The sequence below is a fragment of the Physella acuta genome, unplaced genomic scaffold, assembly GCF_028476545.2.
Source record: "Physella acuta isolate Inbredline_101_S28 unplaced genomic scaffold, ASM2847654v3 ptg001064l, whole genome shotgun sequence".
Classification (NCBI taxonomy): domain Eukaryota; kingdom Metazoa; phylum Mollusca; class Gastropoda; family Physidae; genus Physella; species Physella acuta.
Genome location: NW_026732581.1, coordinates 528,330 through 600,418, shown reverse-complemented (window position 1 = coordinate 600,418; position 72,089 = coordinate 528,330). Strand labels below are relative to the sequence as shown.

The 72,089-nt window shown below is 34.7% G+C and overlaps 1 protein-coding gene across 1 annotated transcript; it reads right to left on the bottom strand.

The window, feature by feature from the left end:
* Window positions 1–21,290: 21,290 nt before the first annotated feature.
* On the bottom strand, window positions 21,291–68,776 carry LOC131955372 (angiopoietin-2-like). The gene is made up of 6 exons (XM_059319493.1): window positions 68,735–68,776; window positions 68,372–68,528; window positions 65,857–67,133; window positions 65,188–65,304; window positions 36,379–36,498; window positions 21,291–21,665 (listed from the first exon to the last, which is right to left on the bottom strand). Exons 1-6 carry the CDS (start codon window positions 68,774–68,776, stop codon window positions 21,291–21,293), a joined length of 2,088 nt encoding a protein of 695 aa, XP_059175476.1.
* Between the last annotated feature and the right edge of the window lie 3,313 nt (window positions 68,777–72,089).

Sequence of the window (72,089 nt, the reverse complement as noted above, 5' to 3'; positions counted from 1 at the left end):
CCCTGCGAAATTAAAAGTGATTTTTTAACAGAACCCTTTCCTGGAGTGTTCTAATCGAATTCCTGAAGTTTTATGGCTATCAGATGGACTTTGTGAGACCACAATCGACTTTTATTTTTATATACCATATATGGAGAGAAAACAAATAGCGCCCTGTCGGGGTGCCACCCTTGCGAATTTGAAAATGTATTTAGCGCAAAAACCTTCCCAGGAATATTCTCAACATCTACCTAAAGTTTCATGGCAATCGTGTGAACGGTGTGAATTGATGTTAGTAAGTGTTAAATTTGTTTTCCAAATATAGCCAATTTAATACGTCATTTAGTTTGGTAAACATAGTCGAGACAAGGAACTAATTTATGTAAATGTGCGCTCCTGGCACAGCAGCAGCTTTAGTGGTGATATTATTTATTTTGAAGAAACTGCATTAAATTTTAATTTATAGATACTTACTGATTTTTAAATTTTCTTTTAAAAATAATCAGCCGCTAACATTTGTCAGAATATTATCTGAATATATAAAACAATATTTAAGAACATCCTTGTTTTTCTACTTTTGACGCTACTAAGAAAGTATTGTTGTAAGTTTAATTCGAATACATACAACGCCTAAGTAAAATACTTTAATTTTTAACTACTTGGGAGCATTGCTATATGCAATGGCTGAACTGGAAAATGCCAAATTGGGACTTGGAGGAGTTAGAAGATATACAAACTCTATTTTACTTACGTGTTCGCTTTCGTTGAGAACAGGGCTACCGTGTAATCTACTGACTAGGACACCAACTTGATTTGATTTAGTAAACAGGTTTTGAATGGTGTTGTTAATCTTCTCAATACGGGCGTGTATTTCAGTGTCAGTATTGTTTAGTAGCCATACAGCTGAACCTAAATCCTTCATTGTCATTGACTGTGTCTCTGTCAGTATTTTGTTGCTTTCCCTAAGTTGTTGAATGCTTATATTTTGACGTTGTTCCAATATCGCTGTGCTATTTTTTAACATTTTGTTAGTCAAATTTAGTAAATCTTTTTTGAAATCTTGCATTGTTTTTGTTAGAATTTCATTTTGATTTGACATATCCGATAAACTCTGTATATCAAATGATAAATTAACCAAACTGTAGTTCAATCTCTCCAGTTGTTTCTGTAAAATATTGTATAGAATTGATACGTTTTGCACAGACCTATTATGTATTTGAAGTGTTTTATTGTTTGCTTCTATCTGTTGAATTGATTTTAGTAAGTTCTCAGTTAAGTTGTATTCAAAATGCGTGAGCTCTTGATTTGTGCTATTTAAGGTGTTCAATCTGTAAACAACGTTGTTCATTTGATTTGCAAGTCTTTGAATTATAGAACCTTGGGCAGATAACAATCTATTAAATCTACTTTCCATCGCGTTGGTAACGTTAAGTAAAGTTGTATTATAACTAAGGTTAGAATGTTTGTCATCTGTTAAAAACTGTAAATGCATCTTTAAGTCAGCACTGTTTAACTTATCAGAATATTTAAATGTTTTTAGAAACTCTAACATTCTATCAATTGTTTTATCAAACTCTGAAGTTTTAGCCTCTATGGTTATCAACATGAGCCGCTTGAAATTGTCTTGGTCAACAGTTTTGGTTTTATTTTCTTTCATCTCAATGAGACCGCTTTTATTTATGTAATACACATCACATCCAAACACTGTACTAAAACAATCAGAAGGTTTTGCAAATAATAAGGTCAACTCTCCAAACACTTTTGAAAACTTTCCATCAACTTTTGATTCAGTTACTTTATAATCTCGAACTCTTGAATCTGATTCTGATACAGACGCAAACACAATCTTCCCCTCTAATTCACTGATCCTATAGACTGACATGTTGACAAGAGCGGAGATTTCATTATCTTCACTTGTGTTCTTTACACAATGTAACTTGGCACACAATAAATCTTTACCCTCCATATAATATTCACTTTGTAGTGAAATGTTAAGTCCTGAAATGTATTAAAATAAACCAATGAAATCTGAAAAATTAAATTAGTTAAAAATAATTCCTTTTAATACAATCCATAAACAACAGCCTTCGAATAATCATTTCTTTTTCAATTTCTTCATTTTAAATTATTTTAAAACAAATATATTTATTAATGGCAAAAAATATTAAGTTTAAAAACATAAACATTGTATTTTATACAGTAAGTTGTATTATTGTAATCCTTGGTAAATTATTATTCAATATGTGTTAGTTTATAAATAACTTGGACAAAGCCAAAAATTGAAAACAGGTATGTATTTTAATCCACGTTTGTGTAAACACACTACTTATAAATTAACATATACAAAACTAAATACAAAACTACGTATAAGCTTTCACTAGTGGTATTAAACGCATCATAGGAAAAAAAACATCTCTAAAACCCCAAAAACGTCTACCTTGCCAAGGCTAGCAAATCGCATCCAGAAAAAAAAGATGTTTTTTATTGTGTTCTACAAATATAATGGCAATTAACATAAATCAGGCAATAATAAAGTTTGTTGCGGGCGTTGATGTCGTAAAATACATTGAAAGTACATTCGAAGGAGCAATTCATATGGCCCAGAACCTGAAACAGGCAAAAACGTTTCAGAAGAAAGTGATTGATTGAAAATAATAACAAAAAAATGTTTTGAAAATGATGTCAATGAACACTTGGTTGGTTACTTATACATGAAGAAAATACTTCTTTCTTAAAGCAACATATTTTAAATTATATAAAATCAGTATATTTGGACAGATTTTACATTTTATTTTTCGATTGATTTCACCTGACAAAAATCTTGAGTTAGGTTCCGTGAGGTGATAACCTAACTCTAGCTACAGAACAGAATTCAAGACTGTACTCATCATTCTGTCCTTACATGTATAGATTAAAAGAAAATGACCAATGTGTTTTCTTTGTCCTTTGACAACGATTTTATCAAGCGAATAATTGTATACCGCTGTGTTTGGTCACAAGTTAGTTTTTAGAAATGATTAACATGTGTAATATTGTTTTTTCAAGCTAAATCATTATCAAATTTATAAATAAAATAAATTGTGAGTGATCTCCCTATAACTTTCTCCATATTCTTACATAACACTACAAGGGAAGACAACTCCATTTTTTTTTCTTAAATAGTGTCTCGTTAAAAAAAAATAATTGCTCACCAAGTAAACGGCTAACAGTATCTGAATAATATTTCGGAATATTCATACTTCATATTGAGAAATTGGAAATAGCATAAATTACTATTTCCGATCATCATAAATTACTACTATCCAGTGGCGTAGCGGGGTCGGGTGTCACCCGGTGCGGCACTTAATGGTGTCACCCCCCAGAGGCATAGAGACCCTTCCCATGGACAAACATTCAAATTTTCGATTTGCATCCCCCCCTCAAACTTTCGATTTGCACATCCCCCCCCTCAAACTTTCGATTTGCACCCCCCTCGAGTTTTTCTCTATATATTTTGCTATTTTTTGCCTTGGTGTCACCCCCCTAAATGGTGTCTCCCGGTGCGGTCCGCACCCCCCCCCCTCACTACGTCCCTGCTACTATCTAAAACAGTAATCAAGTTATAGTCTTTTGAAACATTAAAATTAGAATACGTTCCGATTCCGGTTACCGGAAACGCTGAAAAGTTGAAGCACAACTACACATTTGACAAAATATTTATATTCACGCATTTTTTTCCAGTACTTTAAATTTAAAAAATTTACAATAGAGTTTCATAACTAAAGCCATTGCGCACCCAACAAACGTGTTTACGCGTCTATAATAGTGCGGAATAATTGATTAAAAATTATAAGTATTAAACAGTACGTTCAGTGAATAAAATAAATAAAAGATTGCTAAATTATAATTTTCTAACAATAATTTCCTCACACATCCGCATAATTTGCATTCACATTTTGCTAATCATATTATTGCAACACTAATTACTTCTAGGACGTTCGTAGCTTTGCATTCACGTTTTTTTTATTAGAGTGAATTTAATTTATTTTTAAATTACACCCTATGTCAAAATAAGAAAAAAGAGTTAAATTAATTTGATTTTTCTACCCTCCTGTTATTATGTTATTAAAATGAATCCACTTTTTCTAAGAATATAAACGAAAATGATATTTGACATTGATCCTTTTAATATGTTTTAGCAATGTGCGTGTATTTAATATTTTCTTTACGTTATGCAAAAGAGTAAAAACTATAACATAACTTTATGTAGTTATATAAACAAACCCTACTCTATCTATCTATATACTACTAAAACTCAAGATTGTTTACATGTTTGAATATATTTTTTTTTGTCTGATTGACTACTGTAGAGAATCTACGCTATATGGAGAGCTGTAAAATAGTATGTAGGTAGAGAACAAATTTTATGTTCCGACAGTCTGTTAATCACAAATTTATTTAACGCCGTTAATTAGTTTATTGATTAATTCATAGGTAGATTAACCACATTAATTTTAAAAGTTTAAAACATTTACTTTATTTGTGGGAATAGTGACGTCATATTTATTTGTTTACTTTTTAGTACAATAAAATGGGGGCTCCATCGTGGTCTATTCAGATCTTTAACGCCTTATAAAGCTAATTTTCTGTCGGCTATAACTTTAACAATACGTCCGTTTACTTTATTTATTACGTTCCAACACTTACATCAATTTTCAACTGTCTTTTTCATTTATTTTTACAATAAATTTTCTCTAGTTCTACAATATGTCCAAGAAAGTTATTTATAGATCTTGATGTAGAATCTAGGTCAAACGAAAGATTAATTAGTTAAAAATACAATCCATTTTAAAATCATAATACATTTTTGAGGTTCTTTATTAAACTACTTTTGTCCTTAAATACTTAATATTAATCTTTGTGATTTATCTATCTAGATCTAGAATAGATTAGGTCTAATCTAGAATCTAGATCTAGCAAGAGTTACGCAAAAACTAGACTTAAGCAAACCAGCCGTATAATCTAGATAATTCTCTCTAGATCTAGAAAATAATGAGTTCCTACAGTAAACTATTTCAGACCTTCATTATCTATATATATATATATGTATATAAAACAAAGTGGTCAAGTGCCCGAGAGGGTACTTCCCGGCGCCGCAGGCGCGTCAAAATCGGCACGATGGTGCCTCGGAGCGATAGAACACTAAACCCGGTGACGGTTTGCCAAAAAAGTCTACGGAGAGGGGGTCAAAACTGACCTCGACTGACCGGCGCCTTATATGGGCTATATTACGAAAAAAAATTTCCACCGACGACCCCCCTTGAAATTTTGTGAGGCGGTAGAAGAACGCCTTGGGGTGTCACAAAAAAAAAAACTCGCCATGTCCGGGAAAAATCGGTAAATGGGTCAAAGCTGACCAGTCGTATTTCCCTATATAATCTTTGTATTTTATGGGAAAAACAGAGGGTCATTTCAACGCGGATTTAAGGGTACTTAAACTCAGTATATCTGGCTAATTTTTTGCATACTCTTAGGTGAATGGCTTGGCCTTTAGAGAAAACTGTCGTTTTCACACAAAGCCCTCGACGAGGGATAAAAAGTGACCACGAGTGAAATTCTCTTTATATGAGCTCTATTACGAAATTTTTTTTCCTCCGACGACCACCCTTGAGATTTTGTGAGGTGGTAGAAGAACGCCTTGGGGTGTCACAAAAAAAAGACATGTCCGGGAAAAATCGGTAAATGGGTCAAAACTGAGCAGTTGTATTTCCCTATATAATCTTTGTATTTTATGGGAAAAACAGAGGGTCATTTCAACGCGGATATAAGGGTACTTAAACTCAGTATATCTGGCTAATTGTTTGCATACTCTTAGGTGAATGGCTTGACCTTTAGGGAAAACTGTCGTTTTCACACAAAGCGCTCGACGAGGGCTAAAAAGTGACCACGAGTGAAATTCTCTTTATATGAGCTCTATTACTAATTTTTTTTTTCTCCGACGACCCCCCTTGAGATTTTGTGAGGTGGTAGAAGAACGCTTTGGGGTGTCACAAAAAACTCGCCATGTCCGGGAAAAATCGGTAAATGGGTCAAAACTGACCAGTTGTATTTCCCTATATAATCTTTGTATTTTATGGGAAAAACAGAGGGTCATTTCAACGCGGATATAAGGGTACTTAAACTCAGTATATCTGGCTAATTGTTTGCATACTCTTAGGTGAATGGCTTGACCTTTAGGGAAAACTGTCGTTTTCACTCAAATCCCTCGACGAGGGCTAAATAGTGACCACAAGTGAAATTCTCTTTATATGAGCTCTATTACGAAAACATTTTTCCTCCGACGACCCACCTTAAAATTTTGTGAGGTGGTAGAAGAACGCCTTGGGGTGTCACAAAAAACTCGCCATGTCCGGGAAAAAACGGTAAATGGGCCAACACTGACCTGTCGTATTTCCCTATATAATCTTTGTATTTTATGGGAAAAACAGGGAAATTTTAACACAATTTTTAGGTTACTTAACGTCTGTACATCATGCTAAGTTTTTGCATACACTACTATAGATGACTATGCCGTATGGAAAAACTGTTGGTCAGACTCAAAGCCCTCGACGAGGGCTAAAAGTTGATCGTGAGTGAAGTTCTCCTTATATGAGATATATATATATAAATAAATTGACGAACGATCCCCTTAATATTATATGACGTCGTAGACCAACCCTGGAGGGTAACAAAAAAATGTATTCCCGTCGGAAACAGCCATTATAGTCGTTAAATATGTTCATATACCGTAATTTCTTATATAAGCATAGCTACTGTTTGTAAAAAAAAAGTAAACAAAGACGTACGTCATACGTTCAGTTTTCAAGGGAGGTAACGTTTTTTAAATTATTATTTTCCAAATAATTGTATACTATTTTAAACAGAAACAGAAAATGACGAAGTATAGCATTTGTTGTAGTACAAAATTAAGTTGTTAATTCAGTTACGTATCCTAATTAAATAATCAAATAAATGTCAAAAGGCAATATAATATAAACTATTAGATATACTGTTCATGGAACCTGTGTAGTTCTAATTCCATTTTAGTTATAAATTGCGTACTTTCCAATATTTCTATGTGAACGGAATTTAAATGACAAACAAAAACATTTTTTCTAAAGTTAGCATTACTGTTTAAATTAAAGCACTCCCCAACCAATCCATCGCTAAATAATTAAGTATTCAAATTCTCAATTGTTTTTTAAAAACCTAAGTGAAGCTAGGAAGTATGCCTAGTTTAATATAAATCTTTGTTTGTTTAACTATGCAATAAGCTAATTCAAGATCAAATTTAATTTGAAAGTTACTAGATCTAGACTTAGTTCTAGATCTGAATGCGCGTAAAACAAGTTGCATAGACTCAAAGTATATTATATAGCATGGGATCTAGACACATCACGTCAATGTTAAAAAAGAAAATTTCATTTTTTTTAAAATTTTGTGAATGATAAAGTTGCCTATCTGAACTTGGCGGGATACAGGGCAGGTGAAATAGAGTTCATCTGTTTCTTTGTCCTAAGCATATGAAGGGATAGTGTGGTCAGAGACATGCTAGGCCGGAATCGTTTTTTTAAACGATAAAAACATGTTGTCTGAGACTTGGGGGGACACTGGGCAGGTGAAGTAGAGTTGAGTAGGTCACCTGTGACGTCAATATATGAAGGGATAGTGTGGTCAGACCTATGCTCAGCCGAAATCAGTGTTTTTTTAAAGATAAAAAGCGTCTATTTCAAATATGGGTCTGGTTATTTTGTGATGATAAATTACAGATGTGATGTCATTAATGGATGACCCCCGAAACCCACAGTTATCCAAGGGATGACCGGGTAAGTCTAGTTTCTTATAATAAGACACTGCAATGCACTGAAAAGCACTGCATCGTGCGATGGTTACGTTTATGGTTCCAAAAGCTACAGCGATGACGGAAGGAAGGAAGGAAGGACTGACACACTCTCAGCCCGCTTATATTATAGATACACATATACACATACATATATATATATATATATATATATATATATATATATATATATATATATATATATATATATATATACATACATACACACATACATACATACATACACAAACACACATACACACACACACATACAGATATACGACTTAGGGGGGGGGGAGTAGAACGTCGAGATTTGTGAAAATACCGATTCCGATTTGTTGCGGGATTACAATAGGCTACTTCTTTCATACTTCGTATACGAGAAAATGAAAACAAACAATTTGTTACCTAAAACAATTCACAAATAATCAAATATACATTTCACCATCTTATTGACGTTGCAGTTAGATAGGCCTACACATGTACTCACCACAGGTAAACATAATATTTACAACCAAGAGAGCCGTCACTAAAACAGCAGACATTGTAGAGTTGTAGAGTTCTGTATCACACGAACTGGAGACTTCTCTAAACCGCTGCTTCTGTATACTAGTGAGAATATCGCCGCCTATTTATACCACAAAAGTATTTTGAAGAAAAAAAAACGTTAAATTAGACGTGTTGATAAAATTGTGTGTGAAATTGCCTTCACCGAATTCCCACGCAAAAAAAATACTATGATGAAACGTCAATAGAGTTCATGGATCTCATATTTTAAAAAATTGACAACATTTTATTAGCCCGACTTTTATTTTAGAGGGGATTTCTATGTACCTTGTTTGTTGTGTTATAGTATTTAATTTAGCATACAGATGATGTATTTTAAAGGAAAAAATGATCATTAAAACTTTACCTAATATCATTTGTACTTATTTGATTTTTGTTAAGGAACGCATTTCCTTAAATGTCCATGTAGAGGGCATGTACGTCAACTATCTTTTTTATAACGCGGGACACTAAGCAAAAACATGGCGATCAAATCGGATGTTTTAAAAATTCAACTAAATGGTAACAACCTATAAAGCAGAAAGTTTTGCCTCTAAATATTTAACGCACCTAAAAAACAATAATCGCACTAATAGAAGAACTAGTTTTAAGCTGAATTACCACACAGCGGTTTAATGTAATTTAACAAAAAAACATGTTATAATACAAAGTTAACTATTACAATTTTGAGAATCATTGATTTTGAATAAACCGACATATTATTTAATGATTATACCTTCGTGTGGGAACACAGCTTCACACCAGTATCACGTGACATGATCGAGTAAAAAAAACCTCAAGCATCAAGAAAAGAGCTCAGTTGTCTACATTATATCACTTGGCCTTGTGATTTACATAACAGACATGCGAATGTTAAATGTCAAGGCAACCTTTGACCCTGCAGTAAGGATGTATGTCAAACTTTTATTCCCACGATTTAAATAGTGGTTCTCAAAATTACTTAAAATGAAAGTAAGTATACAAATATAACAAGAAAAATTGGAAGTGTCAATCGGACTATGATATTACGTTTATTTTATATACTTTATTTAAAACAGATTTGTGTATATACAAACCAAAAAAAATAAGGACGAGTAAACTTAGCATTTACATGAAAAAATACTTTTTTATCATTATTCATACCAAAATTAGCTATGCGTCGCTTAATATTAACAAATATGATCTGTACTAGAGAATAGTAGCAATAACCCAAAAAATGTCATGGCAAAGTTTTAGAAAAATATTGTAAATATGTGTTGCAGTAAAACTTTACATGACGTTTTATATTGATAATACAACAAGCTTACAAACAAAGATTATTTTTTAACTAAGTTCGTCAATTTTATGAACATTTTATTAAACGTAGCCTACTACTAAAGATTATTTACAACTTATACTTGTATCTTGTATTTGAGAAAGTAAAATAAATATTTTAATCTAATGTGGGGCATCAGAAAATGAATTTAAAAATTAATGAATCTTATGAATTTTAAAGCTATAAACACATCTCAGGTGTTAGAACGCTGAGCAATATATATATATATATATATATATATATATATATATATATATATATATATATATATATATATATATATATATATATTGTGTAGTATGCTATGCTTTCTTTTATTTTTAATATAATTTAATTATGCTTATGACCTATATCATATGTTAGTCAAAAAACTCGTCACCATGTATGATATACTGGTCACATGAGTCACCCCCACGTGTTAGGTACTGGTCACATGACTAGCCCCTACGTTCAAATTCTAATGACATGACTCACGTCCTCATTCCAGATCCATATTGTGCTGCTGATCAGGTAAAATGAATACGTTATTTCCTTAGCTACATGCTTTTTAAATGTTAAATTTAGATAAAAACTTTAATCTGGATTGCATTGCTACATAAATCAGCTTATTTATATCAGCAGTTTTATCGAAATTTTAAAGTTCTCATGCCAGAAATCCTTTGCCCTAATTGTTGCGGGAAGAAATGCAAAGTAAGTTATAGGCCTACATGTTTTTTTACCAACTCACGTAATAGATAACGTAATTTTCGTGCGATGGTGCTGCCAAAAAATTTGTACATGCAAAAAAAATTTTTTTTAATTTTTTTTTAAAATTATGTCTTGTGCACAAGGGTTCTAAATTTGGTTTTGATTAATTCTATTTTAGAAAATAATATTAATGTATAGAATATTTGAATATTTTGAAATGTATTTTCACCATAATAGCGTTTGCATCTAATAAAAGGCAGTTAAATCTGCGAGTGAAGCCTGGTAGCCGTATATTTTCTTAACTTTATCTTTTTGTCGTTGAATACTACAGCTTGTAATTTGTATTAATTTTACTTCTACCTTCTTTGGTTGCCTGTCGCTTGACCTACTTTTTTTTACCTTTGTCATGGTAATGGTGGCTGCTGAAAATGAAGATACCGTGATTCCTTTTTTTTAACAATGTTTAATTGTCATTTCAGAAATATAAAATATTTCAGAAATATAAAAAATAACTTAATAGAGAAAACCGCTAATATAGCCCGCCCATTTTGCCCGCCGTGTATTTGAATGGGGACAAATCTAGCAGACGACACATTTCTGCTGAACGGCAGTGAAAGATCTATAGTGTCGTTACAACAACACTCCTTAAAAAACTAACCACCATATCACTTAAAATTAGCCATACCTTCGTAGTTATTTAAAAATAAACGCGTTTTTTTCACAAAGCATTGTCTGTGCTAACGACTAAAATTGATAAATAAAATTGCTATCAAATTAAATATAAATAAATGTAATTGTTTTAAATTGTTAAATTTATATTGAACTAACAGTTGGTGCACAAAATAAAAGCTCGGCGCCCTTGTATGTATCACGTTACACTTTACTTTCTATGCTATTTACTGTATAAAAAATATTACGAAATTAATATTGTTATAACCTTTCACTGAGGCAAGTATTGACAACCTCCTACATCTCAGTTGCAAGTCACATGACTCACTCCTACCTCTCAGGTATTGGTCACATGATTCACTCCTACATCTCAGGTGCTGGTCATATGACTCACTCATACATGCTGGTCACATGACTCACTCCTACATCTCAGGTGCTGGTCACATGATTCACTCCTACATCTGAGGTAATGATCACATGATTCACTACTACATTTCAGGTGCTGGTCACATGATTCACTCCTACATCTGAGGTAATGATCACATGATTCACTACTACATTTCAGGTGCTGGTCACATGACTCACTCATACATCTTAGGTGCTGGTCACATGACTCACCACATCGAGATTATAGACAGAAACCTAACACTCCGGTTCCAGGTGTTATCATATGACTCAAGCCCGCATTTCAGATCCTCATCACGTGACTAACAAACCCATCTTATGTGGCACGTCTACTCTACAGCAGACTCAAATGTTAACACGAGATCACTAAATATTCCCCTTATACGCCTTAATATATTTTAAATTTAGAAACTTTCTTGTTTGAACATTTTTTTTTCAGTAGACTTATGTTCTCTAAAGGCACACGATTTTTAATATAAAATATCGAATTATCAGAGTTACTTCATATTAGCAGTTTTACCGTAATTTCCAAATGCACGTGCCAGACCTACTGTGGTGGGGGAAAATGTCCTCGCTTTCTCTTCCTACTCTATTATTCTATTATTGCTTTCCTTATTTTACCAGTCTACACACATATAGTTTACTATTGTGATAAGGACGAGTTCGTACTTAGTTCCGTGCACTCAATAAAACTCGAAGATCCGCTTGATACACAACCTTTATTATTATACACCTAATGCTTGCATATAATAGTATTTACGTTGCTACAAAATATACACTTGTTGTCTACCCTACAGGTTAATGTTCTCTACCCTATTCTCACTACACTGTTTCCTAGCTCTACACTTATCTACGTCCTTTCTCTACCAAGTCTCAACCCTCGACTGTCTACCTCTTTGTCCTCTCCTCATCATCCAGCCTGGCGTCCATGTCCCCGACTTAACCCCTCCCGTACAATAGCGGGGTTTTCCCCACATTTACATACCAGGTCAGTTTGGGGTAGAACGCCGGTCACGGCCAGGCGACCGGTACTGTCTCCTATTCGGCTATGGTCAGTTCAGGTTCAGGTGAGAGGGTGATAACCCGCTAGCATCACACTGGCTCAGCAACAACATCTCCCCCTTCGCCCCTGCCATGATCCGTTTTGTCTCGTCACGTGTGTCGTCAAATCCAACCTTCAATCTATACCAGCACACCTACCTTGGCCTAGTTTAAAGATGTATTTGTGGGAAAATCTGGATAAAGTTTTAAAGTTCGTTTTGACCTTCTCACACGTGAGAAATGCGGAAAAAAGATATCAAGAACAAGGTCACCTGTGTAAATTGTAGGCAGTGTTTCTTCCAGACTTTATCCTCCTGGGGGGGGGGGGCACTTGATATTTTCGGAGGGCGGTATACATTTTTCAGCGGGGTGGGGTGGGGTGGTGGGCGGACACTAGTAAAAGTGTATGTTTACTTTATAAATTCCATTTCGTTCGGGGGAGGGGGGGGGGGGGGCGGTAGATTTTCTTAGGCTCCGCCCCTCCCGAAAGAGATGCCTGGAAGAAACTTTAATTGTACGTTCCCACGTTCTAATATTGATGCTCAGGTTGATAGCCAAGAACGTTGACATTATAACCGTTCGACCGATGGTGCTGCAAAAAATGGTCTGCATGCAAATTGTTGGTTATTTTTATTTTTAATTATGTCTTGTCCTCAAGGGTTCTAAATTTGTTTTTGATGAATTCTTTTTTTAGAAAATAACAATAAAGTATAGAATATTTGAATACTTAGAAATGTATTTTCATCAAAATAGTGTTTGTATATTTAGTGTATATTTCACTTTACACCGTGTATCTCTATTACGGCGAGATCGAATGTGTAGTAAAGCACGATTATAAAGTAAATGTCAATTTTACTCTCGGTTGAGATTAACAGTGAAATGAAAGAATTGCTATTTCAAATGTTTACCATAACTAAAACACGGTTAAGTAATCCTATCACAAAAATCAACTGTTAGAATGTAAAGAGAAAACTTGGGCTATGTTGATAATTATTTGTGATCTCAATAAAAAATCAAACACAGGTTAGTGTCATAGCGTAGATAGATTGAATTAGACTAGACTAGTAGAGGTTACTGAGCACGGTGTGAACTTGACGGTAGACGATTTGGTGCGAGAGTATGTGACGTGAGCATGACGTGACAATGTTACCGATAACATAGGAAACAGCAGTGAAGACAGTTAGAGTTAAGCCATTGTGGAAAAAAGACGTATTTTGGTATTGTGTAATAGATCCGTAAGTGTGTGATAATAAAGTTAATGCTATTGCGTGAAGGAAGTTTATTGACATTGTTAATTAGTGTCTGTGGAAAATAAGAGTGTTTCCCGTCCTCCTCACATGTGTATAGTTGATGTATGAATAATCGAGGTTATAATATACAGATGACATATAAAGCATACTTAATAGTCCCATCACAGTTAGCCCATTGCAAGAATCATCAGATAGATGGGCTCATGGCTCAACAGTTAGGTGAGTCCAAGGTTGAACAGACAAGATAGCTAAGTTAGAGAGTTAGGTGGGGCAATTGCTAAAATAAATACTTAGTCCTTCGTGTAAATAAATAGGTGAGCCTATTGCTAAATTTAGTTAAGCTCAAGACTAATATCAGCAGTTGCGTGAATTTATGGCTAAAATCTAGCGAGAGGTAATCACATTGTCGATCAAAGATGTGTGACAAAATTCTCACTGAGCACTCTCTAATTTACCAGATTGACATACAGCAGATATAAAAAACTACAAAACCGATTGAAATTCTCAATAACACTGACTGAACAGACCGCACATTACGCGGTAAAACAATTGTGTTTTTTTCAATGCTTTAAAAGATTTTTCAATTCACCAGCACGGTGTAAATTCTGCTGGTTTTCCGGTAGCAAAAAATCTCAACCACTAGTGTATAAGTTATTCATTTATCACATCCACCAACATTTGGAAATTACGTCGGTATTGCTTCTTCGAGATTCTATTCTATTTTTGAATAGTTTAGTTAAGTGATTAAAAGGGATTAAAAACATGTCTATAACCGAAGTTGCCATCTTCGTTGGTATTATATAATTATAATCATATTTTTTAAATAATCAAATGTAAGTATTTTCTGGTTTAATCCCGAACCTCCCCCTCCTCCCCACAGTACATTAGCGTCCACAAAAGTCGTTTTTTTCCGTCACCCCCCCCCCCTTCGTGTGGACGTCATAGATATATGACCCTTTCGTAAAACCTTGTAAGGGGTTTTCATCAGTCATAAACTATAAAAAGGTTTTTTCTACTGTGACACAATCAATGCAAAATAAAGTTAAATCAGCGAGTGAAGCCTGCTAGTCGTTTATATTCTTAAAATTTACAGTGTATCATTCAATACTACAGGTTAATTTATGTTTTAATTTTTGTTTTTCCCTCTTTTGGTGCCCACACTTAAAGGTCGACGACCAAAGGTGCTATCACCCACCCCTAACCCCACACCACCCCCAACTACTTAGCTACGCCAGTGACAAATTGGTAATGACTGTGTTGCCCTAACAATCAACACAAATTGAAATAAATAAGAAAACATTTTCTTACCTACGTTATAAGAGTCGTTGAAAAATGTCAAACACATAAAGGGAGACTACAATTAAAATAACACACATGCTTCTGAATATATTGATTATGTACCTTGGCAAAGTTAGAAACATAGCATCTTTTTTTCCCACGTTTTCTTTAATTTGCTTTCGCGTGATGTTTTCAGTATAAAATCTTGCGATCGAAATTTCGGGCACTTCCCAGTTAGCTAGCGCGCTGAAATGTTCAGGGAAGCTTTGTTTCCGATGACAATAGAATATTCAATTGTTATTATTACTAAATTGATCCATGAAAACATTTTATTGATCATTTTAGACCCCTATATATTTGTACAAAAAAGGGAAATAACCTAGTAATTGTAATTTGATGAAAACAAGGTTCGGTACTCTCCCTCTTATGGCTTACTGAGTAGTGGTCACGCGGTGTTTGTGTACAAACAACCGGAACGTAACAACTGGTGGCCAGTATGGGGGAGACGATATGGTTGAGTGGTTGGGCACACGATTGCTAACCCACTCGACACGGGTTCAAATCTATTTGTTCTAGTCAGTAACGTATTCACACAACAAAGCCATAACCCGCCCCTTGTAAAAACAACGCTTCGTGTCTAACTTCCAACTTTCATTCCGTCTCAATTCTTTACAAACAACAGACCAGCCCTCGTCCTAACCGCTATCAACTAACCCCTGACAATCATTCACTCCACCTTTTATACCGCATTCGACCTTGGGATAACAATACACAAACACACCGGGGTTACAACAGTACTTTCCCTCTTCTGGATTACTGAAGGAGCAAGCACGCGATTGGCTGAGTAGTGGTCACGCGGTGTTTGTGTACAAACCTATGCAAATCTGACAGAAGAAACGTCGATTGGAAAAGGCACGTGTTTTTTACGAGTTGTCTTCGTTTACCCAAAAAAAAAGTGAATGCGAGAAGATAAAAATCGATAGCAAGATTTGAATGCAAACAATCAGACAAAGACTAAAAAGTAGAAAATAATTATCGTTAAAAATTTTTTTTAAAAATTCATAAAAAAACGTTTTAATAACAAGCTTTTATGTAATAATGCACTAAAAAGTAGAAAATAAATTACAGACTAATATTTAAATAACTATAAAGAAAAGCGTGGGTCACTTTAGTATCTATTGGATACCTTTACTAATGTTAAGGAAGACACCCACGCTTTTCTTTATAGTTATTTAAATATTAGTCTATAATTTATTTTCTACTTTTTATTGCATTATTACATAAAAGCTTGTTATTGAAACGTTTTTTATGAATTTTTTTCAGTACTTTACATGTTTTATTTACAATAGAGTTACATGACTAAAAACTATTGCGCGCCTACTGAACTTGATGGCGCAGCTATTGAACGTACCGTGATGGCGCAGATATTGAACGTGATGATGCGTGTGGTGTGGTTGGCTAGACATGCCTACTAATTCGGTCCAAATTTTAATTAATTCATAAAAATTTAATTAGGCATCCAATTAAGTCAAATTTAGATTCAGATTGCATTGTCTTCATGTCTTGATCCACGTGCCAAATGTGAATCGTATAGGTCAAGTAGAACTGTCTGAATTTTTACTCCGGCGTTTCGGTCTAGACAGACTGACGACAGAGGAAGCAAGTTAAATAAAAGCTTGTAAAAACCCACGTTTTTTGATTGAACTAAAAAGTAGAAAATAAATGCTATGCATCACAATAATGCAAGCGATCACTCTACTATAAGCGATGAATAATTATCATTAAAAAAGTTTTAAAAAACCCACGTTTTCTGATTTAACTAAAAGGTAGAAAATAAATGCTATACATCACAATAATGCAAGCGATCACTCTACTATAAGCGATGAAAAAGTGGGGCGCCGAAGTAAAAGTTTTTTATCGGTCATTGTTAATATAAGATTTAAAAGTTATATTACTATTGATTAGATAATACTATTGACTTTTATTAGGGAGCTTGTAGAGAGTCAACAGTATTAGAAACTGTAAGAAAATCACGGCGCCCCACGTTTTTCATCGCTTATAGTAGAGTGATCGCTTGCATTATTGTGATGTATAGCATTTATTTTCTACATTTTAGTTCAATCAGAAAACGTGGGGTTTTTTTTAAATTTTTAATGATAATTATTTTCTACTTTTTAGTCTTTGTCTGTTTGTTTGCATTAAAATCTTGCTATCGATTTTATCTTTTCGCATTCACTTTTTTTGGGTAAACGAAGACAACTCGTAAAAAACACGTAGTGTGAATACGTTACTGACTAGAACACATAGATTTGAACCCGTGTCGAGTGGGATAGCAATCGTGTGCCAAACCACTCGACCATATCGTCTCCCCCATACTGGCCACCAGTTGTTACGTTCCGGTTGTTTGTACACAAACACCGCGTGAACACTACTCAGTAAGCCAAAAGATATATATTTATAATGATGTTATATATTTTTATGATTTGATAATGGAGATTTACAAAATATACAAATATTCGAGAGCTGAACTACATAAGACAAAACATCATTCTACATAAATTTTTCTGATTTTGAATGTAGTATAGAACCTATATCTTGAAATAATTATGACACACTCTAATGATCTATCATGATGTCTCCACCTCTCTCCAGGTAGCGGTACACACATGGACCTGCAGTACAGCTGTATCGAACAGCTGAGAAGGCCTTGACCTCTGACTGCAGTCACGGGGGCGGAGCTTGACTCAGGTGACCTGCAGGTTAGGGACGCTATAGTCCAGTCACTTTACTCACCCCCTCTAAGGATGTACACGTTATATTTGGTGTTACAGCGCTTACCAAAATATAAGCAAACAATATTCTTTTAATACGGCACTTACACTCCACGGAGAGAGTTATTGTCAATACTTGAAATTTTGTAGAGAGAAGAAATGTATGGCATCATGTTGACGTATTTGAAAACTTTTTTTGTTAGCTAAACTGTTTTATGTACTGTTGTATGTACTGTTATATGTTAATTAATATCTTAGTATGGAAATTACATAGTAACCTATGTAATATTCCTCGTTCTTAATTTTTAGTGTGATCGAGCCTTATTTGTCAGTGGGTTTGAACTCGAGACTTTTTTTCGAATTTATAAACCATGAGCTTTTGCCGACTCGACCACGCCTCCATCACAATTAAGGATACGTGTCAACTGGTTATGCGCCATTGAGGCCATTGACTCCGATTTCAGCCTGCTTTTCTTTTTGGATTGGCTTCCATAGCCTTTGTCCTAACAAGAACAAACTACAAGGCAGCAGTTGTTTGATTTTGGAGTTGTCTCTCCTAGAAGAGTGGCTGTCCCCAGATAACGAGCCTCATCTGCTCTAGGGTTCTAACTCGAGACTTTCGGCTTAGCAAACATGACTTTACCGACTCGACCAAGCCGACCCCTAACCTATGTTATAATCTTAAGGATATTTTAACAATGTCTCTGAATGAATGTGTTAAAATGGATGTTAATAAGTTTGTAAACAGTATTTAATAAAAAAATTATATTGTGATTATGTTAGGTTAATGTTATTTGGTAAATACATGTTGACATATTTGTAACACATGTATCTGAATGAATGTGTTAAAGTGGATGTTTTAAACTGTATTTTACAGCCGGTCAACGGGGCTAGAGAAGATGAGCTGTTACAGAGGTGAAACAAGTTTGACCACACCGCCCTAACGACCAGCCGCTTACCAAATACCAAACAAATCTAGTATTGTTTTGTTGTGTCACGATAGCATTTACTTTTCTATGTTTATGTACTCTCTGTAAGCTTTAACCCTTAAAAGCATACCGCTACATAGTTGAAACATACCAGTTATTTTCCCATTAAATATTACCTTAAACATTTTTGGTTTTGAGCATTGCGTTGTTTGACTGCTACAATATTAATTAACCTACAGTTTGCGCATGCCTAAGTGACCTAGATTTGTTTTACCGCCGAGCCGATCTCAAATTCGTGCATGGTCACAATGTTTTCTATCTCAACATTTTTGGTTTGCGTTTCAAAGTTCATCTAAGTCATATAAACTTGTTTTTGAATTTTTTAAATATATTTTTTGACTACATAAGATAGGTATTACATATTGTGTGTCCTTTTGCACATCAATTCATAATTTATTTATAAATCTTCACAAAAGGTTGGTTGCGGTACTGCAAAGTTATGCATGTTGACCTATTTTTGCACTATATTTTCTTTATACATAAGCATTGGTGATTATATAGTACCTTGTTTTTCTTCTAGTTTCAGCAAAATGATTAGGAAATCAAAAGGAGATTCTTATTAAGCATGAACTGCACAACATAGCAGATAACCATAGTGAATCAGATGACCTGAGTGAAGAATTATATGATCCAGAATTAATTCCTGGATCTCCAGGACCAGTGTGGACCCTGGATATCCTGGACCAGTGTGGACACTAAGTCTCGTGGAATAGTGCAATGACAGGTGGAAATACACATCATGCTCAAAAGTTTTGCCACAAGTGCAATGTATAGCTTTGTTGTAATAAGATCATCACCTGTTTTTTTTTTAAATTATCACCTCACTGCATAACGTTGTAAACATGCAAAAATTAATACATTAATTAAAGTTCATTTAAAATTTAAAAAATGTTTTTTTTTCTACAGTGTATTCTGCATATATACAACAAAAGAATTGCTATTTTTTCAACGATTATAAAAAAGCATGCATTTAAGGGCTTATGTACTAAACAATAATTATAGTTCAAAGTCGTCTTTAACATTCCAACCAACAAATGACGTGATGCTCATCTAATACTTTGCTGCTTTATTTTCTACGATAAAACCTCTACAACCGAGCAGTAGTGCTGATTAAACTAACCCTTCATATGCCAATGTTACTGAAATAGGTGGACTCGACAATTTATTCGCAAATCAAGAAAATTTCACATGATTTTCTAATCTCGTCATAAAAAGGAAAAACATGGTCAGATTTTACATTCCATAACGTGATCTTAGTTAAGCCTCACAATCTCGAGCTCTGTACCAAACTTTGAATAACCTAAAGTCTCTCGGTTTTTAAATCCATAAAAATGTTATTCAAGAGGTTCTTCTGTATGATTTTAACTCAATAACTAATTTTGTATAAATTATAATTAATAATAACATCTCTGCGACATCTCATCGGGGCAATTATTTTCCTTCTACCTGATTAGCATTAAAATAACACGTATTTTCTGTTTGATAATTCAGAAGTTTCTATTATATGTTTAAAAGAACAACAAAAAGAAATTGAAGAAGACACATCGTAAGTTGTATAAACGAATTTATTATAAAATATTTAAACAAAACAATCCATTAAACCACACAAAGAAATGCATGATGTAAAAATGAGTACTATATAATAAACATATATGTCAATGCGTAGCAATGAACACCAAATTGATCACGGAAGGTAACAATTAAAATTATCCTCTTGATCAGTGAGAGTATGCTTATATACCTTGAAGCGATAATGAAATAATATTTTGATCGCAGTAATAAAATATTCAAAATGAAACTTTTTTTTCGTATATGTCATTTTCATAGAGATTTCCTTATTAAACTAACAGCACGATAAGAAATACATTAGATAAATCTCTGATTTACATAAATAATCAAACTATTCTACTTTATTCTTTAGACAGCATATTTACAATTAAATTTATAATACAAAACTTTACAAACACCAAATCGACAATTACTATCTCTACTTTATATAATTTTGCATGGATTATATATCTTTTGGAAAACTATGCCAAAAAATGTTATAGAAAAAAATTCAAAAAGTACACACATTATTAGGGGTGAACTACATACAATCCGAGTGAATGGTTAAAGTTATAATGGTAGATGACAACTATGAGTGTATTTATGCATATGCAAGAAATAAATGACAACATCGTAGCCGTTTTTGTTTCTTTTATGGCAAGCACAAACACCGTCAAGCAATGAATTATTTCAATTCGAGATGACCTCAAATGTGGTATTATTATATCATAGTAGCAAAACAAATTATGTTAGAGTTTTTAAAATCAGTTTTCAAATAAAATGTTATGATTAAATGTTATTTACGTTTAAACTTAAATCAAGAAAATATTGCATTAGTGAAATGTTTACATCTATTTAATTTAATATAAGTAAAGTTGTTTATGTTTCTGAAGATTATATAAGTAAGATTTGTGTATACCCATTAGTTTACACTCAGCATTGTTTTCGGGTTGTTTACATTTGACGAAGTTTCATTTCAACAAAGTCTAGAGAGTCTGAACTGCGTGTAATGCTGATCCAATTAATTCCTTTATAACCAACACGACTCGCCCATTCACCGTTCAAGTTAACATTGTGACAATTAGTATACCACCAACCACCTCTCTTGTCTACAGCACAGTTTGTACTTGACCGGAGATCGTTATCGGAGTCAATGGTTGTAAACTTCATGCCTTTGTGATAAATAAACACGTCACCAACATTCCCACCACTGAACGATTTGTAGCTCATTTTATACTTTGCTGCTTCATTTTCTACCTCAAAACCTCTGTACACGGCGTAGTAGTCTTTACCTTTATACTTCATATCAAATCTTAGTTCATTATAACCCTGTGTTAGACAAAAAATTAGAAATATTTAGATATTGCATTAGGTTTGAAATATTTTAAGTATTGATCTGCTAATACTATATGATAATTATAAATATTGATAAAAAAACGTAACGAAAACAATCTATAAATAATATAAAAAATTTCCAAAACACATTATTACAATAATACACACATTGCTTGAAAACATTCTTTGTAAAAAGAAAATACTGAGTAAACTTATATTGATAGTTCCTGTATCTATCCCATCATTAAAACAAAAGACGTCTGTTGAGAAAGGAAATATTACATTATCTATTTCCTGCTAACATTGCAACTTAAAAATATATTCCCTTAAAAGAAATACTATTTATATTCAATTTACTTATGGCTTTTCTAGAACTCCCTCCTTTTCATTAATCTCCTTACATTGCCTGACGTTGTAACACGCTAGCAGGTAATAAACCCATCTCCCTTACAATATAAATAACGTATGTGCTTTTCCTTCTTTTGATAAGCTCAATAGCACTAATTACAACGTATCTTATTTGTATCTCTATATGTATGTTGGGTAATGGGGTTAGTATAATAAAGGTGACGGCAGGCGGGAGGGTGTGGAAGTAGTATAATAGGTCCCTTTTGGAGCGAATGGGGGATGGTGAGGGTGAGGATGACGGTGAAGAAAGGATATATAGGAAAATACTCCCCGCCTGGGGGATGCGGCGGGACAATGACATATAGCAAAATACTCACCCACCTGGGTAAGTGGGTGAGCAGCCTGGGACAACGAGATATAGTAAAATACTCCCTGGGGGAGGGTGAGGTACACCGACATATAGTAAAATACTTTCCCGCCTGGGGGAGCAGGATGGTGAGGGTTAAACATGTTATATAGTAACTGGTGGTGGGGGATGGTGAGGGTGAGGAGCCGGAGGGACAATGACATATAGTAAAATACTCCCCCAGCTGGGGGATGCGGAGGGTGAGGGTGGGTCACCACCGGTGACCTTGTGACGTAATCAGTGACCTTGTGACGTAATCAGTGACCTAGTTACGTAATTTTAATGAGTTTGTTTGTTTTTATTTATTTTAAAATTTTAATTAGTTTTTTAACCAGTTACGTAATTTAATTACTTTGTTTGTATTTTGTTTTTTAAATTTTAATTAATTTAAGTTTGATTTAATTGATTTGATTTTAATATTTTAAATTTTAAATTTTAAATTTTTTATTAACGAGTTACATAATTTAATTATTTGTTTGTATTTTGTTTGTTTATTTTTAATTAGTTTAATTTTTTAAATTTTAATCTTTAATTAGTTTAATTATTATTAACTAGTTACGTGATTGGATTTTAATTTTTAAAAATTTTTAAATTTTTAAAAAATTTTTAAATTATTAATTTTTAATTTTAAATTTTAATTTGTTTATTTTTTGTTTATTTGTTTGAAATTCCTTTTATTTCTTTGTATGTTGTTGTTTAAAATAATCTAGTAACGCTAGCGTATACAAAAGGTAGAAGGTTCTTTGTGTCCTGACTTCCATTTAACCACCACAGCTACTCATTAGCGACACCTGTTACTTATCGATTCACCCGTTTCTCTCGAGTACACACATCCAATAGCGACTCCTGTTGCTCGCTAATGGGACCCGACACGTATTGAGCGAGCAACGAACCTTTGTTACTTAGAAGGAGCGTACACGGTCCAGAGTTAATATTGATCGCACCCACGGGGCCATCAAATGAGAGCCCGCCTAATTAAATTTGGTCACGCATCATGGATTAATGGCGAGTTCGCTGAAGCGATCACCGCAGGGGTCCCGCGTTTAATCGAATGCGCTAAGTGGTTAACCGCAAAGCTACCGTTAAGTGTGGCGACAGCTGTTACCACATTAATGAGTTTTTCCCCGGTCGCTTTGACAGCTGTGCAACAGCTGGTCCCGCACTTAGAGGCGCCTCCCGGCTTTTTTCATTACCTTGTTTGTTTTCTTGTTCTATCATGCTACACGTATACACATTCACACCGGTCGCTTTGACAGTTGTGCAACAGCTGGCGCCATACTTTCCACTAACAGTTATACGTACAGTCTCATAGGTTTTTCATCGAGTAAAGAAATAATATCGATCGAGACGCGTCGACCTCGTGTATCCATTAACCAACTGTGCAACAGCTGGTCCCGCACTTAGCCACAGCTCTCGGCTTTTTTTTTTTTTCTTCATTACCTTGTTGGTTTTCTTGTTCTATCATGCTATACGTATACACACACACACACTAAAATTAAAACAAACGTTTTCTTATATTTTATTTATTTATTATCGTTTTACCAAATCATCAAAGGCTTTTAAAATTTCATTTTGTAAACTTAACAAGTGTTCAAAACGCTTATAGTAACATGGGTGAGGGGTGTGAGCAGGCAGGTGAAGGGTGAACAGGTGGTTGAAGGGTGAGCACGTGGGTGAAGGGGGGAGCAGATAGGTGAAGGGGGAGCAGATAGATGAAGGGGGGCAGGAGTAGGAGTAAAGGATATATAGTAAAAGATTCCACCACCTAAGCGAGGTGGGTGGATTTTAATTTTAATTTTAATTTTTTATTTTATTTTTTCATCATCTGTTAACTTTAACCCTTTATCTGCTGACGGTACTTATAAGTACCACTTTAATTAAGTGCCTGTATTATTTTTCATTTAATACGAATTTTTAAAATTATTGAAGTAATTAATAGTATTATCTCCCCTGAGTCGCCGGTAGTCGGAGGGATCAATGTTTTTAAAAAAATTACTGGTGTGGTACCATTTTCAATGTCTAGCTGTATCGGTAGTTCACAATTTTTCTGTACAGTTCTCACACACGTTCTTGATTTGCCTTTGTTTTACCTTATTTTTCAAGTTTTCAACCCCATTTTTTTATTGGTATCTCCAATAGTCAGGCAAACGCATTTAACTTCTAGTTATACAATTTTAATCAAATTGTCTTTGTATTAGACTGATGTTTACAAGTGGACTTATAAGTACCGTCAGGGCACACGGTCATTTTTTTAGGATTTTTAGAAAATGGCAGATTTTTTATGTGGAGTTACATAAATATTGTCTTGATGATTAATTATCGAAATGTACTCAAAAAATGATATTTACACATTTATAAGAAGGTTAGCATATGGTTTTCCTAAGAGATATTGTAATTACATGTTAATTTCTAGTAGTAAAAAAATAACAAGAATAAAGGTATCAGTTGAAGGCTCGTTTACAAGGTTTAGTATACTTCATTTGTATACCAAAGCCTAGTTCTAGTTGTAAGATTTAATTTGTTAGTTATATTTACTTCAATAAACTGTCTTGCCTACAACAACTAGCATTTACGTAATGTATATGTGTAGACTAGTAATAGTCCAAACTTCTGCATATAGTATAGACCTATAAGATAAATTTTAATCAGTAAACAAAAAAGAGTAGGCCACTACGGCTATCCTAAACATATTGAGCTTACTTCTATTTATGAACGTTGCACTGTAGTGTAGACTTGTCATAACATTCTAGTAGGCTACAATTATACTGGTATTACTAGTAGTTGTGTGCTGAATGACTAGGCTTTTGTTTACGTGGCTCATAGTACTAGCTTTTGGAAGCTTCCAGCAAAAGCATGTTCGTTCCGGCAACCATTGCTACACCAAAAAACCACAGACAAGATTGAGGGAGCTTGACATGTCGACTACTTTTGCTGTGTTTGAGGTCTAAGATGTGTTCCGATAGAAAATCGAGTAAAAATCGTACTCAAAATATACTTTTGTGCTGTATTTATATGTGAAAATTACAAAAAGAGATTGTTATAATGATTGCCATTTTATTAGTTAATAAATTGTATCGTTTGTTCCTGTTTTGTAAAAAAATTTTTTTGAAAAAAAAAAATGTCCTACATTCCTGACGGTACTTATAAGTACCAACATAGGTTTCGGCAATTAAAAATTTATGAAACAAAATTTCCTTTGAGATATGCTTTGAATGTGCGAAAAGCAATACAGTAACACATTGTTTAAGTAAAAATTTCATTCAGAACATAATTCCGTAAATAAAGGGTTAAGGTTCTATAACTCTATATAACTAAATACATTTTTTTTATTCAAACGCGTTTACTCCTCCTAACGTAAGTACATGTAAAGAGGGATTTCCTATAGATCTGTAATGAATTAGGCCTTTTTTGACTATGACGTGTTGCCCAGGTGTTGACATGATACGCTTTTTTTGAGATACACGTAAACACACACACACACACACGTACACACACATACACACACATACACAAACACACACACACACATACGCGCGCGCGAAAAATTCACACTAGGTCGGTAAAGGCGGAGAGAACTTACAGGTATACATTACATCAACAAAAGCGACCCTTATTTTATTTACATGAAAGCGTGTTTTCCAAAAAGTGTCACCATGCCGTTGTCATTTTCGCAGCTGGGTTTATTTTAAGTGCACCCCGTGCACGCTTGTTTACATTTTAAAAGACGTGTCGCTTGTCTTCCCTAATAGAGAAACGAGAGGAAAGACAACTGTTCTAAAATTAGAACAGCCTTGTTTACATCCACGAGTATCGTCCCTTGTAAAAACATTTGCGTCAGAATCCTTAACTAAACATTCAATTTCTTTAACAAGTTAAAAAATAATTTAGGAAGACAAGGGTTAACAACATTAGACGCCACCGTTTTTTGTTTTCTGTGACGACAAGACACAATACACTTTTGTATTTTATGTCTCAAGTAGAGGGGTGGGATTTTTTTTCTTTGTAAGCGTATTGTAAACAATGGGTAGAGAAGGCGATTACTAAGTAAGAGGGGAGAGAACATGACTTGCATCGCGATATTTGAAAACATGGCGATGTTTAACCTCAACCAAAAAAGGCAATGAACCTAGAAGAAAGACGAATATATATCTTAGACTTGCAGCAGATTACCTTCCCATGTTCGCTTTAGTATTACAGTTTTCATCAAACTTCTTTTTGACTTGAACTTCTTTAATTTTAGAAAGTTTACTTATACATAATACATTACGTCTAATTATAATTTTTTATTTTTACCACTCAATGTATTTTGTTTTTCTTTATCTTACATTATCATCCTAATTTTTTATTACCTTAGTAAAAATTTGCTTAAGATTATAAACTTCAAGTTTTAAAAAACATCAACGTTATAGTACGTCGTTTCAAATGACACACCGTTTAAAATGTCTACATTTAAATTTCAACAAAATAATGACGTAAAAACTAAATATGATATGACGTTAGTATACATATCATTCAATCTAATCAATCTAAAGTACAAATCAACAATTTTTATTGATTAAGGGGCTGGTTGAGTTATTGTTATCACTAGTCACCCTTCCCTTTGTCCGTAGCCCCTTTCCCCTTCTCTCATCCCTCACCTCAATACCAATCGTTAGATAAACAGACCGTACCACTGCCCACACTATTCCCTCCGGCAGACAAAGGACGTGTGACAAAGTAACAGACAAATATTTATCTACACTCAAGTAATGTCACAACCCCTAGACGCCACTCCAACACACTGCGATGCATACCTTGTAGGCACCACTCCTCTTTGAATATCTCATGCACCCTATCCACATGGAAAACTTTGTCCGCCGCCTTCGCCCCCATTCCTAAACACGTTAACAACCGCTAGATAAACAGACCGTTCGTCTACCCACACTATACCATTTAAGAGACAAAGGATGTATAACAATCCTACAAACAAAAATTTATCTGTATTCAACTAATGTTACAAGTGACGACGTTCCCATCCAAATTTTAAAGCTTTCCATGTACAAATAAAACCAGCCACACCCGACTTCAAATCCCACCTCGGTGAAAACTTCACCGACCCTAGTGTAAACTCTACACCAACCAACTCCTAAACATACATGGAACGAGTTTGAAACCTCCCTAGGTGAAAACAAAAACCGTCCCACGGTAGTATAAATTCTGCCCTTCTCAATTCCAAGAACATGCATGAACCAACGTTGAAACACGCCTCGGTGAAAACAAAACTCTCCCGTATGAACTCTACACCAATCGTTTCCAAAACATACATGTACCAACTTTGAAACCCTCCTCGATGAAATCTCCTCCGACCTTAGTACAAACTATGTCCCTATCACTTCCAAAACATCTATGTACCAACTGCGAAACCAACCTCGGTGAAAACTTCACCGACCCTAGCATAAACTCTATCCCTATCACTTCCAAAACATGCATGTACCAACTTCGAAACCTGCCTCGGTGAAAACGTCACCGACCCAAGTATAAACTCTACACACAACCAACTCCTAAACATGCATGTACCAACTTTGAAACCCTCCTCGGTGAAAACTTCATGGTCTAGCTTTGAAACCACCCTCGGTGTAACCAAAACACCTCCGTCCCTAGTATAAACTCTGCTCCCATCAATTCATAAACATCCATGTACCAACGTTGTAACCTGTCTCGGCGAAAACGCCTCCGACTTTCGTATTAACTCTCCCCCTATCAATTCTAAAACATGTATGTACCAACTTTATAACATGCCTCGGTGTTAACAAAACTCCCCCCCCCCCCCCCGTAGAATAGACTCGACAACTAACAATTCGTAAACATCCCTGGCCTAGCTTCGAAACCTGCCTCGGAGAAAACTTCACCGACTCTTGTATAAACTCTGTCCCAACCAACTCCAAACCTTCCCTGGGCACCCGAATAAAAATAACTCACCCAGCCCCTTAATCAATAAAAATTATTGATTTGTACTTTAGAGTGAATAGATTGAAAGATATGTATACTAACGTCATATCATATTTACCTATTTAGTTTTTACGTCATTATTTTGTTGAAATTTAAATGTAGACATTTTAAACGGTGTGTCATTTGACACGACGTACTATAACGTTGATGTTTTTTAAAACTTGAAGTTTATAATCTTAAGCAAATTTTTACTAAGGTGATAAAAAATTAGGATGATAATGTAAGATATAGAAAAACAAAATACATTGAGTGGTAAAAATAAAAAATTATAATTAGACGTAATGTATTATGTATAAGTAAACTTTCTTAAATTAAAGAAGTTCAAGTCAAAAAGAAGTTTGATGAAAACTGTAATACTAAAGCGAACATGGGAAGGTAATCTGCTGCAAGTCTAAGATATATATTCGTCTTCTTCTAGGTTCATTGCCTTTTTTGGTTGAGGTTAAACATCGCCATGTTTTCAAATATCGCGAAGCAAGTCATGTTCTATCCCCTCTTACTTAGTAATCGCCTCCTTTACCCATTGTTTACAATACGCTTACAAAGAAAAAATATCCGGTAATCTATCGTTTTAGCGTAATCAATTCCGCTGCAGTAGAAATGTGCGGGAGAGGTAACTGATGAATATAATTGTTTAAATAAATATAATTTAAGTCAAATGTTACAAAACATAACAGATAATTGATTTAATATAACAATCACTGACCAAAACAATTTAAAATATCATGAAACTAACTTTAAACAAGGTATTTGAGATAAATATTAATTTAATATTAGCAGATAAAAACAGCGGCTATCTTTCCAAATAAAATTTAGAGTAGTTTCCCTTGATACACATGTCTATTCGTATGTATATTGTGTTGATTTTGTTGTTGAATATACATAGCTGTCTTGTTTAATAAAAGTGGGACAGAGGGCCGTCTTCTTATCTTTAATTTCAATTGAAATTAAGGCTATGTATGTATGTACATCCAAGATCTCAAAGACTTTTGGGAGGTCCAACATTTATTAAACCCTTTTGTACTGATTAACTTGTCAATTATTAGGTCGTCCATATTCTTCATAAATGACGTTGGACTCAAAATATGGGACGGTGTAAAATATTTTTTCAAAAATGATGAAGAATATATTCGTGTTCGTTAGAAATTGTGATTAAGGGTTCGGGTATAGTAGAACTGCGATATGATATTAAATCATCATCTTGCTTTTAGTAACTATTGGGTGAGAGGGAAATCGTCGGGAAAAGTATGACGTCATTTATGGGCGATCCATTTAATTAAGCCTAGTTGTTTTTTTTTGTCTGTAGACATTAGTCTTAGGCCTACACCTTTTCTGAATTAAGATTATTGTGTTTTTTAAAATAGGTTCAAATTTTAATTAGTTACATTTGAATACCACATGGTTTGTTTTTTTTTTTTTTTGTTTTTTTTTCCTTCTGCTATCATCAGTTTTTTTATTTCTTCAGTAGTCAATGTTTACCCCTCCCCACCACACATTATTACAACAACAAAAAACCACCCACTATATATGTCATAGCGTAGATATATAGAATTAGACTAGACGAGTAGAGGTTACCATAGGACGGTACGAACTTGACAGTAGACGATTTGGTGCGAGAGTATTGTGCGCGTGTTCAATAAAATTTGTGTGGCGTGAGTGTGACGTGAGCATGGTGCGACAATGTACCGATGACGTAAGACGCAGCAGTGAAGTTAGTTGGGGGTTAGATATAGTAGAAGACGGACGTATTTTTTTATATTGTACAAATGATCTATAAGTGTGTGTTAATAAAGTTCATGTTATTTCATAAACGAAGTTGTTGACATTGTTAATTAGTGTCTGCGGAACATAAGAGTGATTCCCGTCCTCCTCACGAGTATAATGGTTGCCGTATGAATAGTAGTAGATCAGAATATATTGAGATTAAATATAAATCCCCCCCCCCCATCACAATATAGTGATATCTCCCTCTAGAAAAAAAAAACTAGATGAACCTATAGTTCGTAAGAAAATTAGAATCTATCACTTAAAAAAAAAGAAACACGTCATTTTTCTAAACCACGCCGTTTCATCCCCCAATAAGCACAACGTCACAAAGTTCGCGGCGCGTGTAACGTCATTTGTCATTAGGCTGATGTTTAAGAAAGAGATACCGCGTAATTAAAAAAAAATCAAAACAGGCACTAAATGACTATGCCGATGAGACTAGCGACATTTAGCCCGACGAATAGATCTAAATGACTTTAGTTCGGTGAATTATATTGGTGTTTAATTTATTACAGTGGCATGATGTTCTCCCTCTACTATACAAATTCACGTGCTTTTAATTTCTGCAACATGCTGCCCTGAGATGTTCGGCTCTAAAATGCCCGTGACACAGCGGCTTCGGTAAATGCATTTAGGCTCCCGGTCCCACCTATAAACGTCTGTCCATTAAGCTCACTCGCAAAACGTGTGATTAATATGTGGACATAAGCGGCGCTAGTGGTGGTGTCAACAGGGGCCAAGCTCAGGTCTTAAGCTAAAGGTGCTCCGCACTTCATAAAAGACAAAATTGATGTTCAGATATCGTCGGACTCTGGCGTTTTGCCGACGGCCGTACTCCTAATGCACAGTCTCAGAGGCTGTCCACTGCTAACACTATTTTATGTTAAATTCAAGCCTATACTGAGCTGTGGCTTTACATTAGCTCAGTGGCGTAGCGAGGTCGAGAGTCACCCGGTGCGGCACTTAATGGTGTCACCCCTCAGAGGCGACAAATTTTGAATTTTCGATTTGTCCCATTTTACCTGCTAGTCAATACTTGTCGAATATTGTTGACAGGAGCTACTTGGTTTGAGCCTTGTTGTCAGAAGTTATTTCATTTGGAGTCAATATAGTGCGGCCTATTTTCGTCGGTAGGCATTTAGTGGCAGGCCCTTTTTGGCGGGGATGATGTGCTGAGGTTGTTTAACACCGCTTAGTACAACAGGCATGCAATAGTTATGAGCAAATGTATGCATGAAAACGAACGCTTTATGTTCCTCATTTTCACTGAGCACAGCTTTATAGAAGATTCCAAAATAGACGTCACGCATCCCCCCCCCCCCCCGACCACCCTGCGTAAGTTGACGCCACATTAGCATTGCATATGTGACATCGTTTATGGGCAACCCCATATAACTCATTTTGGGTATTTGGTATCAACATTTTGACAACAAAGGTTATTCAAAATGTATATAGGACTTGACATCTACCCTAAATGACATCGCACACTTAAGGGGTGGAGTAACTGGTTTTGAGACGACGTTATACGCGGGAAGTGGGAGGGGTAAGAAACGTGAAACGTTATGTATTTCGCCTAATACAAAAATGCTAAAAATATTTTTCATTAGAATTATGGCTTGACTTTTTAATAGACAGGGCAAAAAGGTAATTTTCGACATTACGACTATTTCGTGACGGCAAAAATGGGGGTGGGGGGGGGGGGGGGTTAAGGTGAAGAGAGGTCAAAAACGGGACGTCATTTGTGATTAAATCACTAATTAAAGGAAAAAAGCATGAAAATATTAAATGAAAATAGGAAACAAACAATAACACAAACAATAAGAATGAACTCAAACTAATATTTAAATAAACATTAGATATGTAGTGGTAGCTCTATAAAAATAGGGAGTATCTTAATGTATAAAAATTGCATCTCATAATAATAATTATAGAACTGATGTTTATTGTCAGTCAATTAAATTGTTTAAAGGGCAGAATTTAAAAAAAAACGCATGCTTTGTATTTAAACACAAGACTAACCTATTTAACAGCAAACATCAATACATTTCCATACAAATAGAAATTAAAGGGAAATGACTCAAAATAATATTTTCTTAAGATGGCCGCTGTTTTTAATAGCAAATTTAGTATCTGTAACATCGTTGTTAAACTTTAATTTCCTGACATTTTTATTGATTTAAACCTTAAATGTGGTTTAATATTCAATTATCTTTAATATTTTAGTAAAATATGCAAAAATATATCCATATTTAAGTCATATTTATTAGTTACCTTATCCCTACGTTACTAGTGACGGCCGAATTGATTACGCTAAAGCGATAGATTACCAAATATCCCACCCCTCTACTTGGGACATAAAATACAAAAGTGTATTGTGTCTTGTCGTCACAAAAAACAAAAAACGGTGGCGTCTAATGTTGTTAACCCTTGTCTTCCTAAATTATTTTTTAACTTGTTAAAGAAATTGAATGTTTAGTTAAGGATTCTGACGCGAATTTTTTCACAAGGGACGATACTCGTGGATGTAAACAAGGCTGTTCTAATTTTAGAACAGTTGTCTTTCCTCTCGTTTCTCTACTAGGGAAGACACGCGACACGACTTTTAAAATGTAAACAAACGTGCACGAGCTGCACTTAAACTAAACCCCGCTGCGAAAATGACAACGGCATGGTGACACTTTTTGGAAACACGCTTTCATGTAAATAAAATAAGGATCTCTTTTGTTGTCACCATGATAATGTATACCTATAAGTTCTCTCCGCCTTTATCGACCTAGTATGAATTTCGCGCGCGCGCGTGTATGTGTGTGTGTGTGTGTGTGTGTACACGTGTATCTCAAAAAAGCGTATTATGTCAACACCTGGGCAACAAGTCATAGTCAGAAAGGCCTAATTCATTACAGATCTATTGGAAACCCCTCTTTACATGTACTTACGTTAGGAAAAGTAAACTCGGTTGAATCAAAAATGTATTTAAATATATAGAGTTATAGAACCTTAAAGTTAACAGGTGATGAAAAAAATAAAAAATAAAATTAAATTAAATTAAAAAATTAAAATTAAAATTAAAAGCCACCTCACTTAGGTGGTGGAATCTTTTACTATATATCCTTTACTCCTACGCCTGTCCCCTTCACCGACCTGCTCACCCCTTCACCTACGTGCTCACCCTTCAATCACCTGTTCACACCGTCACCCGCCTGCTTACACCCCTCACCCATGTTACTATAAGCGACTATGTATTGAACATTTGTTAAATTTATCTGGGTCAGTGTGGTCAAATGGTGGTCAGATCAAAAGAAAATCGGAACGGTCATAAAAAAACGTAATTACTTTTCCAGACTTGTAAAAAACATGTCTACCCCGCATACCTACGTACCAACGCACCAAGTCGCCCTGTCGCCCATTAAAAAAACACGAACCTACCGAGACTTCGTTTCGTCTCAAACCTGACTTAACGGTGGTTGAAAGAAAATTCCAACCCTTAAATATATTTTGTTTTCGCTGACCCTCGCTATAAGCGAATAGTTACAACCAAAGTCCTTAATGGCTTCGCGTTAATTACCAGATCCTATGCTGTGGTCGCGCAACAGCTGTTGCACAGTTGGTTAATGGGTACATAGACTAGACACGGGTCGATCAATACTATTTCTTTACTCGATGAAAAACCTATGATACTGTCCGTATAACTGTTAGTGAAAAGCACTGGACCCAACCGGGGGGGGGGGGGGGGGAATCAATTAAAGTGGTAACAGATGTTCCCACACTTAACGCTGGCTTTGCAGTTAACCACTTAGCGCATTCGATTAAACGCGGGACCCCTGCGGTGATCGATTCAGCGAACTCGCCATAAATCCATGATGCGTGACCAAATTTAATTAGGCGGGCTCTCATTTAATGGCCCCGTGGGTGCGATCAATATTAACTCTGGACCGTTTACGCTCCTTCTAAGTAACAAAGGTTCGTTGCTCGCTCAATACGTTTCGGGTCCCATTAGCGAGTAACAGGTGTCGCTAATGGATGTTTGTAGTCGAGAGAAACGGGTGAATACGTATAGCATGATAGAACAAGAAAACCAACAAGGTAATGAAAAAAAAAAAAAGCCGAGAGCTGTGGCTAAGTGCGGGACCAGCTGTTGCACAGTTGGTTAATGGATACACGAGGTCGACGCGTCTCGATCGATATTATTTCTTTACTCGATGAAAAACCTATGAGACTGTACGTATAACTGTTAGTGGAAAGTATGGCGCCAGCTGTTGCACAACTGTCAAAGCGACCGGTGTGAATGTGTATACGTGTAGCATGATAGAACAAGAAAACAAACAAGGTAATGAAAAAAGCCCGGGAGGCGCCTCTAAGTGCGGGAACAGCTGTCAAAGCGACCGGGGAAAAACTCATTAATGTGGTAACAGCTGTCGCCACACTTAACGGTAGCTTTGCGGTTAACCACTTAGCGCATTCGATTAAACGCGGGACCCCTGCGGTGATCGCTTCAGCGAACTCGCCATAAATCCATGATGCGTGACCAAATTTAATAAGGCGGGCTCTCATTTGATGGCCCCGTGGGTGCGATCAATATTAACTCTGGACCGTGTACGCTCCTTCTAAGTAACAAAGGTTCGTTGCTCGCTCAATACGTGTCGGGTCCCATTAGCGAGCAACAGGAGTCGCTAGTGGATGTGTGTAGTCGAGAGAAACGGGTGAATCGATAAGTAACAGGTGTCGCTAATGAGTAGCTGTGGTGGTTAAATGGAAGTCAGGACACAAAGAACCTTCTACCTTTTGTATACGCTAGCGTTACTAGATTATTTTAAACAACAACATACAAAGAAATAAAAGGAATTTCAAACAAATCAACAAAAAATAAACAAATTAAAATTTAAAAGTAAAAATTAATAATTTAAAAAATTTTAAAAAATTTAAAAAAATAAAAAACTTAAAATCTAATCACGTAACTAGTTAATAATAATTAAACTAATTAAAAATTAAAATTTAAAAAATTAAACTAATTAAAAATAAACAAACAAAATGCAAACAAATAATTAAATTATGTAACTCGTTAATAAAAATTTAAAATTTAAAATTTAAAAAATTTAAAAAATTGGTTAAATTATTCAGGAAATAGATAATTTAAAATTAAATTGAAGCAAGCTACACAAATTTTTTGCGGGGGATCCTTTTTTTTTTCTAGTTCCGCAATGATAATACCAGATCAATATATTTTTTTTCCAAGAAATATCTAGATTAAACACACGTATGAATGTCAATTGTTTACAATATCCTTCACTTACTTAATCAGTCATTCACTGCTAGTCAATAATAACCTCTTCTCAAAAATGTATTACCCTAGATCTGTAATTACTGTCTTCTCCTTTAAATTTCAACATTTTACCAGTCCGATCCTTCTCCTATTCATAACCCTAAGCTTTACATAACGCTAACCATTTTATATATTTCTCTATGTACTGGTGTCAATTGAATAATAAAATGGGTCATTATCCTATTGCAGTTTGTTTGTTGAGTGGGATTGATTTACAGGGGTAGTTATTCTGAGAAAATGATAGGGGTGTAATGACTTGAGGATAATTAAAGAGGGTGGGAAGGCGAGATATGTAAAATTCTAACCTCAGCTTTTCCTGAACCCGTGAAGATAAAATCAAAACATTATTTCTAGAGTTGAGATATTAAAAAATAAATAACTGTATCTCATCAGAGATCATATAATAATATAAATAATATGAAATCTGGCGATGAATTGGACAAGACTTTTGTTTACCGATAGTAAGATAAAAAATGTTTTTTTTTAAATAGACTACATTTAACAGTTGTATACGTGCACGTTGTGTCAATTGAGATGATGTATTATAGTTTGTCAGATAATATTTTATTTTAGTAAAATACAAAAATCACTCAACCAAAAGAGCGTGTTTCATACGTAATTACCCGTGTCATATTAGTTACTACAATGTATTTAATCGCCAATACAAGTACTAAAAGCTAGAGTATATATGTATTGAATAATTTGATTTCTAGGAATAAGAAATTAAGTGATGTCAAGTACCTTGTGCAGTGTGTGTGTGTGTTGTACAATAAACTTAACACAGTACCCTAAAACACATTACTCAGTTTTACTTCGTAATGTTTTATTACAAAATTCAGTTTCCATGCATGTTTTTCAAGTAGCCATTATTTCCTTACCGAATCTGTCAAGTGAGAAATGACGTCATTTCCGATCCAAAAGTCTCCAGATGTTGAACCAAATCCGTTTTTATAATCGTTCCAAGTTCTTGTAAAGTTCACATCACCTTTGATACGTCTCTGTAAGAAAAACGGTACCACTACAATAAAGTTTTAGCAAGTTGATTCCAAAGATTAATTATGCTTCAAATTACAAACGAGATAACATTTTAAACGTTTTAAATAATTAAAACGCTTCTCTACGAAATAATAGCATTGGTAAAACTACGGTTAACCCTTTGAACCCGCCAGGCCGGTAAACCGGCTTCAACATTAGGCATATATGTCCGAAAAGTCGATTTTCCGGCCCCATGATCTAGCGGCCGGTATACCGTCTAATTAAATATAAAAGGCGGAAGACTGACTAAAACTGCGTATATGTCTTTTTAGTGCGGGGTTATGATTCTAAAAATAGATTTTAAAGTTAAAGTGTTTACATTTCGTAGCAATGCCGCCGAAACGAAAAGCTGAGCCACAGTCATCGACTTCAGCACATAAAGTTGGTGCAAAAGATGAAGCAAAAGACTGAAATATCAACAAAAGAAGTAGAATGACTGCATCTCAGGCAATACAACTACTTATTGATTCTGATGAAGAAGATAATATTCCTGGTCTATATTGTGATGCTCGTGACGTTGAATTTGAGACTGAACATATTGACATTGAAATTGACAGTGACAATGAAACTGTTCTAGTAAGTTCTGATGCACGTGGTTCTGTAAAACTTCAGTCTGCTTGACGTGTTGATATAATTATGTGTTCGTTTTATATACATTGTTCTGTTCATACATTGTAAAAAATAAAGAATTTCCGAATATTGCTGCATTGTTGTTTGATCCTGAGTCTGGATACCAAATTTGGCTTGATTATCTCAAACGGTTCAAAAGTTATAGCCAAAGTTAGAAGCAGATAAGTAAAAATTGGTTTGGCCCTGGGAGCTCAGGAAATGGGAGAAATTAGGCAAGGGCTCAAAGGGTTAATTGAGTTGATTTGATGTATACCAAGGCTTAATTATCTTTGAAGTCAATTAGGATTCAAGTTATATCATACAACAACCAATTTACATAAAATCAAAGACCTAATATTATTCACATTAACTCTCTAAATATTTCCAATACTTTGTGTATTAGACAGTTACACATATCAGGAGATAAAACACATAATTTAACGCTTGCTTCTGTTCAAACTCGAAACCAAATAAATCCCCAATTTTAAACATACAAAAGAAATGATATTTTACAAATACTTAGTGTTAAAAAATGCACTAATCAATATTGTAGTTTATCACATAATCTGATTTTGTCTATTTTATTTTAATATCCTAAATTTTATTCAGATGAACAAAATAAACTACTAGATTCAGCTTTTCTCCCCAAAACCATGAGATATATTATAAATACTGTTGTGGACTTCGGGTAAACCAATAAGAGTATTAATCTGCTGTCTACCAGATTTATAGAACAACTAGAGCTGATGTTTTTTGATGTCGATAAAACATGTTAGAGTCATCGTAATTTCAAATAGACAAAATATATTATACAAACACTGCATATGTAGGTCAACTATTACGTTTTTTTTATAGTGTGTAGCTAAGTGTCTATCATTGGTATCATACATCTGTTTTCAATAGAATAAATACATTAGCACAGAAATATATCGGAAAATGGTGAATGGCTAAGAAAAAAAAAATTAACCTGTATAATAATCCATCCTCCACCGTCAGTCTTGGTAACACACAATGTTCTTTTGACATCTACTCCAGCCTTTATCATGTCCGTTAAAACACGATCGTTCATGTTGACACATTTTAACTGAAATTAAATTAATTTCGAATATTTGTATTTATTATTACTAGTTGAAACGGAATGAAATTAAAACATACACGTATATTCAGACAGCTAAACATTTCTTTTTTCTTTATTAATAATAACATTGTATTAACGACATCAACATTATCGCCACATACACACAACTACGAAGAATACATACATACACATTTATGTATGTATTCATATACTTATATATGTTTGTGCGTGTTTGTATGTGTATAAATATATTCGCAGAACTAGTGTTAGTATGTGTTAAAGCTATTTTAAAAAGATAGCCAATTTAATATATCGTTTACTTTCTAAACATTGTCGAGACAAGGAACTTATTTCTGTAAATGTGCGCTCTAGTACAGCAGCAGCAGAAGTAAAAAGTGGTGATGTTATTATTTTAAAGACATTCGACTAAATCATACTTTATACATATGTATTGATTATGCAATTTTTTCTTTAAATAAATAATCACTTGATAACATTTGTCAGAATATTATCTGAATATTAAAAATATTTAAAACATTTATGCTTTTCTACTTTTGACGAAACTAAGCACGGTATTGATGTAAGGCTAATTCAACAATATACCATCCCTAAGTAAAATACTAAAACTTTTAACTACTTGGGAGCAGTGCCATATGTAAATGCGGAACAATGAAATTTCAAATCGGGACTTAGCGGAGTTTGATCCTATAAACATTACGTGTTCGCTTTCGTTGAGAACAGGGCCACCGTGTAATCTACTGACTATGACACTGATTTGATTTGATTTAGTAAGCAGTTTCTTTGATGCATCTCATCGGGTAGGGGCGAAGACCCACTCCCAGTAGATCGTCTATGCCGAACCCCCCCCCCCCCCCCCTTAAATAAATGACGTCATCGAGACTCCATAATAAAAATACTGACATTACGGCCTAAATTATGTGTCTTCTAATGTTATAAGTGCTTTGCGTAAAGAGTTTCTCTTCTGTTAGGGCCAAAGCCCCTTTACCCCCTCCCTCACCCCCAACGGTAGAACGTCTATTCCCCCCCCCCCCCCCCCCCCCCCGACGGTTGAACGTCTAATTCCCCCCTCCCAAAAAGGCATAATTTAATTTATAGAGAAAATATATAAATTTTACCAGTGTCGTCCTTCCCCGACCCGTCGAAATTTATTCGCCCATGCAAAAATTCAAGTGCCCCACCCCCCCCCCCCCCTCGGTAAAAAGACTAAAACGAACACTGTCTGCCTGAGTAAAATTTATATCGTTCGAAAGTAGGAAAAAGGTCAATATTATAGAAGTGGGCTCTACCTTTAGTTTATATGAGCTACAAATGCGACCAGTGTTTCTTTCAGAGATATTCCTCCCAGAAGGGGAGGGGTTCTTGAAATTTTCGGGGGTGAGGGTGGACTAAATTTTTTGGAAGGGGGCGAACACAGGTAAAATATGTTTTCTATAAAAAGTATATTTCGTTGAATGGAATGGTAGACGTGCTTTAGGGTGTGTGGGGAGCCCCCCCCCCCCCCCCCCACCTAAATGCGACTTAATTCGTGTTTGAGATTAGGTGCAAGGTTTAGGGATTTGACTTCGACTGTGTTTAGTATCAATGTGCAGTAACTACGTGTAGATCAAGCTTAAATTCGATTAAATGCCGATTCTGGATAAAAATCCGTTTTCAATGTCATTTTTCGTTTCCGTTTAAATTTGAAGTATAGGTGGTGATTTTGGTTTTGGTTTTAGTTTAGAGAAAAGAGACAGCACTATCAACCTAGCGCCCGTTGTATCCTTCCTCAACGGGCCATTTTTCTCGTCTATACTAATAGTTTCACTGCCTTTTTATCTATGTATCTATCTGTCTGACATGAACGCTATAGAGAAATCACAAGCAAAATAAAAACTCTCATAGTAAAACGAAAACGAAATATGACGTCACAAGGAGCATATAATAGAAAATATTCTAAAGCCCGGGGAGTGCACACAATAATATGACGTCACTGATTCTCGAGTAAATATTGAATTAAAAAGCCAATTTTGTCTAATCTAAGTGGTTTGCGTGAAGAGTTTCTTTCATACAATTCTTCGGGTAGGGGCGAATCCCCACCTTCGCGAAAGAACGTCTAAACCGCCCCCCCCCCCAACTCAAAGTAAATGGCGTTATCTATACTCTATAATAAAATTACCGCCTAATGAATGTGTCTAATCTAAAAAGTTGTTTGCTTGCAGTTTCTTTAAAAAAAAAATCAAGTGCCCCACCCCCAGAAAAATATCTGAAAACCACTGTCTACGAGAGTGAGGTTTATCAGCCAAACGTAGGAAACTAGGTCTAAATTATAGAAGTAGGCTCTACCTTTAGTCTGTATGAGCAACACATACGATCAGTGTTTCTTTCAGACTTTTTCCTCCCCTGAGGGGGAGGGGTACTTAAAATTTTCGGGGGCGTACACTGAAGAAGTATATTTTCTATTTAAATTCTATTTCGTTGAATAGGACGGTAGATGTGATTTGAAGTGTGTTTGTGGGGATGGGGGGGGGGGGGGGGGGGGGGGGGGGGAGGGGAAAGTAGAGTCACCTAAAAGAAACTCTAAATGCGACTTTTGTCAATTTTGAGATTAGTTTCAATATTTAGTAGTATGGCTACAACTATATTTAGTATCAATGTGCAGTAACTACGAGGAGATCAAGATTAAATCAGATTAAATTACCGATTCTAGATAAAAATCCGTTTCAATGTCAATTTTTGTTTCCGGTTGAATTAAATTAAGGTTGTGATTTAGGTTTTGGTTTTAGTGTAAAGAAAATAGACAGCACAATCTTCCTAGCCCCCGTTGTATTCTTCCTCAACGGGCCATTTTTCTCGTCTATAAAAATAGTTTCGCTGTCTGTCTATCTATCTGTCAAGAACGCTATAGAGAAAACTCAAGCAGAGTAAAAACATGCATAGTAATTCGAAAAAACGAAATATGACATCACATGGAGCATATTGTAGAAAAATGTCTCATGCCGGAGAGTGCACACAGTTATATGACGTCATTTATTCTCGAGTAAACAATGAATTAAAAAGCCAATTTTGTCTAATCTTAAAAGTGGTTTACGTGCAGAGTTTCTTTCATGCAATTATTAAAATTAAAGTTGAAGTGGTGATTTTGTTTTTTGTTTCGATTTAGAAGAAAAGACAACACTATCAACCTAGCACCAGTTGTTTCTCTCCCTCAACGGGCCATTTATCTCGTTTAGTAATAATAATGACAGCTTGGCGATGAATCGTATTTCGTTTTACCTATTTGGCACCCAAGTTCCATTTTATTTCTGACTGCCGGATGTCGCGAAAATGCGCCAAACCGTAATTAGCAGATAACTTCCAAAATTATTCTCATATGTGATTTATACTGTTTATATACATACAAGAGTGAATAATAAATCTATTAGTAATTTTTGTAGCAAAAACGGATCAACTATTTAGTAATATTAATCAATGTAAGTAAGCTGGATTTACGAAGTCAAAAAATTTACGATGCGCGTGATTCAGGAGAGTGTGACGTCATAAATTTCGACTCGACAACGTGACCATTGGTACAGATACGACCGTCAGGACGTACCCAATACACATCAACTGATAGCAGTAGGATAAATGTACCTATGCGCATATGCTATGCGCTAAATTGGTATGTCGCGAAAACGCGACTGTCTGTGTTAAGGGGTTAGGGCTAATTTTCAAAATACTTCGCTTAATTACAGTATTTCTACTTAGGTGGTTTAACCATCTTTTGTCGAAAATGCGAAATATCAAACCAAATCAGGCATTAGCATTAGACTTTAGAGTCTGTTGTGTTATAAAGAAATGTTATAGATGATAAAATTTGAACTTACGTATTCAAGTCCACTAAAGAGATCTGGTTTATTTATCAGATTTTGTATGGATTTGTTCGTCTCCTCCAGATTTGAGTTTAAATCATTATCAGTATTGTTTAGTTGCATTACAGCGTTTTTTAATTCTTTAAATGTCTTTGCCTGTGTTTCTGACAGTAATTTTATTCTTTCTTCTAGTTGCTGAATGTGTAGATTTTGACGTTGTTCCAATATCGCTATGCTATCTTTGTTTTCCTTTGTCACGTTCAAGAAATCGATTTTCAAATCTTGCATTGTTTTAGTTAGATGTTCCCTTTGATTTGAATTTTGAGACAAAATCAATGATATATTAATCACACTGTAGTTCATTTTCTCCAGTTGTTTGTTTAAAGCAATGTAATGACTTTGTACATCTTTTATTGATCTATTGTATATTTCAAGTGTTTCATTGTTTGCTTCCATCTGTTCAGATGTTTTTAATAAGTTTTCATTTAAGTTCTTTTTAAACTGCACAAGATCTTGATGAGTTTTATTTTGTATGTCCAATTTATTCTCAACGTCCTTGTGTCCATTCGTTATGTTGTTAATTGTGTTTTCAAGTCTCTGAATTTTAGATTCTTGAGCAACTAACAAGCTATTCAATCTTTCTATCGCACTTGTAAGATTACCTAAGTTGTCAACTCTTTCTCCCACCGGTAACTCTCTTCTATGATTTATTTGACTTACAGTTTGGTTAGAATGTCTGTCATCTGTTGAAAACTGTAAACTCATCTTCAACTCAGCACTGTTTAACTTATCAGAATATTTAAATGTTTTTAGAAACTCTGACATTCTATCAATTGTTTTATCAAACTCTGGAGTTTTAGCCTCTAAGGTCATCACCATCAACGGCTTACGATTGTCTTGGTCGACAGGTTTTGTTTTGTTCTCTTTCTTCTCAACGAGACCCCTTCTATTTGTGTAATACACATCACATCCAAACACAGTACTAAAACATTCAGAAGTTTTTGTAAATGACACAGTCAGCTCTCCAAATATCTTTGAAAACTTTCCATCAACTTTTGTTCCAGCTACTTTATAATCTCGAACTCTTGAATCTGATTCTGATACAGACGCCAACACAATCTTTCCCTCTAATTCACTGATCCTATAGACTGACATGTTGACAAGAGCTGAGATTTCATTATCTTCTCTTGTGTTCTCCACACAATGTAACTTGGCACAGAATAAATCTTTACCCTCAATATAATATTCTTTTTCCAATGAAATGTCAAGTCCTGAAAATATATAAGTAATATGTACAATTGTTAACATAAAAGATTGCTACGCTTGCTTTAAATTAATAAATTAAAAGCAGTAATTTCCATCCCTAATCATCTTATTTAAGTTTTTTATTTTAAAAATTGTTTTTTTTACCGATAGTGTTAGGGTCGACAAGAATCAAACACGAAGTCCTTTCACAATTAGTTACTTTTATTACTTGTGAGATCACACGAAACCTAGGATGCCTATAAGAGAATGGACCCCCTAGCTTTCCCAACCGCACCTTTTATACCCTACCTAACATCTAAATTTTCTGCGCTCGATGTCACTTCCCTCCCAATCGTTCATATGTTACAAAATGTGTGTGTACTATTTATTTACATACTTTGATCTCAATATACTCAAATAGACTATAGGTTGAAGGTTAATGAAAACACGTAAACAAAAGTGACGCTACTCTAAATCTACGTAAATACTTATATGTAACAATCCTAACAGTTAGGCTCTTTATATCAGCATAACCGTAACTTAAACATCTATTCCATCGTAAAATTATCGTGAAACAACCAATAGAAATTACAATATTTTGGTCGTGTTTTTATGTCTTGCAATAAAAGACTGATTTACTAGTCTGGCTACATTGTACTATTTAATGTGTCAGATAACACACGTCAGCTTTACATATCTGAAACACCATATCAATCATTACCATGCTACCAATCTGTACACACATAATAAGTGTAATACTACATAATACTGACATAATAAGACTCTATTAATTATGTTCCTGTATTAAATGCAGTTTATATTAATACATTTTGAGTATTTTAAAAATGCTGTTCGATTGTATAGTCATCCTCAAACCGGCATGTTATAAACAAATTGTTTGGAAAATGTTAATTGAACAAATAAGATTACAGTTTTGCATATAACCACTCAATGGAGTAGAGCTTGCACGTGTAAATGAACACCATTCTGTAGTAATACTCCGGTATACGAGAGCAAGGTGTCAAAGAAATGCATAAGTTTACACACAATTAAATTGTAGGGTTTCGCTTAAAAATAGATAAAAATTAGAATAAAACGGGTTATTTATTGTCGCTTTTGTTGTTCCATATTTCCATTGATTAGATGAATTAGATTGCCACATAGTGCAAAATAAAGAAAATACCGCGGACTCTGGTAACAAGTTAATGATTTACACATTGTATAATGTCTCGTCTTGTCTCACCCAAACATCAAGTGAAAAGAACAGTGAAAAGAAAAACAAGAATGTTTACAATTCTTAAAGCACTTTCATAGGAAGAAAACACATTTCTTTAAAAAAAGGTGAAACAAATATCCCCCCTATAAAAACGAAAGATAAATTAATCGGAAAAGTAAAATATGCCACTACCAAGGCAGGAGATACAATAAAATATACCTTGGACGGGTGCAGACAAATAAGCCAGTATTTGAAAGGCAAGAGCAATTTTTAGTCATATGAAATAGTTAGAGAAAACTGCTGTCAATTTAAAGGTATGGGCCTAAATGTTTGCATAGAGCAATAACTTAAAGATCTACTTTAAAAATACAATTAATTATTATTATTATTCCAAGGATCGACCACTCTTTTAACAAGTTTTTGGCATCATATCAAAGGGGAAGACCATTGTAGAACACAATCCCCATAGAAATATTTGGAGACAGGATTTAGAGAAGAATATATAGAAGATGAACCAACATTAAGAAAATATAGTGGAAAAGACTAGTGATTCTGTTGCAAAATGGGTCGATACTCAAAAGAAAAAAAGTACACACACAATTCGTCCAACAACCCCCTACCTCCCAATTTTCAGCAATCAGTTTCATTTATAGTTTAGCTAGCGCGATAGACGGCTCGGCGTAGTGTAGAGCAAAATATCCCTTCATATGTCGAAATTACAGAAACAAGTGAACTCTTCTTAACTTGTTCGAGGACCGTCAGGTTCAAAAAGGCAACATTAATTTATTTAAAAGCCTTACAATTCAGTTGCGTGTACGCTTTTATTATGGAGGAAAAACGTGCAAACGTTTAAAATATCTCAACTATAAAACACTATTTTAACCTCTAATTCACTGATATTCTATTATTCCCCCCCCCCCCCCCCCACTTTTTCTTTAACTTGCTTTCGCGTTTGTTTGTTTGTTTGTTTTTCCAATCAAATCTTGCGATCGAAATTTCGAACACTTCCCAATTAGCTAGCGCCCTGAAATTTTCAGGGAAGCTTTGTTTTCGATGACAATACAATATTCAATTATTATTATTACTAAATTGATCCAAGGAACAATTTTATTGATCATTTTAGACCCCTATTAATTTGTAAAAAAAGGAAAATAACCTAGTAATTGTAATTTGATAAAACAAGGTTCGGTACTTTCCCTCTTGTGGCTTACTGAAGGAGTGAGCATGCGATTGGCTGAGTAGTGGTCACGCGGTGTTTGTGTACAAACCTCTGCAAAACTGACTGATCAGGAAGTAAAATGCTGATGGTCGAATGGTTTGCACGCGAGGGCAAAAGGGTGAAATAAACGACAACACAGAAGAAACGACGATTGGAAAATGCACGTGTTTTTTACGAGTTGTCTTCGTTTACCCAAAAAAACGTGAATGCGAGCAGATAAAATCGATAGCAAGATTTGAATGCAAACAAACAGACAAAGACTAAAAAGTAGAAAATAATTTATCATTAAACAAGTTTTAAAAAACCCACTTTTTCTGATTGAACCATGATTTTCTTACAGTTTTTAATACTGTTGACTCTCTACAAGCTCCCTAATAAAACTCAATAGTATTATCTAATCAATAGTAATATAACTTTTACATCTTATATTAGCAATGACCGATAAAAAACTTTTACTTCGGCGCCCCACGTTTTTCATTTTTTGTAATAATGCGCACGCAGTTTGCGATCGCTTATAGTAGAGTGATTGCTTGCTTTATTGTGATGCATAGCATTTATTTTCTACTTTTTAGTTCAATCAGAAAACGTGGGTTTTTAAAACTTTTTTAATGATAATTATTTTCTTGTGTTCTCCACACAATGTAACTTGACACAAAAAAAAATATTTTCCCACTGTGTAGTGTTCTCTCTCTAATGAAATGTCAAGTCCTGAATAGATGTTTGTATGTTATATTATATTACATTAAGGTGCAAGTCAATGGCAATTCAAGATATATCAAACTATTAAAGAATAACTTTAAAATAGGCAAGAAAAACATATTTACTACTATACCATTGATCCAAGTTAATTTTGCAATGATCATCAAGCTCAGAAGAAAAATCATTTTGACCTTTTTTTTAAAAAAAAAATATAACTTCTAGTTAAATAAAAGAAATTATTTCACAATGCTTGCTGCAATTTATTACACAAGCAAAGATGAAGCAGTCAGTGCCGTTTAAATAGTCTGAGTGTAGAGGATGTGACCTCAATTACTTAACATTGCGGATGGTGAAGCAGGACTTATCCGTTTCGTGGAAATTTATCGCCATGGGTTTTAGGACACATCCTCTTCTAAGAATGAGCAATATTTACATAAGTGTTATCTCCAAAACATGTTTACTCTTGACCGCAAGTGTGGCAGGACGAATTAATTAAACAACACATTTTATGTACTGTAACGCAACAATAAATCAAATGTCATAGAATATATTTATATTATGCAAATTGTCAAACTTAGTTTGAAATATACATTTGTACTAGCCGTTAAATTTGGACTGAAATTAAAAGTAAATAATATCAATGAGTACACAATGTATTATATGTTTTAAACACGGTTGCTTATTACCAAGTAGGCGAATTATTTCAAGTAACATAATGCATACGATCAGATCAGGCTCGATAGCTACAGGACATTACCTCCCCGAGGATATTACCACCTCGGACATTCCCACCCCCCCCCCCCCCCGTATTTACCCCTGGAGCAATTACCCCCATGTCAATTAAATTACCCCCTGTCAATTACCATCACCCCTGGGAATTACCCCACCCCCTCAAGTTAGAATCCTAGCTAGAATTATATACCTATATTGGACTACTACCTTAATCATAATCTTAAGAAAAAGACCAAACCAAAACATCCACCTTAGCCTAAAACGTAACACAAAACCAAAACCAACCCTAGCCCTAGCCCTAGCCCTAGCTCTAGCCCTAGCCCTAGCCCTAGCCCTAGCCCTAGCCCTAGCCCTAGCCCTAGCCCTAGCCCTAGCCCTAGCCCTAGCCCTAGCCCTAGCCCTAGCCCTAGCCCTAGCCCTAGCCCTAGCCCTAGCCCTAGCCCTAGCCCTAGCCCTAGCCCTAGTCCTAGCCCTAGCCCTAGCCCTAGCCCTAGCCCTAGCCCTAGCCCTAGCCCTAGCCCTAGCTCTAGCCCTAACCCTAACCCTAACCCTAACCCTAACTCTATCTCTAGCTCTAACCCTAACACTCTGAGGAGGCGGGAATGTCCGGGGGGTAATTGATGTTTAACATCTGTAAGTTGAAGCAATGTTTATAGTTTAAACACGCGCATCAGGTAATATTTACTACACGACATTTTAAAACTCTACAGGATCCGTCAGTCATGTTCTAGCACACAGGTTCAATTACTTTTTAAAACAACATCCGTATATCCTGGACATTATACATTACAGCACGTTCTGAACAACATTTTTATCATAGTCCCTGCTTTACCTAGATAACTGTTGAACTCTAGAACAAGTACTTGTTTTCAATGTACATGTGATCTCAATATTGTGTTCACGTTGTGGCAGTAAAACAAGTAAACGACCTCTACTCCCTAACGCTACTCACCCTCTCACCCTCCTTCCCAGGAAATCAGCTGGAACTCCAGGACCGTTTACTGACTGTTCAGTCGGGCTGGATGTACAGGACCGTTTACAGATTGTTCAATCGGGTTGGATGTACAGGACCGTTTACAGATTGTTCAGTAGGGTTGGATGTACAGGACCGTTTACTGACTATTTAGTCGGGCTAGATGTACAGGACCGTTTACAGACTGTTCAGTCGGGCTATATGTACAGGACCGTTTACAGACTGTTCAGTCGGACTGGATGTTCAGGACCGTTTACAGACTGTTTAATCGGGCTAGATGTACAGGACCGTTTACAGACTGTTCAGTCGGGCTATATGTACAGGACCGTTTACAGACTGTTCAGTCGGACTGGATGTACAGGACCGTTTACAGACTGTTTAATCGTGCTAGATGTACAGGACCGTTTACAGACTGTTCAGTCGGGCTGGATGTACGTTGTGCCTTATCCCTAAGCCGAGAAGGAAATGCCCATCACCGAGGCGATAAAAGAGCCGATAACCAATTTATTCGGCCTTTTTAACCCGACCACTGCCCCATTATAAGCTCACCTGCGCTAACCCCAGCCTGGGTGTAGAAGTGTTCTAGCTCGTGCAGTTATTGTTTCTTAATAAAAGGTGATTGATTATTTGAAGAAACTAGAATCCTATATAAATTTGTATTCTCAAATATATTGAATTATCAGCATTTGATGTAAGTTTACTATTATCAACACAAGTTGAATAATCATCCATTGTTCTAGTTTTGCCTCAATTTTGAATTTTCTTAAATGACTAGTACTTATTGTTATTTTTACCTTATTGTTCTATCTTACACGCATAAAGTTAGGCATCTTATTTATCTAAGCGATATTTAGTAGGCCATGCATTCTATTTAAAGCGTCCTATGTCGGGGACCAGCACAATGATCTTGTACACGCTGGGGCTCTTACAAGGTCAGAAGTAACAATACTTCTACTTTACTCTGTAATGAATTGTGAATATGTATTATAACACTGTATATCCTTGTACGTAAAAAACTTAAAACGTGGGAACATGTAACCATCAGTTTTCGTGCCTGGTACAATATTAGCAAAGCTGGTGTTTTTTTAAAGCTTTTCGTGTAAACAATGCTTGAGAATAGTTACATTTTCAAGGGTTTTAATTGCACTTAGCGAGATACAGGATTTACAAGTCAGTTGTCTACATAATGATAGACACACGAAAAACCCACTTCATACACATTTCAGCTCCTATTCTATAAAGGCAAATATAGTATGCCCAGTTTCGCTGAAACAAATTTTTTATTGTATCCTGGCTGTTTTTCTCGAAAAGATTTTGCTATTTAGAGTAGTTGAGTGGATACGTAGAAAGTGCTGACTTTTGTGTTTAATCATTTTATCTAAATTAATATTGTCCTGATTATTTTCAACTAACTAAACAATAAAGAATATATTTTCTTAAAAATGGCGTATTAATAAGTCTTATTCTATTGGCAGATTTTTGGGTTTTTGTTTTGTAACATTACTTTTAAAAATGAACTATATTTTAGTCAATTAAATTATATATTTTCTTTTTTTAAAGCTGCATTTTTTTAAAATATTTGAACCGACTTTCATTTAAAATGTTTCATATTATAGCTTATATTATAAGCCAAGTATGATTTAGTTTGTATTAGAGAAATGCGAACTGGCTTCAGAGTTAACCCGACTCATGTTTTTCTACAAGAACAGTCATCACCTTTATGTCCTCACGGTACTCAAGTTATCGTGTTTTCACACAAATACAAACACACACACACACACACACAAACACAAACACACACACACACAAGCACGCACGCACACATACACGCACACGCAAGCACGCACGCAAGCACGTTCGCGACACATTTTACTAAATAACGAAGGTCTTAACGAAAAACACAAGTATCAAATAGTCAGTCTCATTTCAAAACATAAGCTCAACATTTCTCTAACAGCTCTTCAGTATCACTATATTCTTATCGCGATATGCTATAGATTATACACTAAAATTATTACAACGTCAGCAATTTATTCTAACAATTTCTCCACTAAAAAGGTCATGTATGCATGGTTCTCAGTTTTCACAAAGATTTTCTCAAAGGATTTCTTAAACTGAAAACTATTTGTTTTAAATTGTCGTTTCTTAGCGAAGGATCTAATGGTTATGAATTTATATTTATATTTTCTTGCATTAGAACAAGTGATTATTCGGAATAGTGTATGTTCGTATAAGCAGTTGCGTAGCGAGGTCGGGTGTAACCCGGTGAGGCACCTAATTGTGTCACCACCACCCCCCCCCCCCTCAAAAGAAACAATTATACATACATACACATATATATATATATATATATATATATATATATATATATATATATATATATATATATATATAAGTATGTATAAAAGCGTATAAGTAAGTATCTCGTAAGTATGTATATAAGCGTGTGCATATGTATTCAAATATATATTTTTTCTTGATGAATTTAATTTGTTTAAGCTACGCACTTTTGAATAATTTTTGTAGAGAAAATGAAAAACATAGCGACAAAAACATGTTTACAAGGTTTCAATCCTCAATAAATTCTTTATATTTTATGGATCTATTCTAAACTTGTAATCAAATTATTATAAAGTTTTATAATCCATAGCATAATGTATCCAGTTCTATTCATCTGTTTCTTACGTTTTATTCCTTATGGTTCCCATTATATATTTTTGTTTCTCAAGTTTTTTTTTTAACTTAATTTATTTATAACGGATTAATACATTCCAAAAGTTGTGTTATTATGTAACACGCACTTTAAATAGTAATTTAAAAACAAACTGTTTTCGTAATGAAAACATTTTATGACAATGCCACAAAACAGTGAAAAAGATATACATTTATTTTAGCCATAGATCACACAACTTTTAATATGATTTAAAAAAAATTCCCATAAACATAACGTAAATCATGGTCATTAAAAAATAAAAACCTGGAATCAAGGCTAAATTATTTATAAACAATCAAATGTACAACTATCTTTCCATTGGTGGCACATGCTTACACACATATATACACACACACGTACAAATACACACACTTACTCACGCGTTGACTTTAATATAATATTTTCCTTATCGAATGATATGTATATGTGTACATGTTCTATGTGGTTTCATCCCAATCCACATCAGTGGACGGTGCATTTGGAGTCACCCGCTCCCTAACTTTTTGTCGAATGGGGTTTATTTTGTGCAAACAATATATTAACTACCTTGAAAATACATTAGGGGGCCTAAATCTAACAGCTATTTATTCAATTGCAAAATCGTTGGTTTTGTAGAGAATTATAACACTTAGTGTCACCAAGTGCACATATAATACTAATAATGTTCATCTAAAGTCGGTTATTAATACAGTTGGATGTAGCAATGTTTTCTCTATCATTTGCAGGATTTTGTCATGATGTCACCCCACCTCCCCCAATTTCTCGAGATTTGTCAACCTTTCTTTAAAGGACCAATCAACTCGCACAGTAATTAAGTTAAGTAATTAAAATTATCATTTATATTATCTTTATACATTTTGCTATTTTTATTTTGCCTTGGCGTCACCCCCCCCCCCTAAATGGTGTCAACCGGTGCGGTTCGCACCGCCCCCCCCCCCCTCGCTATTTAAGCTGTATGTAAGATATACCTTGCACCAAATATCCCAGCACGAAATAATATATTTGCCCCTGTTTTGAGACTACGCTAATATAGACGCTGAATACACACAAAAACAATTGTATTGTAAGTTCCAGTAATTGTTTTTAACCAGTTACCACTTAAACAATTTCTTGAGCTTAGATATATGAGTACACACTTGCGACAACTTAGGCGGTAACATTCACACACTGGTTCTACCATCTTCAGCTTTCGCTATACCCAACTACTTTAAATTATGTATTATAAATTTATATTTTAATGTTTACATCATTAATTTTAACATTATCGTTTACATAAGTTGTGTTTTCTTCATCACTGGTGCAGCTACATGGAGGTCGGTTTACAACAAACATGTTTTTAGGTAGCATAGAATTAGAGGCGAAAGCTGCCTTTGATGTGTGACAAAATAAAGGAATAAGATATGCCTTTTCTGTCAAAACTCTGTTTTAAATACTTCATGTTTTACTATTATCAGCATAATCTTTTTTACTGGTTTTTTTAAAAAATATTTAATCATTCAAATATCATATAAGGTTACACCATATGACATATGACACACAAAGATTAAGACGATAATTTACAAGTTGTAACATTATGTCAGTACTTTATTAGCCGAGAGAAGGTCACTTTAGGTTTAGAATCTTAGTTCTCTACCGCTAGTCTACGCCTTCCCTTGTGCATCGCCTCGTCCGTTGCCTAATTTAGCTCAAAAGTTGAAAACAAAAGAAGGAAGCTAAAAATAGATATGCACATATTGTACCAGGCACGAAAAGATAAGTGTTGGTAACATTTTTTTTTCACATCGTGACCTCTTTAAGTATACGGATGTAAGATATAAAAATACACACTCACTCATAATAAAAATTATGTTTCTAAATTGCAGAAATGTATTAACACCATTATTAGGGTAAAGAGATGTTGAAAGGCAAAAAAAAAGAATTTTTTTATACTGGTAGTTCTACAAAACTAAAAACTAAGATTAGCAACGGAAACTATTGAAGTTAAATTACACAACTCTTTTATTTTTTATTTTAGTTGTTCAAATTTTAGGCAGTTAAGTTAAACTGATTAGTGTAGGCCATGTCATTAAGTAAAAATTTTCATCCACATTGTGAAAACAAAACTGTACGATGCAACAAATGTGTGTAGCAAATCACATTATTTCCTCTAGTTAATTTTTTCGTGCTTTTAAGCAGAAGCTAATGTATTGCTCTTTTGTGAAGCTGTTTATAGTGAAAAATTACATTAGATATTTATTTCTCTCTCTCTCTCTCTCTCTCTCTCTCTCTCTCTCTCTCTCTCTCTCTCTCTCTCTATTTTATATTTTTTTTAAAGCGGATAAATACCAAATATTACAACATGAGTGAAATATAATGGCTGTTACATTATGAACTTAAACTGGAGCACATTGTCCGTGTGGTATTGACGTCACATGTAACCTACATTTATAACGGCAAGTACTTGACCTTGCGTCAAGCGGTTATCTAAGTAAAGCACGACTTATAATAAGAATTGTTATTCACAAAGTATTGAAATGTATATTGTCAATGTTATAAGAATGCTAAAACTGTTATTTTTGTCTAATATTTAAAGTACACTTAAAACAAATTAATGCTAAACAGTACCTTACACAATAATTTAATTCCACAAACCTCAATTGCATTTCTACACGCTTATTCTTGCCATTATTCTATGCCCATATTGTTTCTCTATATGAGGTTTTTGATAAAGTGTGTGTACGTGATTATTTCCATTGCTTTTTTGTCCAGTCAATACTTCTGTTGTATTTTGATAAATGTTTGGAAAAGTTTTGGAACTTACACTAATGCAAATATTGTTAATTCTCAAAAGATGATGATTTCTTAAACTCATTAAGATAATTTCCACGAACTGGTCAAGTCCTGCTTGCTCATTCACAATTCAAAGTAATTCAGGTCATATCCTGTTTACTCATACTATTTGTATAGAGATGACTACTTAATATTTGCTTGTGTAAGAACAGGCATTAAATATACGAGCTGACCCGCTATTTAGTTGTTTTATTTTCTACTTTTCAGTAATTCATAATTTGTGAATTCGACAGTACCAAAGCTGCCACTGAAAATATTTGCTTTACAATACTAACCCCCCCCCCTTTCCCCTAACCCCGACCCCCGACCCTTTCCCCCACTCTCCCACCGTGAAAGCAGCCTCCTCTTAGTTACCTCCTTAAAGTTTAAAATCGTTTCAAACTAAATTATCTGCCCTAATAGCCGTCACTAAACCCTGCGCTACGATATGTAAACATTTAGTTTGACTACGACTCACCAAACCATGTGGGGGTAGGGTGGGGGTGGAAGTGATAGTGATATAGAGAAAGAGTGGGGACTGTAAGGCGCGCTTTGCAGCTTGTTTTCTGACGGCTCGCAGAGGAGAATTATATATATAGATTATTAACCAGCACTTTTAAAAAAAATTGACACAATGATCGTTCTTTTGAATTTGATGATAATTTCAAACTTAACTTGGGTTAATTGTAAAGTTTCAAATATATTATGGTTGCCTACTGCATTTATCAGTAAATTATGGTCGTTTTTTAAAATAGTGCATTGGTAATTTTATAACCTAAAAGTATCATAGGAAGATGTGTAATTAAACATAATATTTGTTTTAAAATACGAACTATGTGCAAGAAACTTATATTTTCAAGACTTGATATTTCATTGGAAAGAGAATATTATACGGAGGGTAGAGATTTATTCTGTGCCAAGTTACATTGTGTGGAGATCACAAGAGAAGATAATGAAATATCAGCTCTTGTCAACATGTCAGTCTATAGGATCAGTGAATTAGAGGGAAAGCTTATGTTGGCGTCTGTATCAGAATCAGATTCAAGAGTTCGAGATTATAAAGTAAATGGATCAAAAATTGATGGAAAGTTTTCAAAGGCGATTGGAGAGTTGACTGTGTCATTTACAAAACCTTCTGATTGTTTTATTACAGTGTTTGGATGTGATGTGTATTATAAAAATAGCAGGGGTCTTATTGAGATGAAAGAAAATAAAATCAAGCATGTTGATCAAAGAAATCATAAGCTGTTATTGTCGATGACCTTAGAGGCTAAGACTCCAGAGTTTGATAAATTAAACAGCGCTTGTATTAAGTTGAATTTACAGTTTTCAACAAACGCCGACCTATTTACCCAAGATATCGATAAAAAATCAAATATAAGCGAGTTATCAATTACAGAAAGGGCTGTAATAAGTACATTAGTATCATACGCCGCTATTTAGTTGTTTTATTTTCTACTTTTCAGTAATTCATAATTTGTGAATTCGACAGTACCAATTCTGCCACTGAAAATATTTGCTTTAAAATTGCTTTAAAATACTATCAGTTGGTTGTTAAGGACGATACCGCCCCCACCCTCATTTTCCCCAACCCCTACCCTATCCCCCCCACCTCCCGTGTAAGCAGCCTCCCTTAATTACCTCCCCTAAGTTTAAAATAGTTTCAAATTAAATTATCTGTACGATTGTAAACATTTAGCGTGAACCACAGCTCACCAGACCATGTGGAGGTGGGGGAGTTTGATTTATGCCTAGTGAAGAAGAGAGGGGACTGCAAGGCGTGCTTACAGCTTGTTTTCTAGGGTCTTCAAGAAGAAAATTATATATATATAGATTTACTACATATACGAGTATTCGAGGTGTGAATTACATTACATTATTTTACAGAAATATTGTATTTTATGTGATTTTGAATGTATTATGAATCCTAAAAAATTTTATGACACACTCTAAATATCTCCTCCTCTCCCCTGTTTATGCTATCTCCAGGTAACGGATACACGCCTAAACCTGGAGTCCAGTGGTAGCGTAGAGCTGACCGGGCCCTGACCTTGGACTACGGTCATGAGAGTGGAGCCTGAGCTAAGTGACTTGCGCGTTAAGGACGCCACAGTCCAGTCACTTTACATTCTCCCATCTACGGAGTTACATGATATGTTTGGTGTTGAGGCGCTTATCAAAATATAAACAAACATGATTGTGTTACCGCACCGTGTAGAGACAAGGATGTTTGACTGTATGTGAAGGTGATTGAAAAATTAATTTAAGTAATTATACTGTTATATGTTAATAACTATCTCATTAATGTAATCTATTATTGTTTTGTTGTGTCACGATAGTAATTATTTTCCAATGTTTATGTACTCTCTGTAAGCTTTAATGTACTTAACAATAATAGTTCAAGTCGTCTTCAACATTCCCACCAATAAATGACGTGAAGCTAATCTAGTACTTTGCTGATTCATTTTCTACGATAATTAATGTGTCAAATCCGCGAGAAGGGATGCTGTTTTGTTTGTACTTTGAATTTATCTATTAAAGTTATCTTAAATTTGAAAACTGATTACAATAAGTTTATTACATGCTTTGATAAGCTCATACATTTTACTATTATCAGCAGTTGCGTGAATTCGTGGCTAAAATCTAGCGAGAGGTAATCACATTGTCGATAAACGATGTGACAAAATTTCTCACAGAGCTATCTCTACTTTACTAGAGTGACATACAGCTGAAATAACTTGGCACAATTTATTAAAATATAAGATGCAGTCAAAATATTTGTTAAACACACAACATAAACCAGAAATAACTTGGCACAGTTTATTAGAATTTAAGATGTAGTCAAAACATTTGTTAAACACACAACATAAACCAGAAATAACTGGGCACAGTTTATTAAAATATTAGATGCAGTCAAAACATTTGTTAACCACACAACATAAGCCACCGAAAAAATATGACAAATAGCGGAAGTGTCCACAGGGGCCGGGAAATTTTATTAAGGGTTCCAAAATCTGATTGAAATTTTCTTTGATCATTTTTTCTCAATCAATCACTGAATGGTTCGCCTAAGCATACTTTATTAGAAATTTTAAATGTAGAAATACTAACACATCACACCACTGTTCATTGGGACCAAACAAGATTGTAACCTGTCATCGGGATTTTCGCCGGAAGACAGACGTATCAGCTCAGCAGCCCGACCATCCCCCCCCCCCCCCGCCCTTCCCGATGACAACGTTCACACGTATGGCACGGTTGATATACAAACATAAATGTTTATATGTGACTAGCCGCGACATGAAACTCTGGGAATGTTTCTTGGCCATTGATCTGGTCATGTAGAAAACAAAATAAAGCAGACAAGAGTTTCTTTTGGAGATTTTGTTGGCGCAGATCTACAGTAAATTTGTGTAGCAGGAAAGAACTTTGGGGATAAAATTCAAGTGAGATGGTTTATGTAGATACGTTTGTTGTTTGATTTTTGGATAACCGTGTCGTTAAAGATAATAGGACATTTTCTTTTTCTGTGCCATTGTTTTTGGACATTTTTGTTTGTTACATTAGCTCTTAATGGTGTTAATTTGCTGATTCATTTATGGTTTGAAATGAGACATTCGTCCTTATCCATACCTGTATCTGGTTTTCTGTTAAGGATCATTTCTTATTTATTTAAAACATGATGACACACCAAAACAATAATGGATTTCTACTGCTATCATTGTGACTTCTGCTGTTGAAATGCGCGGCTTCATCTTGGCAAGTGCTTTATACATATCATTTTCCCAATAGTTTATTTTCTTCTTTTTCGTTTAAATGCACGACATCCTATGAAAATTATTGCTCGCAAAGATATATTGAAATAAAAGGTAAGAAAATATCTAGAGTGTCTTAGCACTGACAGTGTATATCACTATTTGTTACCACCAAAATCTTTGAAAGTGTGGTTTTTCTGGAGTGCTGCTGTTTAACTTGGATCTGCTGAATTTCAATGATTGATTTTATAGTGGATTTTTTAAATTGTCATCTGTTGTCTCAACACTAAATTTGAACGGCTAGCTGACGCATGCTGGATCCGACTCTATTGTAGGGAAGTATCCGAAGAGATAAATTGAAACTGTTCTCAGTGTGTAGCAGTGGTTTGCTTCAGTTCCACGGATACAGAACTGTCTCGTTTTACACATAATCTTTAATCTTACTTACACAGTCGTCTATCAGGGGAAAGTTTGCTAAGTTCTGAGTCATGTAAGCTACAACGATAATAAACTCAGATTTTTGTAAGCAATATGCACTCCAATGCTGATGCTCTAGCAATAACACGGCTACTCCCATATGCTTTGAAAAACACAATTCAAAACCTGTCCACGTGATAACCATCCTATGTTAGAATGGTGCAGAAGTACTACGAATTCATGGCCTTTTTTTTACACATCTCGTAAATACTTTACATGTGTATACTTCTTCCAGTTTTAGCAATCATGGCTTGCAGAATATAACATGTAAAACTATTGTGCAGTGAAATGGCTCTTACTAGCTCTTTTAAAACAGAAATTCTTCCCAGCAAGCCTGTAGCTCCAGTATCCAAAGGTTATTACGAAACCAGCAGTCAATCGCTCTTAGGTATGATTTTATACTAACAAATTGTAATATTTAATTTTAAATATACAGAGCCTTATTTTAATTTTCTAAAGTTCTTGACATTTCGATTCAAAAGTATCCTTCTACACACTCACGCTTCAGTTTTTAGCTACAAAGACTATTGTCATTTCTCAATAACACTGGCTGGAGAGATCGTAGACCAAATCTTGTTAAATGTTGGTGAGCGGTTTTCACCAGTCACTTACTATAATGGGGTATAAATCTTACAGTTACACAAATAAGGTAGAAAACAGTTAAATCAGCTTGTGAAGCCTGGTTGCCGTTTATATTCTTAACTTTTACTGTGTATTATTACAAACTACAATTTGAAATTTGTTTTAAATTTGTTTGAATTTATTTAGCGCCCACGCCTAAGGTCAGCGCCCATTGCTAATACCCCACCCGCTCGTCAACTACCTAGGTACGCCACTGACATCAAGTACACTTGGTTATCATTGTGTCGACCCTACATGCATAACAATTGGCACATATAAAAACAAGTTAATAAAAAATCTAGTGACAATGTAAGCGCAATTTCCTTATGTTTTCTAAAAATAGATAGTGATCGCAAAGACGTATAATGCTGGGGTGCCTTCAAGCTAGGAGAACGATCGGTTTGTAGGTGTTTATGTAATTTTTAAAAAAAATTGTGACCGAGCGAAAGGATATTTTTGAAAATTGTACTAGGCAATATTGTTCTAAATTATGGCAGGAATCGATTGGTAAATGTTTCAAGTCGCTAAGTGGTCTGGTTGCCGAGATATTGGCACAAAACTGCATTTTTTTCGAGGTTTTTTGGCTTTTCCGGGAAATCTAGGAAGGAATATCGGGACTTTTTTTGGTCCACAGTCATCCTCGGAACTTGCTTAACATATTTGCTTTGGAACTAGTCCTCGGTATTGCTTCGTTGAGGAGGAGATACGACTTAAAGCTGCGGACACACATCCACACATCTACACATCCATACATCCATCCATCCAGAAATGACGAGTTATTAAACGCAATTGCCAGTATGGAAATTGCGCTAAAAAATAAAGACACATTTTATAACCTTCTCATTGGAGATTATAGAATGGAAAGGGAGGCTACGATTAAAATTATCCACTTGCTTTGAGAAAATTGTCATTATATACCATGGCAAAGATTTCAACAAAACAAGCTTATTTTAGTTTTAAAATAATATATATATGTATATATATATATATATATATATATATATATATATATATATATATATATATATATATATATATATATATACAAACACATTTTTTGTTTTATAATGATCATTATTATTTATAATTTGATAATGGGGATTTGATTAAAATATACAAAAATTGTAGGAATGGAGTAAAATAGACAAAACATCACATTGCAGAAATATTGAATTGCTATGATAAACAAAATATTTATTAAGATGATCCATCTTCCCCTTCTTGCTATCCCCCCCCCCCCCCAGGTAATGTTACACGCTTGGACCTGGAGTCTAGCGGCATCATAGCGCTGGACGAGACTTGATCTTGGACTGGGGTCAATGGGCGGAGCTACACGTTATATGTGGTGTTACGGCGCTTAACAATATATTATAACCCAATTTGTTTATTGTGCCACGGACGGTTATTGTTATTACAAGCCACCGTGTAGAGTGAAGGAATGTGTGGCTTTGTGTGAAGGCTAATAAAAACGTTCTTGTATCAACCATATTGTATATTAATAACGATCTTGGAATGGGAAACTTATAAACCTATGTATTAATCGTAAGTAATTTTAGTAACTATTTTATTGTGATGAATTTAGGTAAATGTTACTTGTTAAATACACGATGACATATCTGTAACATAAATATGTCTGAATGAATGTGTTAAAGCAGATGGTAGTACCTTTGTGAATTGTATTTTACAGCCAGTCAGCTTGGGGCTAAAAGATGTTACAGAGGTCCGTATAAGTCGGTAAGTAGTGACTTCAAATATTGTGATGATATACATAAATCCAATAGCTAAATATAGATTCGAGTGATAATACGGTTGAATACTCTTCTATATTAGTACAGATAATTACAATAATATTAAATTTATGCGGCAATCTATCGTTTTAGGTAGCCTACGTAAAATCGGCCGAGACTAGTAATGTATAAAAAGTGTGACACATAAAATTTTAGCAAATATTTTACATTTTGGTAGGATTTATGTTTTGAAAGTTACAAAAATTATTCAAAGTTCCATTATTGTTCTTGTTTTTAAACAATTGCATTACACAATTTTTAGGTAAAAAATAAAGCGATGTTTTCATCAGATGAACCCAGGCTCATTTAGTTTTGGAAACCACTAACCCTAACCCTAACCCTATAGCTTTCTGTACTTCTGAACATGGAATGGAATATTTGTTATTTATATCATTAGGGGCATTAGGTATCCTTTGGTCGCCTGAGATTTCAGTTGTGTCGTATATAATATTAGGTCCACTTTATATTGATGTTTTTTTCGAGTTCGAAATTTTCCTTTTGTGTGCTGTATTTTGTCGGTTTGCTCCTGCTGTTTTAGCTAGGCATGTTTAATTTTAGTTAATCGTATTTTGTGTGGTGTTGTCTTGTTGTATCTTGAATACTTTTGTGACGCTTAACACTTTACCGTTTTTGGATAAGATTTTTAGAGCGTTCTTGTCTTTATCTTATATCACGCCACGATTCTTTGTTTTATTATCGACTGTGTCGGTTTTTTATCTATTCTTCGGTTCATATAATTTAAACGTACTTTGGCGCAAAATAACTATATGGGCTGGCGTGTCCTAATCGATCTTATTCCTCTTAATTGTGTTGACAGTGTAGCTGTGTATGTTACTTTTCTTGCAAATTTCACAAGTTTATTTTTTATTGCTAATTGTAATCAAAATCAATGAAAAAGAGCATCACTTGATTTACTGTAATCAAATCCTTGTTTCTCAAAAGGCCAAACAAATACCAAATAATAGCAGGTAGATAATAGCAAGATAAAGTAGCGAGAATATAAGGCACACAACCAAAATGTTCAACTCAATTTAACTTATAAATAAGGACACGAACTTAGCTAAGGTAGAACTTGACGTTGTGATATTTTAATATATCTTATAATTTACCGGCACAATTTAAATATTGCATTGAAAGTTACCGTATGTTTGATACTGTCCCATTAGCCATATTCTGCCATATCTTCTATCGTGCTACTTTGCACTGACAGTGCGTTACAATAGTCTCAAATGAAAGCTAAACAATTTTTTTTCTAAGTTACCTACATATTTTCTTCTCAAATAAATCAAGACTGTTTGCATAGCCGGTACTGCTTTGGCAATAAATGTCAAGTTATTGATTCATCCATGGATCAAAAACTCTAATCAGTACAATTATATGGCTGTTGAAGTAGAGTTCATGTGTTTCTGTAAACTCGACACAAGTAGAATATCCTGGCCAATATGTAAGTTCTATAACGTGAGTAAAGTACCATCGTAGCTGTGTGGACAGTTACAATTTATAATCTCTAGCTCGTATCCAAACTTGAGAGTTTTAATCAGCCTTGGTCTTTACCGCTATACCACGCCGTACCATATGTTTAATAGCGTTACGTTTATCAGTTTTAAAGACATTAAACAATGCCATTCAAGAGATTATTCTACAATTCCTTTTTAATGACGGCATCGCTGTAACCTCTCATCTCGTCGTTTTAGTTTGCATCTTCCAGCTTCCAGATAATAACTAACATTAAAATAACAAAAGTTATTATCTGTTAGATAATTCAGACTATTTTATTATGTGTTCAAAAGACAAATGGAAAAAAATAAATAAAAGAAAACATATCATAAGTTGCATAAACGGGTGTGTTATTAAATATATAAACCAAACAATACATTAAACCACACAAAGGAAGACTTGATATAAAATTACTGTATATAATTATATAATAAAAATGTATGAAAACAATTGTGAAAATTAATCAAGCAAAATATGTATGTAAATGCTGTTCTTTAATGGTTTCCCTGTAAAAATATTTAACAACCCGAAATTTAAAATAAATTAATCAAGAAAGGTAACAATTAAAATTACCCACTAGATTAGTGAGAGTATAATAATGTAACTTGAAAACGATAATAAATGAATATTCCGAACCCAGTAATAAAAACAGTCTTCAAAATAAAACGTTTCCTAAATAAAAAAAAAAAAACATGCACAATAAGAAACAGGCCTACATTAGTTCTGACCACACGATATAAACATTTATTATACAATGCTTTACAAATCCAAAATTAACATTTGCTATCTCTACTTTATGTAATTTTTTGCATAGAATATGGATCTTTATATTTTGAGAAACTATGCCGAAAAATATTATTGAAACAATTGCACAAACATTACACACTATATTAAGGGTGATCTACACACAATCCGAGTGAATGGCTAATTACAGATAAAGTGGTAGATTACAACTACACTGCAAGTCTATTTAGGCTTATGCAAGAAATAAATGAAACCATCATAACCTTTTTTTTTTCTTTGATGGCTAGCACACACACAGTCAATCTACAAGGTATTTCAATTCTAGATAACTGCATGTATGATCTTATTATATTATCGTAATAAAACAAATTATGTTAGAGTTTTCTTAAATCATTTTCCTGAAAAAAAATGTTAGGATTTAGTGTTCCTTAATTTTATTACCATCATCAACGAAAAAAATCCTTCGTTAATTTTTTAAATTTTATTTGTTTTGATTTAGTTAGTCCTGTTTTTTTTTCTGAAGAGTGTATTGGTAATTTAATTTTTGTATATCCATTTTTTTACCACCGAATTGTTTTCGGGTTGTTTACATTTTACGAAGTTTCATCTCAACAACGTCTAGAGACCTCAACCAGCCTGTAACGCTACCCCAATGAATTCCTTTTAAACCAACTTCACTCGCCCATTCACCGTTCAAGTTAACATTGAGACAATTACTATACCACCAACCACCACTACAGCGTACAGCACAGTTTCCAGTTGACCACACATCGTTATCAGAGTCAATGGTTGTAAACTTCATGCCGTTGTGATAACTTAACCTGTCACCACCATTCCCACTACTAAATGACGTGTAGCTCATCTTATACTTTGCTGTTTCATTTTCTACCTTAAAACCTCTGTACACAGCGTAGTAGTCTTTACCTTTATCTTTCATGTCAAATCTGAGTTCATTATAACCCTGTGGTAGACAAAAGATTAGAAATATTTAGATATTGCATTGTGTTTGAAATATTGTATGTAGTGACCTGCTAATATTATATTATAATTATACATATTGATTAAACGTGACGAAAATTTAAAATTGATAAACGAAATTTTCTAAAACAAATTTACCACTTATGCCAATAATGATTGGTTGTGCAGTAGTTGATATTTATAATATGCTTGAAACAATTTTTTATAAAGTAAAAATATTGGATACACTTATTACTATAGAGCCTTCATGTATCCCATTATTACAACAAAAGACTTTTTTTAGTAAGGATTATATAACACTATCTATTTCCTGCTTACATTGCAGCTTATCAATCTATTCCCTTAAGAGAAATAGTATTTTTATTCAATTAACGAGCGAATGGATGAATAGTGGTGAATGTTGTTTGTAAGAATGGTATTTTGGTATTTGAATAAGTCTACCTGACCAAAAAGTTAGGGAAAATATAAAGTCGTGGGCGTGGAAAGTCTATAATAACTTGTGTTTTAAACATATATGGTCAAACTTTATAAGCTTAGGCGCGCATTAAAAGATATTTTCCTTAAATTTTGTTATGACGAAAATTAAAAGAGGTTTGAGATTTCTGATGTTCTTACTAAATTTGTTAGCTGATAAATGACGTCATTCCCTATCCAGAAGTCTCCAGAATTGGAGCCAAATCCGTTTTTATAATCGTTCCAAGTTCTTGTAAAGTTCACATCTCCTTTGATGCGTCTCTGTAAGAAATAACGAGAATGCTAACATAAAGTTTAAGCAAGTTGATTTGATTAATTCCAAAGTTTAATAAAGTATTATTTTACGCATGTGCTAATATAAATGAAATTATTGACGAAATTAAAACGCTTCTGAATAAAATAACGGCAGTGGTAAAACTGCGGTAAAATGAGTTCATTTGATTTATTTTAAGGCTTAATTACCTTTGAAATTTATTACGTTTTTAGTTATATCATACAAAAAACAATTTACATAAAATCAAAGCAGTCGTTACTTTATAAGACCTAATATTCTTTACATTAACTTTCTAAATATTTCCAATGCTTTATGTATGAGACAGTCACAACTATCACGAGATAAAACATTTGCTTGAACGTTTGGTTCTCTTCAAACTTGAAACCAAATAAATCCACATTTTTTTAATACAACACAAAAGATATTGAAAATAAAATTAATGTACACATAACATTATCATTGTTTATAACAAAATATGAATTTCTCTATTTTATTTAAAAATCCCTACTTTTATCAAGAACAAGAAAATAAACAAGACTACAAATCACCTTCTCACCATTAGACACCAAAACACTGACTTATGTTAAAAAACTGCTGTGTACTTGTCACCTGTCAACCAATTCAAATACTGGCCAACGGTCTGCCAGAACTATAACAAAACTAGAGCTGATGTCTTTTGACATCCATATAACCTTTTCAGAGTCATCATAATTTCAAATAGACAAATACTGCGTATGTCGTTCAACTATTAGATTTTGTTTTTCTTTAGACGCATCCAAATGTCAATGTTGTGTATAATACGTGTGTATTCAATTGAATAAATAAATCGTAATTGTTATAATAAAATATAGGAAAAAAAAACTAATTAGTTTAAAGTCTAAGAATAACTTAAATGACAAAACAACCTGAATAATAATCCATCCACCACCGTCAGTCTTGGTATCACACAATGTTCTGCTGACGTCTACTCCAGCCTCTGTCATGTCCGCTAAAACACTGTTGTTCATGTTGGCACATTTTAACTGGAGTAAAAAAAAAACGTGTTCAACATTTGTTCTAAATATCAGTTGAAAACACCGGGAAACATTTCGCTACTTTGCTTTAATATTCATGGTATGTTATTTTCTACTGCAACATTATCGACTAGCAAAACACTTAACCTATATCGAGGATTCATTTAATAGAATGCTCAAAATATCACCCTAAAGTAAAATACCTGTACTTTTAAAGTACTTAATCCCTCTGTAATAGAAATTGATGGAATTGTAAACTGTACATCCAAATTGGAAATTAGCAAAACTTAAAGAAGCTTAGCAAGGGGAGGGTGCAAACTGCAAAGTCGATAAGAGGGGAGAGTGACACGATTATGTGCCACACCGGGTGACAACAGACCTTTCTACGTCACAGTTTAATTATATAATTATGTATATATATATATATATATATATATATATATATATATATATATATATATATATATATATATATAAATAAATAAATATATATATATATATATATATATATATATATATATATATATATATATATATATTGCAGTAAAAGAAAGAGCGTACCTGTTCACGTAGTCCACTGATGAGGACATTACTTTGATCTGATTCATTCATCAGATTTTGCATTAAGCTTTCAATCTTCTCCATACTGGCGTTAAAATGCATGTCTGTATTGTTTAAATGAGATACAGCTGTCATTAAATCATGAAGTTTCCTTGCCTGTGCTTCTGAATACATTTTATTGTTTTCCTCCAGTTGCTGAATACGTATATTTTGACGTTGTTCCACCACCGCTGTGCTATTTTTTATCATTTCCTTAATCACGTTTAATAAATCTATCTTAAAATCATGCATTGTTTTAGATAGAACTTCACTGTGATTTGACTCCTGAGACAAATTCTGAATAACGAATGATACATTAACAACACTGTAGTTCAGCTTCTCCAGTTGTTTGTGTAAAATATTGTATAAAGTTGAAACATTTTGTACCGACTTAATTTGTTTTTCAAGTGTTTTATTGTTTGCTTCTGTCTGTTGAGTTGTTTTGAGAAAAATTTCAGTTACGTTGGATTTAAAGTGTGAAAGCTCTTGATTAGTTTTATCCACTCTGTTAACAATTTCATTGTATGCATTCGTTATGTTCATAATTTTCTTTTCAAGTTTCTGAATTTTTGACACATCATCAATTAATAGGCTGTTAAGTCGATTTTCCATTGCATTGGTAAGGTTAACTAAAGTGTCAACTCTCTGTTCTAAAGACAACTCTCTCCCACGTTGTATTAGATCTACAGTTTGGTTAGAACGTCTGTCATCTGATGAAAACTGTAAATTCATCTTCAAGTCAGCACTGTTTAACTTATCAGAATATTTAAAAGTTTTTAAAAAATCTGACATTTTATCAATTGTTTTATCAAACTCTGGAGTTTTAGCCTCTAAGGTCATCAACATCAGCGGCTTACGATTGTCTTGGCCAACAGGTTTGGTTTTATTTTCTTTCATCTCAATGAGACCCCTTTTATTTGTGTAATACACATCACATCCAAACACAGTACTAAAACAATCAGAAGGTTTTGTAAACGACACAGTTAACTCTCCAATCGCCTTTGAAAACTTTCCATCAACTTTTGATCCAGTTACTTTATAATCTCGAACTCTTGAATCTGATTCTAATACAGACGCCAACACAATCTTCCCCTCTAATTCACTGATCCTATAGACTGACATGTTGACAAGAGCTAAGATTTCATTATCTTCTCTTGTGTTCTCCACACAATGTAACTTGGCACAGAATAAAACTTTTCCCTCCATGTAATATTCTCTTTCTAGTGAAATGTCAAGTCCTGAAATGTAATAAATGTAATAAAATAAAGCACTAAAATCAGAAAAATTAAATGATTTAAGAATTTTTTAATTACATTTCACGTAGAAAAACTTCCGAATAGTTACATCTATTTTAATTCGTTTGTGGAACATTATTTCCAAAGTAGTCTATAAATTGTAAGAAAAATTACATTTACAGTCATGAAAATAGTATTTTAAATAATAAGTTGTATTATTGTAATCATGGTAAATTATGATTCAATAAGTTTTAGTTTATTCAAATTACTTGGACAAAGCATGCATTGAAAACACGCCCATCTCTTTATCCAAGTTCGTGTAATTTTCTCAATTTTTAAAATACAAAAATGAATATATAACTACGTATTAGCGTTCACTAGAAAAAAACTCAATTAAAACAAAAATATTATTCGTTATTATTTTAAATATCATATCTCAACGTAAAACAAACTTCAGCCGCCAAAAATCATACATGTATACGCTTTTCTGTTTAATAGAAATTGGATTAAAACTGAAATACTTTATAATTTGCTAGTGTAGAATTGACGTTGGCAGTGTTTACGGCGTGATCGGAAAAAACGGGTAAGAATGCAACTCCAATGTGCCGATTTCGGTCAATAGTAAAATGATGTAAAGCATCTATTATTATATATAATACATAACTATCATGGTGTCTCAACTTCTACCCCCTTATTGCTACCACACAGGTAACGGTACACACCTGAACCTTAGTCCTGGGGTATCGTAAGGCTGACCGGGCCTCAACCTCAGACTGCGGTAGGGTAGGGAAGCTAAAGTCCGGTCACTCTACCTTCTCCCTTCTTCGGAGTTACATGTTTTTGGTGCTGAGTCACTTGATATTAACAATTTATACGTATTTCGGTGCTACGGCACTTGTTCTCTACGGAGAAAGTTAATTTACTTTTTGGAACGTGTGTATAAGATTGTGTGGCTTAATTTTAAGGTAATTGAAAACTTACATTTATTAACTGTACTGTTATAAATTAATCAATAAGTATGGAATGTGTATAAAACAATGTTTGAATGAATTTTTTTTTACTAATGGTCATGGTAGGCCCCATGTCAGGCTAATGTAAAGTGTATTATCTTTGTAATAATAGTAAAATGGTATGTGTCTGAAGGCTGAACGAATGTGTATATCAAACAGATGTTAGGAAGTGTATCAAATGTATTTTACAGCCGGCCAGCTTGGGCTAAAGACAAGACACTACAGAGGTACGTGTGTGAGCAAGTGAGACCACTCCGCCCTGTAGACCAGTCGCCCATTTCAGGCTAAAAAATTGCTGGAATGGAACAAGCTCAGATGGGAGAAGCACCCAGCGTACCTCGGAATACAGCCGGACCAGAAGTTGACCCTGACCCAGCACATTAGGAATCTATGTAAGAAAAGCTTTAAGAGGTTGAGCATTCTCAAAAAACTGATCCATACCAGGTGGGGCGAAAACGCCAGGCTCTTGAGAGGTGCATGTATTGGCTATGTGAGAGGGGCACTAGAGTATGTGTTACCCATACTGTCCCATGCAAATAAGACCGCCCTGGAACGTGTGGATAGAGTCTAAAATGAAGGGCTGTGCATTATTACCGTGGCATATAGAACCACGCCCATCTTGGCCTGCAAAATCATCGCGAAAGTCGAACCCATGAAGATTAGAAAGGAAAAGGCAAATCGGAAAACGGCAGAACGATTCGCAAGGTTGGGCGAAAGCGAGCTAATGCACTCCGTCCTGGCTGAATGTCGGGTGCGCCTGAAACGGCAGAGCTTTGCAGGAGCAGCGAGCGGATTGCAGAATAGGCTTAAAATGCCGGCGAATCGAGTGAGGCTCCAAACGGTGCCAGAGAGACCGCCCATGGAATTGCCAGAGTGCCCGGATCTAAGCTTCCAGCTGCAAGACGGTCTGAAGAAAGGAGAAGACGTTAGTGATTTACTTAAAGCTGCGATATCCTGCCCTGGATCAGCCTCGATAGGTTTTACGCGGGTAGGGTTCGGAGCCTATATAGAGTACTGGAACAGGTCTGAATGGCCCGTGCAGCGGCACTAACTATGAAGCAGAAATTACCGCCATCATGGAAACGCTCCGAAAGATAGAGGAACTCTTGATGAGCGGGAGGCCGTATCTAACGGCGCGGTAATCTTTACAGACTCCATGTCTGCTTTGTAGGCAATGGAGAGCTACAGCATGGACGATAACGAGGCTGGCGTCCTCTCAATGCTCTATGGTGCCGATCGCATTGCGAAAATCCTGGGCAGAAAGATTTGCTTCCAATGGGTGCCTGGCAAAGTCGGGTTAGCAGGGAACGAAAAAGCCGACTCTCTTGTGAACAGAAGGGCGAAAAGAAAGGCCGCTACCATTCCGTTACATATAAATATTCGATTGTAAGGCTGAACAAAGCATACAAACGGGAAATGGAAAAGGAGTGGACAGATGGTTCAAAGCCCGGACTGTCTTCACAAACATGAAGAAGACCTCAAGGTCTGACCTATCCCGGACCCTGAAAAAGGCTTTGGGCGAACCGAGTCCCACCCAGAACCAACCCGAATCCCCCCCCCCGGTGATGACCAAGTAGGTACGCGGGAGGTAGGCAGGAACCAAAGCCATTATACGCTAGGCCATAGGCGGGCAAGCCGGGCGTACGCCCAAGTAGGGTCGAAACGCTGCAGCGGTCGAAGCGTCGCCGCCATCCCTTAGCGCGCCCCTTTCCTTCCACTCCAGCGATGCCTGAGAACCAAGGCCATGCCCTGTAGCAGCGATTGGAAGCAGTCGAACCAGTGGGAACGACTGGGGGGGGGGGGGGTTCGGCACGACCAAACCCATTCGTGAAAGCGAAAACACACCCCGAAACTGTTTATAAAACGACCGTACGCCACCCGTGATCGACGGATAAAAAAGCGACCAACAGGTTGCGTATTCGTGAGACCGCCTACAATCCACACAATTTCCCATTAGTTGGGGTTCGCTACGTTGAGGCCTTCCTCGCTAATGGGAGTCCAACTCCTGCGCCGGTATATCCGTGTCATTCGAGCTTACTTTCATGTGAATAAAATGCTTCTTGCTTAAATTAACATATTTCAAATTATTTGAAATCAGAATATTTAAACACTTTAGATTTTGTTTTGCATGATTGATTTCAGCGGAAAAAAAAAATAGGGTTTGGTTCCGTTAGTTGGAAACCTATTTCAAACTATTGAACAGAAATTAAGACTTGGCTGATTATTCTGTCCTTGCACCTGTCAAGATATTTCCTCTGTCCGTCGACAAAGACGTCAACAAGCGAATGTTTGTATACCGCGGTGTTTGGTCATAAGTTAACTGTGACATTTTAGATATATACAAATGTACTCACCACAGGTAAACATGATATTTACAACCAACAGAGCCGTCAATAAAACAGAAGACATTGTAGAGTTTTGTAGTTTTTTATCACACGAACTGGAGACTTCTCGAAACCGCTGATTCTGTTTAGTGTGAGGATATCGCCATCTATTTATACCACAAAGTTTCGTTGAAAGTAAAAACCGTTAAGACTAAGACATGTTGATAAAAACATGTGTGAATTGCTTTCACCGAATTCCCACGTTACAAAACCGTTGAATAAACCGACGTATTTTTTAAAATGATTATGCCAGGGTGTGGGAACTGAGCTTCACACCAGTATCACGTGACATGCAACGAGTTAAAACAACTCAAGCACCAAGATAAGCGCTCAGTTGTCTAGATTATATTACCGGAGTCTTGGCCTTGAGATTTACATAACAGACATACGAGTGTGAACATGTCAAGGCAACCTTTGACCCTGCAGTAATAATGTATGTCAATCTTTCATTCCTACGATTTAAAAAAGTAGTTCTCAAAATAAAAAAAAACAAATGTTTATACTCAAACCAAAACAAATCTTTAAAGGACGAGTAAGCTTAGCATTTGCATGAAAAATAAAAATGTATATTTTTTAAAATGATTTTTCATACCAAAATTAACCATGCGTTGCTTAATATTAACAAATATCTTCTGTACTAGAGGATAGTAGCAATAACCCAATAAATGTTAAAATTTAGTTCAAAGTAAATATGTATAGCAGTAAACCTTTACATGATTTTTTTATATTGATACTACAACAAGCTTGCAAACAAAGAAGATTTTTTTGGTCCTAGGTGCTTTGACCATAAGGAGTTTGACCACAGTGGAGCTTTGACCATAGGGGCTTTGACCATAGGGGGGTTTGAACACAGCGGGGCTTTGACCACAGATGGGTTTTGACCATAGGGGTTTTGACCATAGGGGTTTGACCACAACGGGGCTTTGACCACAGGGGGGGGGGGGGGGTTAACCATAATATATAGATTTTAGAATATAAATTATAAACTGTTATTTGATTTAAATATATGATACAATTAATACGATTTTATACATGTTTCCTGAGAGTACGTTAATAGAAATTAACATGTATTTTAAAAAAAGTCAAGAACGAAATAATTAGTCTCCACATAAAGGCTGGTGCTAAGCCTCATAGATTTAAAAAAAATATAAATGGAACACAAATAATGCGACATATATCAATTTTCACAAATAAATAATGTAGATGTACTTTAAAATACATAGCATATATAAAGGACAAAAAATGATAAAAAACTTGCCACAAATATAGTCAAAGAAGTAATACTTAAAATGGTTAACTAAATAACAGATGTGCTATAGCACGCAAACCTGTCAGTACATCTGTTTGACCATATGTCTGGACAGCACGTTGTAATTTTCGTGCAGCATCTTGTATCGCTTCTCAGCTGGGTAGCTTGTCATCTAAACCACTCTATGTCAAAACCATGGAGAAAATTGGAGAGTTTAGCACGTCAAAAAAGGTAAAATTACTTTGTTGTATCGTGGCCATGAATTGTAGTTTCACAGAGAACGCGTTTGGCGGTGTACGAATTTAAACATGATGAT

Bases quoted from the DNA above. Each gene is read 5' to 3' on its own strand.
- LOC131955372 (XM_059319493.1), bottom strand. From the start codon at position 68,776: ATGATTTTGCAGGCCAAGATGGGCGTGGTTCTATATGCCACG. The intron at 67,134-68,371 runs GTACCTCTGTAG...ATTACATTTCAG, and splicing joins GGTCTCACTTGCTCACACAC to GACTTGACATTTCACTAGAA. The intron at 65,305-65,856 runs GTACGCTCTTTC...TTTTTACTCCAG, and splicing joins TCAGTGGACTACGTGAACAG to TTAAAATGTGCCAACATGAA.